The sequence below is a fragment of the Populus nigra genome, chromosome 7 (assembly GCF_951802175.1).
Source record: "Populus nigra chromosome 7, ddPopNigr1.1, whole genome shotgun sequence".
In the NCBI taxonomy this organism is placed as follows: Eukaryota; Viridiplantae; Streptophyta; class Magnoliopsida; order Malpighiales; family Salicaceae; genus Populus; species Populus nigra.
The window spans coordinates 9426583-9498671 of NC_084858.1; the positions used below are offsets into that span (position 1 = coordinate 9426583).

The 72089-nt window shown below is 31.5% G+C and overlaps 4 protein-coding genes, 1 long non-coding RNA gene and 2 other non-coding genes across 11 annotated transcripts in view; 6 read left to right on the forward strand and 1 right to left on the reverse strand.

Annotated features, from left to right (window-relative positions):
• Positions 1-1025: 1025 nt before the first annotated feature.
• On the forward strand, positions 1026-8518 carry LOC133699946 (ubiquitin carboxyl-terminal hydrolase 2-like). Of its 4 annotated transcripts, none has more exons than XM_062123473.1 (6): positions 1026-1319; positions 1615-1687; positions 2567-2613; positions 7288-7334; positions 7435-7537; positions 7617-8518. In XM_062123473.1, the coding sequence occupies exons 2-6, from the start codon at positions 1657-1659 to the stop codon at positions 8391-8393; spliced, it is 1005 nt and encodes a 334-aa protein (XP_061979457.1). In that variant the 5' UTR covers positions 1026-1319; positions 1615-1656; the 3' UTR covers positions 8394-8518. The 4 variants fall into 4 exon arrangements, with proteins under 4 accessions (XP_061979457.1, XP_061979459.1, XP_061979458.1 ...); XM_062123475.1 differs by lacking the exon at positions 1026-1319 and adding an exon at positions 1327-1538; XM_062123474.1 differs by lacking the exon at positions 1026-1319 and adding an exon at positions 1327-1508.
• Positions 8519-28671: 20153 nt separating this feature from the next.
• Positions 28672-30059, forward strand: LOC133700203 (uncharacterized). The gene is made up of 2 exons (XR_009843358.1): positions 28672-28891; positions 29342-30059. It is a non-coding gene; the product is annotated as an uncharacterized LOC133700203 (long non-coding RNA).
• Positions 29150-29239, forward strand: LOC133700265 (small nucleolar RNA U54). The gene has a single exon (XR_009843366.1). It is a non-coding gene; the product is annotated as a small nucleolar RNA U54 (small nucleolar RNA).
• On the forward strand, positions 29333-29428 carry LOC133700266 (small nucleolar RNA R64/Z200 family). Its single transcript, XR_009843367.1, has one exon. It is a non-coding gene; the product is annotated as a small nucleolar RNA R64/Z200 family (small nucleolar RNA).
• A 9359-nt stretch (positions 30060-39418) lies between the features above and the next one.
• On the reverse strand, positions 39419-43403 carry LOC133699554 (beta-glucuronosyltransferase GlcAT14B-like). Its single transcript, XM_062122847.1, has 4 exons — positions 42616-43403; positions 42444-42519; positions 42247-42362; positions 39419-40435 (listed from the first exon to the last, which is right to left on the reverse strand). The coding sequence occupies exons 1-4, from the start codon at positions 43193-43195 to the stop codon at positions 39921-39923; spliced, it is 1287 nt and encodes a 428-aa protein (XP_061978831.1). The 5' UTR covers positions 43196-43403; the 3' UTR covers positions 39419-39920.
• A 16407-nt stretch (positions 43404-59810) lies between these two features.
• Positions 59811-62688, forward strand: LOC133698912 (uncharacterized). Of its 2 annotated transcripts, none has more exons than XM_062122021.1 (3): positions 59811-60507; positions 61600-62193; positions 62283-62688. In XM_062122021.1, exons 1-3 carry the CDS (start codon positions 59905-59907, stop codon positions 62568-62570), a joined length of 1485 nt encoding a protein of 494 aa, XP_061978005.1. In that variant the 5' UTR covers positions 59811-59904; the 3' UTR covers positions 62571-62688. The 2 variants fall into 2 exon arrangements, with proteins under 2 accessions (XP_061978005.1, XP_061978006.1); XM_062122022.1 differs by lacking the exon at positions 59811-60507 and adding an exon at positions 60774-61444.
• A 4870-nt stretch (positions 62689-67558) lies between these two features.
• The window catches only part of LOC133698188 (uncharacterized), a 6514-nt gene continuing 1983 nt past the window's right edge, over positions 67559-72089 (forward strand). The window contains exons 1-10 of the mRNA XM_062121038.1: positions 67559-67793; positions 67894-68022; positions 68144-68203; positions 69923-70036; positions 70111-70198; positions 70496-70641; positions 70721-70822; positions 71546-71617; positions 71689-71788; positions 71865-71947. Coding sequence (XP_061977022.1) covers positions 67647-67793; positions 67894-68022; positions 68144-68203; positions 69923-70036; positions 70111-70198; positions 70496-70641; positions 70721-70822; positions 71546-71617; positions 71689-71788; positions 71865-71947 — 1041 coding nt within the window. The 5' untranslated portion in view covers positions 67559-67646. The remainder of the gene's footprint in view (positions 67794-67893; positions 68023-68143; positions 68204-69922; positions 70037-70110; positions 70199-70495; positions 70642-70720; positions 70823-71545; positions 71618-71688; positions 71789-71864; positions 71948-72089) is intronic.

Sequence of the window (72089 nt, forward strand, 5' to 3'; positions counted from 1 at the left end):
TAAGAAAGACTGTGGAAGAGCTCATATGACTCCATAACAAGATGATTCTCCTCTCTTACTATCACCTCCATTCTTCCCTTACCCATTCTATTTCATCCCTTCTCTTGTTTCATTTTCAAATCTGGTCCCTCAAAACTTAATTAGTTTAGATCAATACAATTGAATTTTGTTTTGTGAAACCAAGTATTAATCACATACCAGAATGTTTCCTTAACATCATGAAACCGCAACCAAAACAAAACACCAAGTCCAATATCAAATAAGTTTAATGTAAAAGGATCAAATAAAAAAAAAGTTTAGTGATAAAAAAAATTGGGATGAATATTTTTCATTGCTCGACCAATTCAGTCCCGAGTTTTAGCAATAAAAAGGGACTTAACATTTGTCTAATTTTTAAATTTGATTTTTAAAACTTTAATTATTTTAAATCAATAAGATTTCAATTAATTTTGATAAGCCGAGTGACGAGATTTTTCCTTAATATTGTGCAATCCCCTAGTGTGGCAACCAAAACACAACTAATTCTAATCTCAAATATATGTAATGTTAAAGAAATAAATTAAAAAAAAATCAAGAAATCAAAATAAAAAAATTCAAATAAGATATTTTTTTAAAAAAATTACTTTAAAACATTATTAGAATCCACAATGTTTTTCTCTTTTGACTAATAATAAAAATGCCACACCTTTTCGGTTTTTTTTTTAATATAATATAATATGCCACACCCCGTCATTCGTAGGTAGTGCATGTAGATCAATTATCCACGACATGGCTCCATCAATGTTGTTTTTCTTCTTTCTTTTTTCTTTTTTTTTTGTTCTACAATATGTTTTTTTCTTTCTTTACAGCCTTTTATTTTTACTTATTATCAATTCCACTTTCTATATTTAAAATCACTTTGAAAAAGGAAAATCTTACCAATTTTTTATATAATTGAGCATAAACCCAATGTTTTTTTTACAATGTGAGAGGTCTATAAAAGAAAAATAAAAGAAAAGATCAAGTTCAATTGCAAAAAAGAATGGAATTAAAAAAAAAAACACAAAAATGCATTGTGCAAATCCAAAGCGCAATTGAGAGTAATTGCAAAGTGGATTTGGTAGGCCGTTTAGTCTTTATCAAAATCTTATTATGAATGAAAAAGAATAATTAAATGATTTAAATGTTTGTTCATTAGATCACAGTTCAGAAGTACTAAATAAAGTTCATGTACTCAGTTATAATTAATCTTTTCTAATTAATAATATAGTAAATATTAATAGAAGAGAAATCTTGAGTGAGCAATAACGGAAAAAGCAGGAAGCAACTGTCACTGCGAGGTAACCTAAAACTCTCCTTTTACTAAATTTTGCAGAGCTGATGCTTGCTTCTTCTTCAACGTCGTCTCTTCCTTTTTGTATTCTGATAAATTAGTAGCTACGTGTGTTGATTTTACAAAGAGATAGGGTTGTCGTTTGTTATGCTAGCGGTTTCTGCTGCTACGGAAATATGAAGCAATAGGAGTTAGGGTTTGTGATTTTTAAAGAATATATGATTTGGTATCTTTCGTAGCCTAATTCTCCATAGGGGTCAATTCCGCTTCAAAATTAAATTTAATTGTATGTTTCCTTGCAGGCTTAGAGTTACTGTTACTGTTATTGTGGCGAATCAATCATCATGTCTTGGTGCACTATTGAGTCTAATCCAGGTATTGTTTCTAAATTCTTATGAGTCTTATATTAGTTCAAAATACCTTAGAGGAGTTGCTTCTGTGTCAGTTTGAGGGTTTTGGAAAATCTAAAGCAGAAAGGTTTTGGGGAAGTGTGCTTTGATTTGTTTGATTTTGAGCATCTGCCAGGAATGCAGGGTCTTTCAATTTCTTTTCTTTTTTTGGATACGATATTATGGATCTATCATTTCACTTGTTACGAGCATTAAAAGAATAGTATCTCTTGCTTCTTAGAAGCCAGGGTTTTCTTTGTGATGCTTGTCTATTTATCCTGACAATGCTATTGAAAAAACACAAAGCTGTTGGTGAGAATGACCGAGTAGAAGAACCCCCAACCACTCCAAGATCTTGAATATAGATTCTTGACTGTATCTATACATGGACTTTATACCCATCCAGATTCTTGAAACCAGTAAAAGACTCCCATGTCTTTGGATAATTGGATTTAGCCTCTACATACCAGGCTTCCTGTTACACATACAGGGGAATCTCTAGCAATAAAGGATGCCATAGAATTTAATTTTTTGAATTTTTGTATTTAATTTTTGTTTTATACAAATGGGTGATACAATCCTGTTATTATTTTGATAGATTTCAGGTGTTCATGAAGAAAAATAATTTCATTTGGATTAATCTTCTGTCTTTAGATGGACATATCTGCCTGTAAATATTTCATGCTGCATTTGTAATTTTTAACTATATAGCTGACAATCTTAGCTTGTGGATTGTTAATTGCCAAGGAAAGAGTAGTTTATGGTTCTCACACATGGATACATGCATGAACATATATTATATCCATACTGTGTTGTAGTTTTTGAATGGAAACCTCTTTGCTGAGACTCCTAGCTTGTAATCCAGGTGTGTTCACGGAACTTATACAACAAATGCATGTAAAAGGTGCACAGGTAACCTATAAATCTCGATTTTCTTGTTATGTCAAGTTCCTCTCCATTTTTATGCCATTCAGTATTTTAAATGCTCTGGAATGCAAGTGATAATTCCACTGTTTTTTTCTGTCAAGTTTAAATGTATTTTAGGGAAGGTAACATGGTTGATCTTTAGTTTGTCCTCAACTTTTTGACACTTGGGTCATTTTTGCTCCCATTTTTAAGCTCATTGGGAATGGTTTTTTTTTTTGTATTGGTTAAAGAATGTGATATTATTTCAAATTCATTATCAATTTCACAATTACCACAACCACATGCCAATCAAAGCTAATAAAATGATATTTCACCTCTTCATATGATCATTACCATTGCTATAACTACCACCACTGCCTTCTATTGTAACTATCACCACCATGATGACCACTTATCTATTACTAAACGACCACCCATCACTATAGCACCACCATCATTGAATTTTTCTTTCCCCTATTGAGGTACTTTTAAAACTTATTTTTTTAAATAGGGTACTTTTATACTTATTTACTAAAATAAGGTATCTCTTACACACAAGCATAAAAAGTGCTAATGATTTAATATGTGGAAATAGAAAATCCTAAAAATACTTACTGTACCAACACTTCAAAAATATTTTTGTAACTCTCTCACTTTTGTTCCGGGGGTATGGGTATCATGCTATGCGAGTTTCTCAATTATTTTACACCTCTAATCAATATGAATCTATTGATAACTTAAATAAGGCATTTTGGGCGGTTCTGCTTTCTTCTAGAGTTTGTTTGAGTGATCCTATATCAATTTTAATTCCACTAGAGGTAACATTTCAAAATTAAGATGATAAGGAATAATCTCTTGGGGTTCCTGATGTAGCTGCTTTTATCAAGGATTTGTTGGAGGAGACAAGCTATGTAAAAATACTCATTATTCTCCATTTGCACGTTCCATTATCAGTTTTATTGACTAACTAATTTGTGTCTGACTTTCCATCATAATTCTTGAATAGTAGTCACCAGTAATGAACTGTGTGATAAAAAATGCATCCGTATCTTACACTGTGATCACTCTTAATAAAACTTGTTTGACTTGTATTTCCTCCAAGAAGAAAAAAATTACTGCTATCAAGGAATTTTATTTTCATTTTAGAATTATGCTATTATGGAATTTAAAAATCAGTGTTGGAACAACTTTTTTCTATCCAATGCTTAATCCATATTAGCTCAGCTTACTTGTTTGTATTGTGCATATAGCTTTTGAATTTTTTTTTTCTTTTGATATATGCTTATGTAGCATTGAATTAATTACATTAATTTGGTGCTTATATGGAAAATTGTGGGAAATAAGTTACAAGTTCTTTGTTTGGGGAAATAAGTTTTAAAGTACACCTATTAAAAAAAAAAAAAAAACTCCCATCTTTATTACCATCATTGTTGCCACTAACACCACTGCCAACCATCACCACCACCATGACCCATCACCACCACCGTTTCCATCAGCATTACCACCTCAACCATGCTCACGAACAACAAGGAAACACCGGTAAAAGGCTTTCGAGCCTAGTCACAAGTTTTTCAGTTTCTGTGGAGCACTATAAGTTCACTGCTTTTTTTTTCCAGGGATTGCCATTTCAAGGTTCCATTCTGATTCTTAACTGTTATACCCAATCTAGTGTTTAGAATTTAATGCCATTCTCATTTTGTGTTACCATTTCGATTCCATTTTCATTCCTGATACCTATTTGTTATACCTACCTGAATGGTATAAAAAAGACTATATTCAATGCTAATTTAAATGATTATTCGGGACATTATCAAATATTGTATTTGCAGTTACCAAATGGGACCTTCTTAAGAGACTAGAAGTAACTGAAGAACAGGAACCAAAAGTACCATGTGTTTCTATCACTTAAGGCATAATTGACAAGATAATACAAGAGAAATTTTGAAATGTTTTCTGTATATTTCACTAAGAGACTTACAATATATATATACATCAAGAAGTATCAAATCCCTTAATTCTATGGTCTAATAAACATAATCAGATCCCTTAATCCTAGGCCTAGACAATAATTGAGATCTTAGAGAGAACCAAGGGATATACAGCTATGATAGAAATGACAGAAATTAAATAAGGAAAGAAGAATATATTGACAGCTATGAAAGAAATACAATAAGGAAAGGAGAATATACTGACAGCTATGAAAGAAATTAAATAAGGAAAGGAGAATATACTGACATCCCTCCTCAAATTGATGCGGGTAGGTCTAACAACATCAATTTGCTACTGAGAAACTTATGTCGTTGGCGTGTCAAGGCTTTTGTAAAGGCATCAGCTCTGATACCAAGGTAGAAATATGTCTAATGTCCAGTGCTATAGCTGCAAAGGATTTGAGCACATTGCCACTACTTGTACTAAAAAAAAACATTTCAAAATTTCTCTTGTATTATCTTGTCATGGTATCAGAGCCAAAACTCTGAAATCAATTCATCTTGTGTCTAGTTCCTTGTCTGGTTCTTCTATTCTGTTTTTTCTTGGACTTGATCTCTTGGTTCTTGTTTCTAGTTAAATCATGTCTCTGGAACGATTTGAATATTTTCTTGTTCGATTTACTGGAAAGAACTATTCTGCCTGGGCTTTCCAGTTTCAGTTTTTTGTCAAAGGAAAGGAATTATGGGGTCATATTGCTAGGACAGTTCCTGCACCTGACAGTGAGAAGGAGGAGGAGAAATATGTGAAATGGGAGGTGAAGGATGCTCAGATTATGTCTTGGATCCTTGGAAGTATGGAACACTCCATGCTTCTCAATCTCAAGCCTTACAAATCCTCTAGAGAAATGTGGAATTACCTGAAGAAAGTTTACAACCAAAGCAATACAGCACGAAGGTTCCAATTGAACTCGAGTTGGGTCAACTCAGTCAAGGCAGTATGTCAATACAAGAGTTTTATTCTTCCTTTGTAAATCTTTGGGCTAAGTACACAGACATTGTGTATGCAAGTGTACCTCCTGAAGGACTTATTGTTATCCAAAGTGTGCATGAGACCAGCAAACATGATTAGTTTTTAATGAAGTTAAGGGGGGAATTTGAAGCAATCAGGTCTAACCTGATGAATAGAGAACCAGTTCCTTTCTTGGATATTTGTGTAGGAGAGCTTCTCAGGGAAGAACAATGGATCATTACACAGGCTGTCTTGGAGCAGAAAGCTCAAAATTCTACTTCAATTCCTGCTACCTACGCTGCTCAAGGGAGATCTAAAGGAGGTAGAAATGTCTAATGTTCAGTGCTATAGCTGCAAAGGATTTGGGCACATTGCCACTACTTGTACTAAAAAATTCTGCAACTATTGTAAGAAATTAAATAAGGAAAGGAGAATATATTGACAATTCAGAAATGTTTTTTTTTTAGTACAAGTAGTGGCAATGTGCTCAAATCCTTTGCAGCTATAGCACTGGACATTAAACATATTTCTACCTCTAGATCTCCCTTGAGCAGCGTAAGCAACAGGAATTGGAGTAGAATTTTGAGCTTTCTGCTCCAAGACAGCCTGTGTAATGATTCGTTGTTCTTCCCTGAGAAACTCTCCTACACAAATATCCAAGAAAGGAACTGGTTCTCTATTAATCAGGTTGGACCTGATTGCTTCAAATTCCCCCCTAACTTCATTAAAAACTGATCACGCTTGTTGGTCTCATGCACACTTTGGATAGCAATAAGTTCTTCAGAGGTGCACTTGCATACACAATGTCTGTGTACTCAACCCAAAGATTTACAAAGGAAGAATAAAACTCTTGTATTGACATACTACCTTGACTGAGTTGACCCAACTCGAGTTCAATTGGAACCTTCATGCTGTATTGCTTTGGTTGTAAACTTTCTTCAGGTAATCCAACATTTCTCTAGAGGATTTGTAAGGCTTGAGATTGAGAAGCATGAAGTGTTCCATACTTCCAAGGATACAAGACATAATCTGAGCATCCTTCACCTCCCATTTCACATATTTCTCCTTCTCACTGTCAAGTGCAGGAACTGTCCCAGCAATATGACCCCATAATTCCTTTCCCTTGACAAAAATCTAAAACTGGAAAGTCCAAGCAGAATAGTTCTTTCCAGTAAATAGAACAAGAAAATGTTCAGATCGTTCCAGAGACATGATTTAACTAGAACCAAGAGATCAAGTCCAAGAAAAAACAGAATAGAAGAACCAGACAAGGAACTAGACACAAGATGAATTGATTTCAGAGTTTTGGCTCTGATACTATGACAAGAGAAATTCTGAAATGTTTTCTGTATATTTCACTAAGAGAGTTACAATATATATATATATATATATATACATCAAGAAGTAGCAAATCTCTTAATTCTAGGGTCTAATAAATATAATCAGATCCTAGGCCTAGACAATAATTGAGATCTTAGAGAGAATCAAGGGATATACAGCTATGACAGAAATTAAATAAGGAAAGAAGAATATATTGACAGCTATGAAAGAAATACAATAAGGAAAGGAGAATATACTGATAGCTATGAAAGAAATTAAATAAGGAAAGGAGAATATATTGACAATAATCACTCTACTTGTTTGTTAGAAATGCACAGTCTATGAGTTGTGCATTTTTTTTTCAATGAGGTCCAACCCCTAACCTCCATGAACTGGATATGATATCTTGATGCTTCTTTACAGGTTGAAGAGTTGTATTCATTGGACCTTGATTCTCTTGACAGCCTGAGGTTAGTTTCTGAATTCTATGGCCCTATATCATTTTATATCTTATGTTGGGTCGCCATTTTCTTTACGCTAACATGTGACTTTCTCTTACTCCTTTTGCAGACCTGTATATGGGTTGGTTTTTCTTTTCAAATGGCGCCCAGAAGAGAAAGATGAACGTGTTGTAATTACGGATCCAAATCCTAATCTCTTTTTTGCCCGTCAGGTATGTTTAGATGAGGTCTTCAATCAGTGGAGGATCATAAGCTCTAATTAATTTTCGAAAGGTTTTTCCTATCTTGTAGGTTATTAACAATGCTTGTGCAAGTCAAGCAATTTTGTCTATCCTCATGAACTGCCCAGATATGGACATTGGTCCAGAATTGTCGAAATTAAAAGAATTCACCAAGACTTTTCCTCCTGAGCTCAAAGGGTTGGCTATTAATAACTGCGAAGCTATACGTGCAGCCCATAACAGTTTTGCACGACTTGGGCCTTTTGTTCCTGAAGAGCAGAAGGCAGCCAGCAAAGAAGATGACGTGTACCATTTTATAAGTTACTTGCCTGTTGATGGAGTGCTATATGAACTTGATGGATTGAAAGAGGGACCCATCAGCCTTGGTCAGTGCACTGGTGGGCATGGTGATATGGACTGGCTGCTTATGGTGCAGCCAGTGATCCAGGAACGCATAGAAAGGCATTCCAATAGTGAGATAAGATTTAATCTCTTGGCAATAGTCAAAAACAGGAAAGAAATGTATACTGCCGAACTCAAGGAGCTCCAAAAGAGGAGGGAGCGTATCTTGCAGCAGCTAGCTGCTTTCCAGGCAGAAAGACTGGTCGACAATGGCAACTATGAATCTCTGAACAAATCCATGTCTGAAGTGAATGCTGCGATTGAAAGTGCTACAGAAAAGATTTTGATGGAGGAAGAAAAATTCAAGAAATGGAGAACAGAAAATATCCGTAGGAAGCACAATTATATTCCGTTTTTGTTCAACTTCCTCAAGATTCTTGCTGAAAAGAAGCAACTGAAGCCCCTTATAGAGAAGGCCAAGCAAAAAACCAGCGCCTCCAAGTAAAAGGTTTTTATTTATGTTCTTAGTAGGTGTGACACTGATTTTAAGTTCATGTTGCTAGTATATATGCAAACGTTTTCCGCATTGTTATTTGATCTCTCTTCCGCGTATGTGAAGCTGCTTTGCCATGTCGTAGACTACTTTCATGGAACTTTCTTTTTTTTTTCTAGTTGCAGCGTCATTCAGAAGTAGAGTATTATGCCAAATGATGGCATGTTTCTGTTCGCTCTAAAATCCAACTGGATTGTTTACTCTTTTTCAAAACCCCATTGAATCTTTTTCAAAAGTGCTTAAAAGGTTTTTTTTTTTATCCCCATAAAATAAATCTATAGACCACTCTGCATTAATGGTTTCGGTGGCTCGATGCACTTGGAACAGCCGGTTTGCAATTAAATCAAAACAGAAGGCGTTCTGTTCTTGGTCGTTTCATTTCACTTCAGCTATCGAAACATCTTCTTTCACTGAGTTCATGTTCTTATTCGGTACAGTTTTTCTAGTTTTTTTCTTAATAAAAGAGGTCATGACTCTGTTTGAATTGATCAATACGTGTATAAAAAAAATAATGATATGATATGAAAGTCAAATTGACCCAATTTGATACATAAAATTATGAATGAGAGATAATGATGATACTGAAATGATTTGGTATATATTATGTAAGTGGTACCTGCTATGCCACAAGCCTAGTCAAGTTTTTTCAAATATAAAACAAAAATGTTCATATAATAATATTTTTAAAGGCGCAAGAAAAATTTGAGACCTGAGTCATTAATTTGAATAAATTTAATAAGCTTGGTTAATAAATTTAATAAGCTTGGTTCATTTAATAATATAATTATAAAAAAATGGTCAATGACAATAAAAAAAAAGAGATAATGACTAATCAAAAAAATAAACAATTATTAATATTATAAAAAAAATACTCTCTAAATATTCTTAAAAGATCTTAATGATCTTATTTGATTAAAAAAAGAAGTAAAGTTAAATGAGAATGGAATAATCTCAATTATAAAGCTCAATTATCAGTAAAATAAAAGCTCAAGGACAAATTAAAACAAAAAAACCTAACTCGAGTATGTCAAATTCGCAACTTGGTTGTGAGGTCAAATAACTTTGTATAAAAGAAATTGAATAAATCAATAAAAGGCTAAACTAAAAAAAATCGATTAAAAAAAACTTGAGTCGACCTAAATTAACTCGACTAACTCACAACTCGAAATATAAGATCAGGATAACCTCATAGAAAGAAAAACTGCAAAAATCACGAAGCTAAAGACTCAATAACCTATTGTCGAATGATGAAATTGAAAAAAAAATAATTTAAAAAAAACTAAAAAAACCAAAGTTAAATCGGATTAATCTTTAAAACCTGTAACTTAAGTCATAAGAACGGGTTACCTATAAAAGGCAAAGCCAAAAAAGTCATGAAGTAAAATCCCTATTCATCCAAAAAAATTTTAAAAAATAACAGTAAAAAGAATGAGGACCATCTCTAATATAAAATTTAAATGAAATAAAACAAAATAATGAGGGATAAAATTAAAAAAAAAAATATAAATCAAGGAAAGGATAAAAATAGCAATCAAAAAAATAAAAACCAAATCTAGTATAGAAATTAAATGAAATAAAATAATGAGGGACAAATTGAAAAATAACATAAATCAAGAAAAGAATAAGAAAACAAAAAAAATAGCAATCAAAAGAATAGAAACCAAATACGTTGAAAAAATTTGGAGGAAGAAATTGAAAAACAAATTGAATTTTATAAATTATTTCAAATAAAATAAACTGTAATAAAAAAAAATAGGGATTAAAGTTGAAAAAACAAATTAAAGAGTTACTTTAAGAAATTAGTGGGGCTGATATGGAAATCAAGGGGGAGATAAAAGAAGGAAAAAAAAAAGATCCTCAGCACCAAACTAAAGATTGCTACCCAGGGATGAAGGGGTCACCGAGACAATTCAAATGTTGCCTTGAAAGCCACCATAAGTTTGTCATAAGACGTCTCATGCGTTGTCCGAATAACATGATCGTTTTCCACCCACTAACATGGGCGTTGCATGCGACAACCATATATATATATATATATATATATATGTTAAAATAGAAAATTCCACCTTTTTCAACTTGATTATTACAAAAAAAAAAAAAATCAACTTGAAAATACAAAAACACTAGTTTAATAATTTTTTATTCTAAAGGTAATTATGTTATTTTATTATGCTTAAAAAAGAAAAAGAAAAGGAAGCCTTTTAATGCCAGTTTAATATTATTTGCTTTTAAGAATATTTAGGTAGTTTTATTATGTTAAGAAATTATGAAAAGATTGATTTATTCGGTTGACTAATGAATAATATAAAAAGGACAATATTATTCATATTATCAAGGCCATTGGTTTTCGTTGAGAATAACAAAAACTTTTAATCCATAATATTTTATGTTTTGATCAACAATGAATCATTAACCCTTTTTTTAATATTAAAAAAATTACAATTCTCTGCAAGTGTTAAGGAATTCTTAACCATTGACCAGATAGTAATGTTTGATGAATATTATCTTCTCTCCCAGTAAAAGTGCCAAAACAGTACAGGTTGAAGTTATATAAATCCTTTGTAAAAAACCAAGGAAGGAATATTGACAAAAAAGACTTTAAAGGATGAACATATCTCACAACTCTTCCTCGAATAACCATTATGCACAGAAATAACCCACCATTTAAAGGGTAATTCTTATTCTCGTCAATACAATTCCACTTTGATAGGTCCTGTCACAGCTAGTAATAAAAAACAAAGATAAATCACAATTGTATTCTGCTTTAGACGAGAATAAGCCACAAGTTGATATTATTGAATTTGAATGAATGGTTTCTCTGTCTCATACCAGAGTTTAAATACAGAAATGAAATAACAAACTTTCCTAAAATACTGGCACGACTACATACAATCAGGATTCTTAGCAACTGACTCCTGCTACATAGTTGGCATTTATTTAATTTGATAAATAAGACTTGACTTCTTCCTCCCGTGCACTGAGGACACTGCAGTGACTAGATCCCCTTGACTCGTTCTTCCCTTGACTGGCTCTTCACAGCTCTATGAACCTGCGATTCTTTTTATGAACTCTGTGCGATCTTCTTGGCTCCAGATCACTTGGCTCCAGCTCATCACTTGGTTCCAGCTGCTGCTTATCAATACCTCCCCCATTTAAGGGAACCTTGTCCTCAAGGTTCAAGTTGGTAAATCGCTCTTGTAACGCCACAGCATCTTCCCAAGTTGCATCATCAGTCTGCAGGTGTTTCCATTTCACCAGAATTTCTTCGACAAACCGAGACCCCTTCTTGATCCAACGAGTGTCTAAGATGGCCTCAGGTTCGATCAGCATTTCACCCGCAGTAGTCATAGGAGGCAAATCGATCGTATCGACGGCCTCGTCACCAATTTTCTTTTTGAGCAAGGACACATGAAAAACAGGATGAATACGAGCCTGGGTAGGCAACTTCAGCCTATACGCCACTATGCCAATTCGTTCTTCAATCTGATAGGGTCCATAATAGCGACTAGCCAATTTTTTGCATACACGTTTGACCATCGATTGCTGACGGTAAGGATGAAGCTTAAGAAAAACTCAATCTCCCACTTGAAATTCAACATCACGTCGCTTAGAATTAGCGAGTTATTGCATGCGATTACTAGCAGCATGCAAGTTGGCCTTGAGCAGACTCAATAATTCATCTCTAGAGGCGAGTTGCTGATCCACTTCATTCACCGGAGACATGCCAATGTGGTAATGGGGAATTGTCGGTGGTAAACGTCCATAAAGAGCCTGGAATGGTGTCATACCTGTGGAAGCATGATAAGTGGTATTATACCAGAACTCAGCCCAAGGTAGAAGTGAATTCCATTTGGTGGGCTGCTGGTGAACAAAGCACCGAAGATATTGTTCGACACAGCGATTGACAACCTCAAATTGCCCATCCGTTTGTGGATGATATGCGGAACTCATCTTCAGCTTGGTACCTGACAATTTAAAGAACTCACCCCAAAAGTGACTGATAAAGATAAGATCTCTATCACTAATAATGGATCGTGGCATACCATGTAGCTTCACCACACCTTCAACGAATTTCTCAGCCACCATTTTGGCTGTATAAGGATGAGCCAATGCCAAGAAATGTGCTGACTTACTAAGTCGATCAACAACAAAAATTGTGTTCTTTCCGCTAGATTGTGGGAGACCCTCAATAAAATCCATCGTGATGTCATCCCAAACTTGACAGGGGACGGGTAATGGCTGCAATAAACCCGCTGGTGACAGTGTGTCTGACTTCACCCGTTGACATACATCACAAGAAGCTACATATTCCTTCACTATGCGAGCCATTGATGGCCAATAAAACTGTTGCGCCAGCCGTTTATAGGTGCGCAATACACCCGAATGCCCCCCCAAGAGGTGAATCATGGAATTCACGTAACAGTTGCTGAATGATATCAGAGTTGGGGGCAATTACTACTCTGTTTTTGTAGTGAAGCAACCCATTTCGCCATGTATAGGGGCTATCCGGATTCTCAGTAGCCAGCTTGCCAATTTTCTTCATGTAAGGATGGGAAACAGCTTCGGCCTTAAGTTGATCCCACACGTGAATTTGTGGAACAGATAAGTGTGAAAGGCAAGGGCTGCCCGTCATACGTGACAATGCATCTACAGCCAAATTCTCCTTGCCTGGCTTATACACGATTTCATAATCATAGCCAAGTAATTTCGATACCCATTTCTGCTGTTCTGGGGTAGTAATACGCTGCTCCAATAGGTACTTTAAGCTGCGTTGATCTGTTTGGATCACAAATTTACGGCCTAACAAGTATGGTCTCCACAGCTGGACAGCCACTACATAGCCAACATTTCTCTCGCATAAGTTGACCATGCACGCTTGGATAGCCTCAAAGCGCGACTCATGAAAGCTATTGGCCGCCCTTGTTGAGTTAGAACAACACCGATGCCATCTCCGGAAGCATCAGACTCAATCACAAAAACTTCAACAAAATTAGGCATTGCAAGGATTGGAGTGGAAGTTATTGATGTCTTTAATGCCTCAAAAGCTGCCTCGGCGTCATCATTCCAGCAAAATTGACCTTTGCGTAATAAGGATGCCAATGGACGAGCAAGAATCTCATAATTACGAACAAATTTCCTGTAATAACCTGTAAGACCTAAAAATCCACGAAGCTCATATATATTAGTAGGTCTTGTCCAGGATAGCATTGCCTGGATTTTTGCTTGATCAACCTTAACCCCCATTGGAGTAATAATATGCCCCAAGTACTCCAATTCCTGTTGGCCAAATGCACATTTCTTCAATTTTGCAAAAAAATTTGTATTGCCTTAGAATTTCAAAAGCCTTGCGAACATGTTCAAGATGCATGGTCCAATTGGGACTATAGATCAAGATATCGTCAAAAAAGACTAACACAAATTTACGAAGATAGGGTCGAAATATGGCATTCATAAGGGCTTGAAAAGTAGAGGGGGCATTACAAAGACCAAATGGCATGACTAAGTATTCGTAATGACCATTATGGGTGTGGAAAGCAGTTTTATGAATATCATTTGGGGATACCCTAACCTGGTGGTAACCAGCTGTCAAATCTAGTTTGGTAAAATAAACAGCCCCATGTAGTTCGTCTAACATGTCATCTACTGTAGGAATAGGAAATCGGTCTTTAACTGTTACTGCATTAAGGGCTCTATAATCAGTGCAAAAACGCCATGTGCCATCTTTCTTTTTAACTAACAAAACAGGAGATGAAAAAGGGCTAGTGCTTGATCTTATAAATCCCAATTTTAACATGTTTTGAACTTGTTTTTCAATTTCAGCTTTTTGAAAATAGGCATACCTATATGGTCTGACATTGACAGGCTCGGTTCCTTCTTTGACTGTGATGGTGTGGTCAATCTCCCGGACCGGTGGCAATTGAGCTGGAGTTTGAAAAATATCTCCAAATTCCTCCAACATCTGCTGCATTTCAAACTCCACTTTGCTGACATGTATCTCGGCTTCGGTTTGCAAACAGATAGCAAACATTGTTTTGCTTTGGCGCAGCTCCTTCGAAACATCTTTTAGAGATGCGGGTTGAATGTGTTGGGCATCAATTCCCTGTAGTTTCTGCATTTGATTCTTCCACATAAATTCGATGGTCATTTTCTTCCAATCACAGGCCACTGTTCCCAATTGCTCTAGCCACTGCACTCCCAAAACCAAATCCAATCCACATAATGGGAGGGCATATAAAGTCAGAATAAATGGAATACCTTGAAGTAGGACATGTATGTTTTCAAATCTGCCCTGACATTTCAATGGATTCCCATTTGCCACCTTCACGTTGAAGGGCTGTGTTGGTATCAATGGCAGGTGTAGCCAATTAGCAATCCGTTCGAATAAAATTATGCGTGGAGCCACTGTCAATGAGGACAGTCAAATCTTGATTCTCAATTCTTGCCATAATTCGCATTGTTCTGGTAGTTGACCAACCAGTAAGAGCATGTAATGATATTTGAGGTTCATCACCTTCAAATTCCTCGTCATCTTGCAAGCTCGTCTCATCATCCCCTTCCAGTAGCAACAGACGGGGCTTTTGACACTTATGGCCAGGAGTGAATTTTTCGTCACAATTAAAGCAGAGACCTTGAGATCGTCTCTTCTGCATCTCGTCCCAAGCAAGACGTTTCATGGGCATGGCCGCTGGTGACTTTGTTGGAGAAAAGGAAGCAATTGGATTATGATTGATGGAAAATGGCTTACTGTTACGTCGTTGGCGAGTTAATTGTTCATCTCGCATTCTGGCTAGGCTTATTGCTTCTTTCAATGATTTAGGTTTAAACATCCTAATCCCTTCTACTATGTCTGGTTTCAAGCCTCCCATAAAAGTCCCCACTAGTGCCTTTTGAGTCCAGCCTTGCACATGATTACCCAGCCTCTCGAATTCTCTTTGGTACTCCCGTAATGAGCCCCCTTGTCTCACCCTTAACAATGCTTCATCAAAATCCTCACATTCTGGTAGTCCAAACCTTGCCCACAATTCCTCCTCAAAAATTAGCCATGTCACCTCTCTGTCTTCGTCTTTGTAAGCACGTCTCAGCCATTGCCACCACTGGTTCGCCTCCCCTTGAAGATGAAAAGATGCTAACGACACCTTTTGTGTTTCGGCAATGCCTTGATACTCAAAGAATTGATCAACTCTGTTGAACCATTCAATGGGGTCGTTTCCTGAGTATATTGGAAACTCAAGCTTCGTCAGTTTGGAAGAGAACATCTGTCTGTTCCCATCTGTTCGTTCTGTGAATTCTTCACGCTGATGGCGAGGTCGTCCGTTGCGCTCAATGGATTGGCTGCTGGATCCTTCTTTGTTGGACAGTAACGCCTCTGTCAATTTGTTAATGTTGGCTTCCATCTGATGCATTCTGTCAACAAGGGTAATCTCCATTCGACTCATTTCATCCTGAAGTCCTCCCAAACCCACTTCCAAATTTTCTATCCGCTCCTTATTTGTTGTCATTGTTGACCAGCTCTGATACCAATTGATAGGTACCTGTCACAACCAGTAATAAAAGACAAAGATAAATCACAATTGTATTCTGCTTCAGGCGAGAATAAGCCACAAGTTGATATTATTGAATTTGAATGAATGGTTTCTCTGTCTCATACCAGAGTTTAAATACAGAAATGAAATAACAAACTTTCCTAAAATACTGGCACGACTACATACAATCAGGATTCTTAGCAACTGACTCCTGCTACATAGTTGGCATTTATTTAATTTGATAAATAAGACTTGACTTCTTCCTCCCGTGCACTGAGGACACTGCAGTGACTGGATCCCCTTGACTCGTTCTTCCCTTGACTGGCTCTTCACAGCTCTATGAACCTGCGATTCTTTTTAGGAACTCTGTGCGATCTTCTTGGCTCCAGATCACTTGGCTCCAGCTCATCACTTGGTTCCAGCTGCTGCTTATCACACTTTTGTTAATGCTTGACACTAATATAACAATATAAAAAATTAGCTTGAGAAAAGTTGCGAAGAGAACTATAATCTCATAGTTGTTGTCTTGTATTCTTTTCAATAATAAATATGTACACGTGAATTACATATAGGAATGTAAACAATTAACCCTAGCTAACTCTAGTAGGCTTTGTATATTGAATTAATATGTCAATTATAACATTAAACAGATACTTCTACTCATGAGTATAAGAGTAAGTATCACGATGAAGAATGCCATAATTATTATAAAAAAAAAGACCAAAAAAGTTTTGGAATACCACCAGTTTGCAAGCTTTTAATATAATATAAGTATGAAATTGATTCTCAACAAGTTTTTTAAACTAAATAAAATTATCATAAACTTTTAATTTAATACTTATATGGTAAAACTAAATGAGTTTAGTAAAATGGTCCATAAAATAACGAACCCTTCAACCCATGAGGAAGGGATCCAAACATCACTAATGTTAAATCTAAATGAGTAGAGCTCACATGTTCTAAAGGGTGTAAAGTTAATATACTAGATTTGCCCATAAGACAAAGGGTTATTCTATTGAACAATCATCATCTGAATAAGATTGTATCTCTTTTATTGTGCATGAGTTCACATTTTGTTGATTAATCGTTTCTTTTTTATCGTTTGTAACTTTTAATCGCTTGGTTGACTGCAACTTCGACTCATCTAGTCAATCAAGGACTTTTCCATCCCAATCATTTTTTTCTAATTTATGATCAATTTGAGCGCTCTTCCTTTATTTCATGATGAACAATAATTATTCACTATGTTTGACATTTGTATGTTTATTTTAAGTGTAAACAATGTTCCTTATATTGCTTTTATTTCTTAATGAATGGATATTAACCCCTATCACACTTGTACAAAAAATAATCGATCAAATCAATCAAGTATGATGTGGAAAATTACATTGTTCACATAAAATTTGTTTATCATTTTAGAAACATGTATGACTTGATAAACGCTTCAACCAATCAATTTAATTTAAAAATTATGTGTGATCTAGCTTTTAGATATGATATTTAGGTTTCTTAAATTGCACCAAATTCCTTGTTACATAAAAATCCTTTTTTCTATAAATATTCAATCAAGAACCTTAAACACTCATCTTCTTGTTTCTTGTTAAAGACAAGAATGACATCCTCAAGCTTTACTCCATCAAAACCTTGTAGATTGCAAGCATAACGTTAATTGGTCTATCATTAGTGCCACACTCGAAGACATGAATGAAGATTCTATATATATTTTATAAAAACATCCATAAAAAGTAAAAGACTGCACTTTGCTCTAGACCTTGAAAAAGAAAGGATTCCTTTTTATGACAACCATGTAAATCTTAAAATATGGATTAAATCAATCCCAATATGGCTAAGTACTGCCCCTGCCAATTACATCAGATGGTTAGGTAGGATGCAAGAAAGCTTTAGTGAACAATGAAAGCGTTAAAAATTCTTCGATGTCATTTAGCTATCTAGAACCACCACTTAACCTAACATGGAGTTGTTAACTGCTTTTTTTCTATTCTAGTCAAAATCCAACATCTTTGTTTTAGGTATGGGATGCAAACTATTTCTTTACACGATATGGACTTAATTAAGGGCCTATATGTTAGTGTATAACCTTTTATAGTCAATCAATTGATCAATTGATTATATGTAGTACTATCTTTGTTCATGTGAAAACATATTTATTATTAATAAAGGTTTTTTTATCTTTAATATTCATTTATATTTAGTTAATAAGTGTAGAGTAATGATAAAGTTCTTGGGACAAAAATATTTTGCAAATGAAATTATAAAATGGTTATAATTATGAGATTTTTATTTCATCAAAGTATTGTTACTAAATACTCCTGGTTGATGCTTTATTAATATTGCACATTAATTAGAGTTGTTAAGACTAATACAAACTATGTTTTTGTTTTTAGCAAATGAATAAATTTTTCTCATAAGTTAAAGTGTGATAGATACTTTGAACTAATACGTAAGGTGCTTCTTAAATGACATGTATTTAACTGATCCACATGAAGATTCCATATGGAGAGAGATCATTCGTGTTTATGGAAGACTCATGTAATAGTTGTGTAAATGGTCTTTAGACTTGAAATCACTAAGTTATCTTATATAAAGAATGATATGCTATGATCTTGACTAGATGTTACCTTAATCAATGGTAACAAACAAGTAGATATTAGATATAACATGAACTATATAAAAGTACTTGAGTGATCAAGAGAGGATTCATCACCTTAGATGAATTAAAGAAAATATTCTGTCTAATCTCAAATAATATTGATTGTGAAATCTTTGCACAATGTGGAATGAGATTTGAAAAGAGTTTCAAATCTTGTTTGAAGAATTAATGACTATGATGTTGAGAACAAATATGAAATGACAAAGCAAATATATTCCATGCTCAAATATCCAAAACAAAACATCCATGATGAAGGGATGATAATTACACAGAGAAATTAATCACTAAAAGGTTAGTCAAATCACTTATAACTGTTCTAATATTTGAGAAACCATGATGCATTTTTAGATGTTGTACTTAATCTTCAATTTAAATCAATTATTTTATTAAATTGATAATAAATTAAATTTCTTAACTTATTTAATTTTATTTTGATTAGGATTGTGATTTATATTTAGGCCAACATATTAGAAAACTTAATGGCTCACACATATAAAGAACCATGGGTAAGTAATTAAATTGGATAGATTAATCAAGTATCACTTGATTGTAAATAAGTTTTAGAAATTGAGTAATAACATGTAATTAATTTAGGAAATTACAATTCTAGACCAAGAAAAATTAAGTAGTGACTTGATTGAACAAATTTCTAAAACCATTTTAAAATAATATATGTGATAGTTTTCAAGGGGTAAAATGATATTTTATCATTAATAGGGTTATCAAATTTTTCTCAATAAATAAATTATTATGCCTTATATTTTCTATATGGTATAAAACACATGAAAATACAAAAAGAAAGAATCAACACTCAAGGCATAACAATCCCTCTCACCTAAAAGGGTTTTAAGAGATTTCTGATCGCGTGGTTTGTGTAAATTACCATTAGAGGTTAGATATTTAAATGTGTTGTGGCAACTCAGCCTTAAAGAGATGATCAAACCTCAAAAGAAAGAATTAATCTTTAAGTAATCTTGGATCAAACCCTTAACAATCCTAGATTATTTAACATGATTCTTGAAACTCTTGAAAAAAACAATTTAATTATTGTTTTCACTGTATTTATATTTTTTGAAAAACCCAACTCTATACATAATAGGTGAGGAGTTTTATACTTCCACCAAAATATATGCAAGTCCCTTCAAAGACTTCTTGCTAGATTCTCCTAAATGTGGTGTGGTTTTAGAAAGAAGAAAATAAAAGTTAAACTTTTAAGGATAGAAATATGATTATGCCCTTGTAACTTATACTTTATTACAATAAGGTGTTTGAGGTAGAATTAAGATTCTGCTATATATATAAAATAATTATTTTATATTAAGATTGGATTATAAAACTAATTTTGCTAATTGGATTAGGATTGAATTAAATTATTTAATGATTTTTTTTTGAAATATCATAATTGGACTAGGATTTAATTAAAATATTTTTCTAAAATGAAATGAGTTTTAAAGCCAAATATTTTTATTTAATTAATGCTAAAATATTTTAAGATGTTAATAAATTTTAATATGATCGATTTTCTTATTAAATCTTGAAAAATGTTTTTTCAAAGAGAATTAAAATAAATAAATTTTATAAATTTTATGAAATTATCAAATTGAGTTTGATTTAGTATTTTTAAATCTGTTAGAAATATTATGTTAGAAATGTTATTTTAAATTGCATATAAAGCCTATAATTAGAATTGAAGCATGCAATATATTTATTTATGTATATTAATGTGTTTTAATGTATGATGGATGATTATGGAGATTACAAGACCAATGTGATTGTGTTTTTTTAGGGTTGAATGACAGTAATATTAAATAGGGCTTGCAAGTCCTGCCTTTTCTCTATATTTTCTTCTGAAATGTAAACTTTTTTCCCATCTAATTTTCCTCAAATGTAACTCAAGGTCTCTTATTTAGTTATGTAAATGTTATGTAATTTAGAAATGCATAAATATGAATAGAAAAATTATTTTGTAATTTGATGAAGAGAAAATGATGAAAAAGGATACATTTGTGATGCTTGTAAGGACCTATAAAGATTTGTAGTAACTATCTAGGTTTTGACCATCTAATTCCCTTGATGGCTCGAGGGAATTAGTTTAAATATGTTTATAATCATCCAATTAGAAAAGCATGCTAGGGATATGTGTTTACATATAATTGTTATGAATGATATATCAATCATGCCATGGAATGATACCTAATTAATCTAAAAATCCTTCATTAATATATGAAGTACATATTGAGAACGTGATTTGTTTCCTTTTAATTTTAAATGCATAAAACTATAGTTTTATTCATGAATAACTTGTTGAGATACTCAAAATTAACGTAAATCAAATATGTTTAATATTGTAAATTTTAAGTCCTACTTAAGTACACTTATATAATTTGGATAAGTTACTTATGATCATATAATATTAAAGGAAGTAGTTAGGCAAAACACATCATATATTTAGATAAAAAGTCATCACCTAACTAATTTAATAATCACAAAGAGATATGATTAATAAGCTATGCTATCTTTGTAATTTGATTTATTTTGATTTTTTTTAGCTACTCAAGGTTATGTAAATTGAATAGGATCCTAGCCCATTAGAAGATTTAAGTGAAAATTTTCAAATTAATAGGGATGGCTATTAACTTACATGAAAATAGTGGAAGACTAAATTATGATTGAAGACTTTATCTTAATTTGATTTTAAATATACATACATGAAACTAATACTCATTATCTTTACATGAATGAGTTGATAGATCAAAATGAGTAACAATATAACATTCATAAAATTTCAAACAATATCAAGTTTAATATTATGTCATGGTTTACGAAAAACCAAGGGAATTTATTTTATTATTATTATCTCTATCAAAATTTTGACAGAGTTCTATTTGAAAACTCAATTTTCCTAGTGTTGACATCATATCTCAATAATCTTTCAACCCATTCAAGATCCATTCAACTAGATCGTTCCTACAATAGTCATTAACGATGATACTTTATCACATTTTCAATCAAAACAATAAATGAACAACTACACTACTTGTCACAATGACTACAAGTTTATGATTACAATTTAATTTATACATTATAATAACATGATGTTTATATATGCATTACATAATATTTATGGAAATATTACCCATAAATATCATATCATGCATATTTAACAAATGTTCATACTTTAAAACTATATGATATTAGTTACAATTACATATTTTAATAGTCTACGAATTTGTCACTTACATAAATAACCAAAATACATCATATAAATGGGTCCTTAATATAGAATCTAAAAACCAGCATAAAGACACCAAATTAATTAATCATTCTGATCTTGCGATGCAACTGAAATACCTACACGAAAATAATCATGAATACTTCATAATTAATCTCCATCGTTTAAACTAACTTAATTTTGGTACTTCATCGAATAATTGTAATTATCAAACATAATATCCTCTACACGTGCTTCATTCTCCATTTCCATGTTACAAAATACCAACCATCCAGTATTTCTGATTTAAATTTGGCAATCCATATTGGAGAACCTATAATTTGGCTTTCCTTCTTGGAAGCTATTCATTATGATAATTCCTTTAACGGAATTCCATATTACACGACAATTCATTTAATGGATTCCACACCAAACAACAATTCCTTCAATGGGATTCCATATTACATGACAATTCCTTCAACAAAATATCACATCACACAACATTTCCTTCAATAAAATACCAACTCAATTACAACATTCCCTTAAGTTTTAGTTCATCATTTAATAAAACTCTTTCGTCTTACATATGTTCAACAATATTACAATGTACTCTTACATTTAAGGAATTCACAAATTGAATAAAAATGCACAAAACAAAAAGTCAAGGCACAGGGAACCTACATGTTGTTGTCTGGTGCATAATAGTCCCTACTGCGTGCACAACTCTTGTAGCCTCACTTGCATCATCATTACCAAACACATTTTTTATATTCGTTCTAGTCATCTTATTTCAGGCAATTTAATTCTAGTTCTTTAGTTAATCCAAATGTTACCCATTTATCTAACATGTTACGTAACACAAATCAAACATAACAAAATAGTTTATCATTCTATCTATATTCAATTTTATACAATTCACAATGTCTTCCTTCTAAGCCCAACCATTTAATTACTCAATATTTCATCGTTTCATTAATTAAAATCAATAAGAATCATTATTTGGATGATCCTACACTCATTTATAACACAATTAATAGTCAGTATCATAAATGCATAATTTCCCTTTTTTGTTCTCTTTATAGCTAGCCCTGTAGTCCCTCCTTACCTATCAATTTTCTTCATCATTCTCCCATGATTTTACTCTCACAACTACTTATAAAAGCCCTAGAAACTCAATCTCTAAGAAATTTTCCAAGGCTTCTATTTCTTCCTTTTCTATCTTCATTTTTTCTCACTAATTCAATCTTCTCTCTTTTTTATCTTTCTAAATTTCTAGTATGAATGTGTTTCTCTATCTAAAAACCCTCTCTTTTTCACTCATAAACCTAACTCTTTAGCCTGTAAAATGAAAGGAAGGAAAAAAAATAAAAATGTTCTTTTCTCTCTTGCTGCACATTATTGGGTTATAACAGAAACAATTAGACCATTTATGCTTCTGTTAAAATATGCATATTCAGCCATAAACTTTGCTTTTCCTAACTCTTTTTTCCCCGTTTATTCTATTCATTTTCTTATTTTATTTAATTACACCATAATTTATATTATATTATTCTTAATTGTATCTTGGGTTTTACAAGCAACATATCCCTACATGATATATTTGATGGTAACAAATTGATTGGACCAAACTTTTGAGACTGATACCATAATGTGATAATTGTTCTAAAGCAAGAAAGAATGTTATATGTTCTTGAAAATCTAATTCCTTTTGACCTTACGAGGATGCTGATGAAAAAGTAAAGAATGAACATCAAAGTCATATTAATGATGATGAGCAGGCTACATGTGTAATATTGGCAAACATGTCACCTACACTTCAAAGACAACATGAGAATATGGATGCTCATACAATAATTATGCATCTCAAAGAGTTGTTGGATGACGCTAGTATGATTGAGAAATATGAGACTTATAATAAATTTTTTAGTTGCAAATTGATAGAGGGTTTCTATATGAACACTTATGTTTTGAAAATGATTGGCTACATTTAGAAATTGGGCTAATTAGGCTTTATCATGGACCATGAATTAAGTGTTGACTTGACCTTGCAATCTTTACCTTAAAGCTTTTTCTAATTCATTATAAACTATCACATGAATAAGCTGGATAATACATTAACAAAATCGTTTAATATGCTTAAAATTATTGAAGGGACTATTAAGAAGGAAAATGTTATTTTCTCGTAGTTTAGTCTTATAAGAAGTCTAAGAAAAAATAAAAAGAATAAGGGCTATGCATCTAAAGCACAAAAGCCTATTGGAGGCATATCAATAAAGATAAGGGAACTTGAATCTTTTTGGCTAGAAAAGCCACCAAATAAGGAATTGTAAGAAGTATCTTACAACATAAAAGCTAAAAAGCTTACCAAGTCTTCAACTTCATATATGTTTATGATTGAGAACTATATTTTTAGTTTACTTGGTAGTTAGTTATTGGGTATTGGTTATATGATATGGTTTTATATTTGCAATAACGTGTAGGAACTAAAAGAAAAGTAGAAGATTGTATAAAGGTGAAGTAAACCTATGAGATAAAAATGAACCAAGAGTAACTGCATTATCTATAGAAACTTATTATTTAACTTTTTCGAGTGGAATAATGCTAGAACTTGATAATTATTATTTTATTCCAATACTTTCTAGAAATATTGTATCAGTTTCTTACTTAGCTTTGAATGGATTTAAATTTATTATTGAGAGAAAATATTATTCCTTTTATAATAATGATGTTTATTATAAATATGGTATTTATATGAATGGTTTGTATGTGCTTGATCTTGAAACGCCCATGTTTAATACATAAGAAGAATAGATTAGGTAATCATTATATTAATGAAACCAAAAATTTACATAAAGATGGATATTTTGGTATTTTTAATTATGAATCATATAATACTTATGAAGCTTGTTCATTGGGTAAGATGACAAAAATACTCTTTATTGGAAAAAATTACATAAAGGTGTAATGAATTATTAGGTCTAATACATATAAATGTATGTGAACTAATGATGATTTGTGCCATAAATATATATATTTCATCATATTTATTTATGACCATTATAGATATGGTTATGGTTATGTGTATTTGATGAAACACAAGTTTGAATCATTTAAAAAGTTTGAAAAATTCAGAAGTAAAGTTAGAAAATAAACTGGAAAGAGTATCAAGATATTTTAATCAGATCGAGGTGGTGAATACATGAGCAAAGAGTTTCAAGATTATATAAAATAAAATGGGATTCCCTCACAATGGACATTTCTTGGAAGATCACAAAATAATGAGTGTCTAAAATAAGAATCACACTCAATTAGATATTGTGTGGTCTATGATAAGCTATGCACATCTTTCATCTATTTTCTAGGGATATACCCCACAAACTGCTAGTTATATTTTGAAATAGGATTCAAATAAAAATTTATTGATATGACTCCATATGAAATATAGAAAGGTAAAAGACCAAACTTATCATGTTTAAAGATTTGGGGATATGATGTTTATGTGAAGCGTATCATAAATACAAAGCTAAAAGTTAAGTAAGATAAATGTAAGTTTATGGGATATTTATATATATAAAAAAAAAACTATTGTATATTATCTTTATCATCTCATTGAGCAAAATGTAGTTGTTTTAAAATATGTTACCTTCCTAAAGAAAGGACTTTATCTTAAAACGAGTAGTGAGAGGAAAATAAAACTAAAAAAGGTTCAAGAACCATAAACTAACATCCAAATAGAACCCGAGCTCAAGTCTATAACATTAGATGTTCATTTTAAAGCTCAAGAAATGCAAGAACTCTAAAGATCTAATAGGACATGTCATATACAATTAGATATGTACTTCTTATAGAAGTTAAGAATGACGAGTTTTTCATACTTGCTTAGCTTATCAACTACATAAAAGCCATATCTAATATTAATTTTGAGAAATGGCTTGAGGCTATGAAATCTAAGATGGATTTCATGCACACCAATCAAGTACGAACCTTGGCTGATACATCTGAAAGAATAAAACTCATCGAATATAAGTGGGTCTTTAAGATAAAAAAAAAAATAACATGGATGGTAATGTATAGATATACAATAAACAAGTTGTCTAATGTTACATATAAAGACAGTGGGTGGACTTTGATAAAATCTTCTCTCTGATAGTTATGATAAAATCTATAAGGATTCTACTTGCTATAATTCCATACCACAATTATAAAATTTAGTAAATGGATGTCAAAACTGCATTCATGAATGGAAAGCTTCATGAAAATACGTATATGACACCTATGAAGGTTTTGAATCTAAGAAATTTTTTAACAAAATATGCAAGCTATAAAAAATCTATTTATGGACTTGAGCAAGCTCTAATAAGTTGGAATATCCATTTTGATGAGATAATAAAACAATTTTATTTAATAAAAAAATGGATGAGCCTTGTGTTTATAAAAATATGCCTTTTGCCAAAGCTACTACTATCTTTAGGTAGGCTTTGGCTATTTTTTGGCCCTAGAGCATATATGATATATGCATATCCAATATAGTAGGAAGACCATATATTCCTTGTAAAAGGGAAAGTATGTCTTGTATTTTTTTTTTTCTTTTTATCAACAAACCAGATTAATAAGCATTTAGTAGGAAGTCTTCAAAAAGACTAGTAGAATTGTAGGTTGAAACACAAAACTCTTTCCCTATTGGGTATAAAGCCTTTACTTAAAGCCATGTCATGCAAAGTAATAATTTGCATCTGATTAAAAAATGTGTCATTGGATTTGGAATAAAATAGGAAAAAAAGCTAACATTTGCTTACTAGGTCTGCTAGTGATTCTTGACAGCTAAATAATGATCTTTTGATACTTCCATTATTCACCAAAGTTTTCTTACTTCCTACCCAACCATATGATATAATTGACAAGGATAGTGCTTAGCCATATTAGGATTTGCTTATTCCATGTTTTAAGGTTTACATAGTCATTTTATAGGGGAATCCTTTCTTTCTCAATGTCTTAAGCAAAGTGGCGATCTTTTTCTTATGCCACTTTTTTCATAAAACAAGATGAGACATTCTTCATCTATGTCTCCTAAAGCAACTTCAAAAATAGACTAATTGATGTTGGACAAACAATCTACAAGGATGATAATGGGAGATACTCATAGATTTTGATAGAGTATAGCTCAAGATTGTCATTATTGCTTTAAGAAGGAAGAAAAGTGTTTGGGGTTCTAGATTGAATATTTTTAGGAAAATTTATAAGGCTAAAAGGAGAATTATAGATTTTTATAAAAGATGAGAAATTAGAAGTAAATTGTCGCACCTAAAAGCTAGATCATAAGTAGTTTTTAAAATTAAACTAATTGGATGAGATGTTTGACATGTCAGACATGTTTTAAAACAAGATTGACTAATTTTAGGTGAACATTGTTATTTACCCAATCATACTTGGTTGATTTGATTGACTAGTTCCAATATAAGTGTAATGGGGTTAATATTCTTTTATTTGCAAAATAAAGCAATATGAGGGGCATTATCTACACCTAAAATAAACATGTATATGTTAATCTTAAAGAATAATGATTGTTCAATACAAAACAAATAAAACAGGGGGGAAAAAACTGAAATAATCAATCATATTGGAAGAGTCCTTGATCAACTAGAGAGTTGAAAGAGTAGTCGAACAAATGATCTGGAGCCATGATAAAACAAAAAGAAGTGATATACTAACAAAGTTTGTACATGTGTATATCTATAATATACAGTCTTATTAAGAGCAAGAATCCTCAATATAATAACTAATCAAAAGTAAAAGATTATCCAGGATTCGTGTGTATATCAATAAAAGATGAGTTTAACTTCTATTAGGATTTAATAAACATCTTCATATAATAACAATATATGTGTAGGATTAGAATTATCTATGTAAGTAGGATTAAACTTCATAACAATATAAATATGGCTAGCTACTATTGTAGATGATAGTCAGCTCCACATATTCACTTCTTGTAATTTTGTATAACTTGTTTTTTTTTTTTTTGGTTTTTATTGCTTTCTTTTATTTATGATTTTGTGTTTATTGACTACACTTTAGATTCATGTAATTACTTTCTCACTAAACTCTTTCTACATGATGGTGATTCTTATAATAAACAACCATTTTTAGGGTTGAGTTCCAGGATTTCATTGATTCATCGTATTTTCAATAAAAAGTAAATTTAATTGAAAGAAGTTAGGTAATATTATAGCATTAATGACAAGTAATTAAAGCACACTGAGAGCAAAATAAAAAACCAAAAGATATTAATAATGATAATTAGCTTGTGTGCACTTTGATTAATTTCACATACCCTGAAGTTAACGACCATGTAAGTCTCCAGTGGCTCTGAGGTTTGTGAGACTCGAACTGGTGATCTCTAGAGAACAAATCTAGACTGACTAGTTGAATTACACATCTTAAGGTTTAAAGTAGTATCTTTAATCGTAGAAATGATGAGGACGACTATGATGATAAAATTGTTTTATTTTTTATTATTATTATAAAAAAAAAATATGTGTTTTTACTCTAGTGAGGTTGATTTTATTAATTTCTAAGAAAAAGTTACTAAGAATGTGCAATGCTTTCACTATTTGCTCTCTCTTATATATTCCCTTTCCCATGAAAAAAATAGATAATAAATCCTTTCATTCTTATATTACATCCTTCTCTCTAATTTTATATACAACCTTCGATTTTAAATTACCAATCCATTAATTTCTTTTTTATTCAGTAAATAATAAATAAGGCATGATTAGTGGAGACTCATTGCTATTCGGAGGTTGTACTAGGGCCCAAAAGAAACAACGGCTGCAGGCTGGGCTTCCACGGGAGGACAGCTGAAGGGTGAAGCACAGTGTTTGGTATTCCAGTGCCCACAAAAACAAACGGTCTAGATTTAGGGTTCCACCTCTATAAATAAACCACTTTTGTAGTGTTTTCTGGTTAACCTAGCTGCGCTGCCAATGGAAGAAAACATCCTCCGCTCTATTTCTTGACGCTGTCCCATCAGTCGATGGTGTGATTCTTGGTATTTCAGTCCCTGATGATGTTTTCTTTGTTTAAAAAAATACTTGTCTTTTGTTTTTATTAATTTTATTTCTTCAATTATTGTGAGATATGAAAAGTATCTTAATTGATCTGCGTTTCTGATTTTACCGTGACTGATTTCCATTTAGAACACTCTGATATCTGTTGCTTTTATTTTTTTTATATAAATAAATGAAATTACTTGGGCTTTCATTTTGCATGAGATTTCGACTGTTTCCTTCAAATGAAATAATGGTTTGGCTCTGTGATTATATGCCCCATTGGGGCAATATACGCTATTCTGAAATCATTCTTACATGAGCTGAAATCTGAAGAAATTATGAGAGCTCTTACCATTGTAGTAAATCATGTTTAATTTTTAACGCCCTTTTATCGTTTCTGTTTTTTTTGGAAAAGAGTTTGCAAAGTTTTTCTTTCAATACTTCTGCAGTGATGAAGTCATGGAGTAAGATCCACATGTCAGACTTCAGAGATTTTTAATCGATGAGAAGAGACTTCCATAACTTCTGAGCAGAATTGCCTTCAACTACGTTTTTTCTTTCCTGTCTACTCCTTTCTCTGATACGAATGTCTATCATGGATATATTGTGGGTTCACAGGTCGGAGTCGGCCACTTGGATTTCCAACATCACTTTTACAAGTCTTCTCAATGCTGATTTTAAAGAAATTGCTATATAATCATCCTTAATATCTAAAGGATAGATTTCAGGCTCTTTATGGACGGATTCGTGATCGTTAATGTGTGCCTGGATGTATAATGCAGGCGCAAAGTTTCAGTCCTGAGTTAATTAAATAACGCTCCCGACCTAAACCACCACTTCAGATAAATGGAACTGTATCCCCTGATCTTAGCTCAAGAATCTGCAGACTGCTTTCTAGCAGAAATTCTTTTCGTTGAAACTGTTAAAAACAAAGTAGATTTCTGGATTCAAAAAAAAAAGAAATAAGAGAAATATTATTACAATCTGCGTTTAGCTTGTATACACTCTGGCTGTCGGCTGTCAATTTTGATAAAAAAAAATATATAAGTATTTGCAGATTTTAATGTCTGGAAGAATTTTAATTAAAACTGAAGATCTACTGGGAGGGTTTTAAACTAAACTGTACTGGAGTTGATCTTTGAATGACTTGATGTTTGTTTGGTTGTGTGTTCTTTGGGCTGATATTTTTTTTAATGTTTTTTTAGATAATTTGTGTCGTCCGAACATTATTTTATTGTTTTATCCAAAAAATTCTTCACCGGACTTGCAGTTTTAAGGAAACTGTATATTGGATATCTATATTTTTTTAATTTTTTATTTGAGTGTAGATTATTTATTTAGAATGTGTTTGTTTTTATATTTAAAAAGTGTTTTTAAAATATATTAATTTTTTATTTTAAAGAGTTTTGATGTATTAATATTAAAAATAAATTAAAAAAATATTATTTTAATATATATCAAATAAAAAATATTTTAAAAATTAACTCTTAACGTGTCTGCCATCTCATCTCATCTCATGATAGTTGGCATGGTTGGCAGAAGATAGGCATCGTAGAAAATTATTGGAAAAGGCTATATTTTAGGTCATTGAACTTTAACTTCTTCTTTTTTTAATTTGATTGTCTCTTATTCATTTAGTTTGTTAAAGGTTGACATGTTTGTTATCTTGTGTAAGTGATAAAAAATGAGTTTCGATGATCAACAAATTGTTGGGAAAAAAAGAGAAGGAAAACAAACAAGGCTTGATTTTAGTTTTGCTTCTATTAAATCATCATTGTTTTTTTTATTTGGTGTAAATGTTTGATTTTATTATTGATTAATGAACCTTAATCATAATAGAAAAAACTAGCTATTTGAGTTGTGTTTCGTTGCAAATTAGATTTTTTTTCAATAAAAAAATTAGATATGCAGGCATTTGCAACCTGTTTTTTTTTTTTACATAAATAATATAAATATAAATTGAAAAGCTTATGAACACATTTCATTAACTTAATTGAGAGTTATCTATATTAATAAATTTTTAAAAAATCATTGACGATAACTAAATATGTATCTTGAAAAGATGAAAGGTAGATGTAGATCAAAATATTTGATCTCGTAACATGGTTTATTCACCTTATTGTATTCAATAACAATGTTTATTAAAATTATTATTTTTATTTAATCAAACGATAAAAGTAATACATACACACATAAAATTAATCGGATAAAATCAAAGTGGGAAAAAAAATGTTAGTGTATATGCCCTATAGTTAATTGGTTGGTTACACATGATATTGATTTTATTCATATAAATATATTTAATTTATTAATAAAAACTTATTTATCTTTAATATTAATCAAATATTTTATTATTAAATCGAGAATAAAAATAAAGTTTTTGGGATAAAAATGTTTTGCAATGAAAGTTCTAAAGTTGTTATAATAACTTATTCAATATTTTATTATTGAGATTCTTATTACATCAAAGTATTGTTTCTAAATATTTACAATCAATATTCTATTAAGACTAGACATTAATTAGAGCTGTTGAGACTAATACATATTATGTTTTTTTTTTCTTTATGAAAGAAAACAATTGTTCTCATAAGTTAAGGTATGAGGAATATCTAGAACTAATATGAAAGTGTTTGTCGAAAAATATGTACATTGAACTAACCCACATAAAAATCTCATATGGAGAGATCATTTGTTTCTATAAAAAGACTCATGTGACGGTTATGTAAGTGATTTTTAGATTTGAGATTACAAAGTTATCTTATATAGAGAGAGTGTTATGTTTTGATCTTATCATAAGTTGTCATATTCAAAGGTAATAAATGAGCAAATATTGGGTATAATATGAACTATATAAAGAAATTAAAGAAATCAAGAGATGATTCATTACCGTAGGTGAATTAGAAAAAATATTTTATCTATTCTTAAATAGTATTGATTGTAAATCCTTGTGGAAGTGAGATGTAAAAAGAGTTTCAAATCTTATTCAAATAATCAATGATTATGGTGTTGAGAAGAAACATAATTTGATATAGTAGACACATTTAATGCTATAATATCTTAATCAAAACATTATTGATGAAAGAATAATAATTACACTGAGAAACTGGTCACTTAAAAGTTAAGCCAAACCACTTATAAGTTTTCTAATATTTGAGGAATTATGACAAGTTATTAGACATTACACTTAATCCTTAAATATAAATCAATCTATTATTGAATTGATAATAAATTATTTCGTTTAATTTATTTAGTTCTATTTTATTTAGGATTGAGATTTATATTTGGAATAACTTATTAGAGAACATAATGAGTCACACACACATAAAAACTATTGGTTAGGAATTAAAATAGGATGATTAATCAAGTGTGACTTGATTATAAATAAATTTTAGAAATTAAGAACTAAAATATAATTAATATAGGGGATTATAATTCTAGACTTATAAACAATCAAGTAAAGACTTAATTGAATAAATTTCTCAAATTAGCCTAAAATAATATATGTGATATTATTTAAGGGGCAAGTTGATATTTTGATAGTTTTAAAGTTTTTAGGTTTTCTTATAAATAAGTTATGATTCTTATTTTCTAGGGTGAGAAAAGTATAGTATGCAAACACCTAAAACATAAAAGGTTAGCACTTTAAGGTATAAAAATTCATCTATCCTAAAAGGGTTTATATCTTAAAGTGCTAACCTTTTATTTGGGTCGGACCCAGTCGGGTTGGGCTGACAGGCGGCTCAACATACATGGTCTCTCTCTTTCTTTTTCTTTTTTTTTTACATTGGGCTGGACCTGACCCAGCCATCTAGGCTAGGTTGAAACGGGTCCAGCCTAGGCCCATAAGGTCGTTGGCCCGACCTAACAACCATGTTAATTATTTTCATTGCATGTGGAATCGTTTTACATGCAGTGGCTAGGTGAGCTGTAGAAGAAGAAGAAGCAGGGAAGTAGGCTACCTAATGCAATGGTGATGGCTGGTTGTGCGTGAATGTCGACGCGAAGCTGGCGGTTGTGTTAGTGGAGTATCAAGCGGTGCAGAAGCAATAGGAAGGAGAAACTTGTGGTGGAGATGAAGAAGTTTACAATCGTTACTCTTAACGCAAGGGTGGCCTGCTGGTGGTCGAGTTGGTGGCTTGTAACGGAGTTGTTGGTAGAGAAGCTGGCATCAAGGTCGTCGTGGCTGAGGGCACCATGGAGAGAGGGAGGGAGAGAGAGAATAATAATGGCAGAAAAAAACTAGGGAGAAGCTAGTTTTTTGCCAACTTTTGCCTTCAATTTCTTAATGCCTAATGTTTGTAATCCACTCCTATTTATAGGGGTGGAAAGGGGATATTTTATCTTTATTGAGGACAAATCTTAGCGCCTGATTCAACTCGGAATGATCTCAACCATTGACAATTAAGACTGTCTGAGTTAGACTATTTAGGTCAGCGCTATAATTGTTGTGGGGTCAATTGGCTAGAAAGAATAAATTAAAACGAAGATGTTTTTAGGCTTTAGGGTTTTAATTTAGGAATTTAGTCAAAGTTCAATATAGTCCTTCTGCTTTTGATTCCTTTAATTGCACCCCTGATTAGCCTATAACTTTTAATTTTATGCAATTTGACCCTCCATTGACCATTAAACTTTTAATTTTCTTCAATTTCACCCTTGATTTCAACCAATTGAGTCCCTAGAATTCAGCGTCTTTTTTAAAAAAGTCAGTGGCTGCTAATTTCTTCAATTTATCTCCTAATTGACCTCAAAACTTTGATTTTATTGCAATTTTATCCCTGATTTCAATCAATTGGCTTGGTAAAAATTAATTTTGGTCCCTTGAAATTTTAATCTTCTCAATTAAGCGTAAATTAGGCTCCCAAACTTATTTTTTCACCAATCAAGTCCCTAATAAAATTAATTTGACCCATTTAAAGTATAATTAAGTCCATACACTTAATTAAATCCTTTAATTTGACCCAAATTAATTCTTAAACATAATTAAACTTTTAATTTGGCCCATGATTAAATCAAATTGGCTTATTAAAAATCTAATTATGTCTTTGAGCTTAATATTTATGTAGATTTATCCAATAATAATTTAATTTGACTTTAAATCTGCATTATCTCTTCACTTTTGGGTATATTGAGGCACAACTAAGCTTTTAATTCATTCAAAATAGTAGCTTGATCTTTCTTTATATTTGAAATCCTACTCAACCTGCTTTTGCCAAATCATCAATCTTCTTGTCATTATTTTTTATTTTTTATTTTAAAAGAAAAAAGGATAAAATTTGAAAAATAATCCAAAAATATGTTATAACATTAACCATGGACGTTTCCTTCCAAATTAACTAAGATTGTTGAAATATTAGTGAAACTAACCATGGATGTTTAGCTTCCAAGTTCCTTATTCTAAAGTAGAAAATTATGGAATTTATAATCGATGGTTACACAAAAATTTACAAACTTCCTTTTAAGTAATAAACTTGAAAATGTGAATTTCCAAACTCAATTTTATATGTTTTCAATACTATATTTTGAGATAGTTTTGCAAAAGTAGTATGGTATTTTTTTCTTCAAAATTTAAAAAATTATAAAAGTATTAAATTAATTTTTATTTAATACATATAAATATAGTAAGTAACTATTCTTCCATTTTTCATTTTATTTGCTTAACTCCTTGATTATGTATTGTTTTTCTTAAGTTTTTTTTATATATATTACACACACTTCTTAAATGAATTTAAAGAATAAATTGATAAAATTTAATTATTAAGCCATTAGTAAATTATTAAAAAAAAATGCATGCTTGGTTTGTAGGGGAGTATACATAATTATTTTATTTTTTAATACCAATTACACTTTGTAAAACTAATTAAAGGCAGTTTAATATCAATTCTATTTTTTGTTTTTTTTTTTAAATTAAAACTTGTTTTATTAGCTTTTAAAAAAAATGCACTTAGATTGAATTGGATACTCGAGTTATTAAGACTAGTCTCTGGACTATCTAGACTCGAAACTCATGTGCTTTGGATCTAACCAACCTCAACCCAACACTTCAATGCTCATATTTGATCTTAACTTAGTCATTAGGGTCATGAGCTTAACACTCGAACTAGACCCTATATGCCCCCAACCCTACCCTAGTTTATACCCCGATCACTTCAACCTTGGTTATGGCCCAAACCCTGGATGTCCCGGACCGATCTTGGCTCAAACCTTGTGCTTCATACACCTAGTTCCCAAGCTCCTCATAATATGCCCTAGCCTAAACATCGGGTAACCCAAACCTGGTCTCATCTTAGTTTTAGCCTAACTTCTGGAAGTCCCAAACCTTGCCCTTACATAAACTCTAGTCTTGGCCCAAATATTAAGTGCTCCAATTAGGTCTTGGCTAAACACTATAAGCCTTGGACCTTGTTCCAAACTAACTCTCAAGGTGCCCTGGACTTGACTGGACCTCAGGCATCCATACTAGGTCCTAATCCAAACCCTAATGCCCCAAACCTAGACATTGATCTCAACTTGAAAATCAAGTGCCTTGGACCAAGTTCCAAACTAACTCCTGAGAATTTTAGACTATGGTCTAGCTTGAACCTAGGCCTAGTCTCAACTTGACTCTAGGTGCCTTACACCAGGTCTCGGTTTGAACCCCAGGAGCTTTAGATCCAATCTTGAACCAACTCTTAGGCTCCTCACACAATTCTTGGCCTGAACTTCACGCACCTCAAATCCAATCTCAACCTAAAGTCAAATGTCCCAGACTTCAACATTAGTCCCAACTCGTATCTCAATCACTGTACACCAACTCCCTGGTGCTTTAAACTTGATCCTAACCTAAATCCAAAGTTTGACAACTTTTGAAACTACTTTCAAAACTTAGTGCCAATTTTATTTTTTTAAAATCAAAACTAAATACAAATAATTCTTCATTTATTGATTTTTATATATATTGTTGTCCATGTCCTGCATCTCGTCGATCATCCTTTTGGATCAAGATCTCTCTGGTGATGGGAAAAGAACAAATAATTCTTATTTCTTATCAGTAAAGAAAGGATGTAGTTGCCACTTAGTAATTTGATCACTTGGAACCCTAACTGGTCTCAGAATCTGTATAAGGGGACTGATTGTGTATAAAAAGAATGTATCACCCCTAGTACACCTTACCTAAGATAACCTCCAATATTTATTTGTATGATAAACTAAGGTGATGTTGTGTCTTATAATCATTGGTTTGTTTAAGATTTAAGAAAAGTCCTATTCAGTAAAAAAAATCATTATCTTATCAGGTTAAAACCTAACCGTTCTAATGTCAAATAAAATAAAGTTTTTTTTATTTAATATCAGAAATATATCTTATGTATAAATTCATAATCTTGTATATTACAAAAAATAAATTTTTTGGTGTGTTTGAAATGTAGACCAAGTTATCATGACTTTAATAAACTGATCATTAAATTCAAAAATACATGTAAGAATATCAAAAAAATAATTACTATTTTGTTGTTTTTAAAGATGTTAAGTCATGCCTTGATATTTTTATTTTTATTATTTATGCAAATTGTTTTAGAGATTTGGCTATAAGTAATTTAAAATAAAAATTGTATTTTTGAAAGAAAGATTTTTTATTGTTGTGTTTTTGGAAGGAAAGTGGTTTATTTAATATTGAAAAAGCACCTTACATGTAAGTCACAATTCCAAATATTAAATATGTAGGGAACTCGTAATTAATTGCAAGATGATCTTTAAAAAATTTAAAACTTTATCAAAACTAGACCAAGGCCATGTTTGGAAAAATATAGATAAAGTGTTTTTATCAAACTATTTAAACATGATATCAACTCAAGACGAATTATCGTTCATCAACTCAAAACTAAGCAACATTAAAAAATCTACATAAATCTTATTAATTTCACAAATTTCATTCAAATCACATGCTAACTCAAACGACTCAACACCAAGCTGAACATAATCGATGAATAAATAATCAATACTCAAATTAACATAAATTCAATCACAATCCAAAAATCAATATTTAATGTTTAAATAGCAATCACATCGTTAAAAAATAAAATCTACAATTCAACACAAATTATCAAATTAAAAAACACACATCAATTCAAATAAAAAAATGTTCAAATAGTCCAAAATTTTTACACAACAATGAGATTGTCCCAAAATTCACCACATTTTATCAATTTGTCCAAAAAGTAATTTGAGGTTATGAATTGACCTTTCAAGGTGTTTGATGTGTCTAGGGTACACTGAAATCAAGGCTGCAAAAATAGGAACAGTGATGGTGCGTGGTCTCCACGTGCCGCCACCATAGGCAAAACCAAAACCAAAAGAATTGGTGGATCTGGAGAGGTTTTCTATCTTCTTACTCCCTGTGTCGGCGGTGACTCTCATTGTAACCTATAAAAGCATAAAAATACACAACAAAGTCGACTTTATTTTCTTCTTCCTCTCAATTCGTTATTGGTAAGAGGGGAGTTGAGGTCATAAGCTTAATGATTCTGTGTATGTGCTGGAAAAAAGAAAGAGGACTATCATAGCTCTATCATGGATAGGTGGTTTGGATGGTTGATGATGGATGTGTGGTGTAACTCATAATGGTTATAGGCTGTTGGGAGAGAAATAGGTTTGTTGGAGGAGCTTGAGGGTCACAGGTTGTCAATGAGTGCTGGTGCTGTCATTGTCATCATGAGTAATGAAAGGGGAAAAGGATGAAGGCCATCATGGTCTTTTGATTTTAAGAAAACAAAAACTCAATTTGGTTTTGTTAATAGTGACCGAATCTCACAGCGGTTGGTTGGTGGAAAAGGAGTTGTGTTGGTCGAAAGAAAGAAGCTATAGGTTAAAAGGGTTGATGCTGTAATAGCTAATTGATGGTTTTAGAAGTGGGGTTAGCTAGTGACGGTGTCACTCATGGTGATGGGTGATGGCTACTGATTTTGGCAGTCAAAACTAGAGCTTGTGGGAAATGGTTTTTCTACTTTAGAAAAAGGTGATGGATCGTGGCTCAGGTCACTGGTGGAAAAGGATAAGAGGCTAGTAGATAAGGGAGATTGATTTTTAATTTATATGAAAGGTTTTGTGTTGACAAAGAAGACTTTATCTTTTATATTTATTTTTTTGAATGGAAATGTCTAGAGACTATGAGCTTGTAGAAGGATCATGTTTTTTTAGGGTTTTTTTTTTGTGAGTATCTTTATTGTTTTATTTTTTATGGGAGAGAGATTATATGTGTGTTTTTTGCTAACTAATTTCTCCCAAAATTTTCTTTTTTTAATGTGTGGTACAACCATCCTTTTCCTCCAAATTGCTTGGTATCCAAGCAACTAAAAAAACTTTGGTCCTTTATTTTTTTTTTTTATCTTTTTAGACTTCCGGTCCCTATGTCCAAATATTTTTGTTTTTAAATTTTCTTATTATTATTTTTTTTGTATCTTGATATTTTTTTAAAAAAACGTCAATGTCAACTTAATAAAATTAATCAATTATTTTAAAATGAGTGTGTTAAAAATCAAATGCATTAAAAATAGATTTTTTAATTTTTAATTCTCTTGAAAAAATGTTGAAAATGTTAAAACGATGCAATACATCAAAAATATATTTTTGTTGTTTAAAAAAAAAACAAGTAAAAAGAGGTCAAAACATATATGATCACATTCATCGACACAGACACCTTAGCTTGTTAATTAATATTCTAATTTATCAAAAATAAAATTGCCCTGCTTAAATAGTTTTTTAGGTGGGCCACTAAATGTACGTTATATACACATTAATAGACCCCTTGTCTTATAGTTAAATGGTAAGTAATTTATGATTTCTATTCATCGTGATTTTATACATATTTATTTATCAAATAAATATTGTATTATTCAAGCATTACTTAATTGCATATTTATGATAGTATTGACATGCTATATTTGTGTGAATTGGGTGTATATTTTATTAATAAATTAAATATGCTGTCTATTGGATACTTTAATTCTTATGCATTATTAAGACACATAATAGAATAATAAGGTGTATAAATAACTCATTATCATTAGAATGTATGATGATGCTGTATTAAGAATTGTAATTATTTAAATTTATAGTAAAAAAGATATGTATTTTTTTTTATTTAGACTTTTTAAAATAATCATAAATATGTACCAAGTAAGAGAACATAAAATAATGTAAAACCCAAAAGCATAACTTCATGGAGGAGAAAAGCTTTTGAAACAAAGTAAAATAGCTAGTTGCACCTAGAAAAGAGAAACATTGTTTGATTGTGTTTTTTTTTTTTTAACTTTTAAAGTGTTTTTCTTTTTAATATCTCTATTTTTAAGTGTTTTATTATGGGATTAATGTGTTAATATTAAAAATAAAAAATCATTATTTTAATACATTTTCAATTAAAAAATATTTTTTTAAAAGTACTATATATTATGATATTAAATATGCACCACAATATTTTTTATTTTTTTACGTCTTGTTTGGCAGTAGAAAAGGAGCGAATGATGGATAAAAGGGGAAAGATTGACAATGAAGGATTGAAAGAAGGATAAAGATTTTTTTACGTCTTTCAATGTTATATATTGTAGTTGTTACACGCAAAGCAGTTTGATACAAGGAATCATACAGTAAAATTCCATGGAATTCTCCCTCCTCTTTTCTAACATTATTTTTGACAAATGTGCTTCGATCTCATCATCAATCCAGCACAAGATATAAAGATAATGAGTGATTCAATCATGGAAAATACAGATGTTAAGAAAGGGTAAAGAACAAGAAAATTGGGCTGCCTAGTCACAAGGATGAGTCGTCATCTATACCATGATACTACTGTGTTAAAGTAATCCCAGCTCCATAATTGACATATCCTCCACACAATTCATTCTGCCAATATCATTCTATAAGAGAGACTGAGTATACCTCCGCATTTCTTTCATCCTGCTAGAGGCGATACATATTACTTACCTGAATCAGAGTCTCCGCTCTTCCCAAGAAAGTAACCCCATGGTATCACAAATATATCTTTGCTTTACATATACGTTACTTGCACTGCCTTGGTTGGAAATTTTCATTTGATAGCAGAGAGCTGATCAATGACTGCAACCTTTTAGCTCCAGGGCCAGGTCTCAGGACAGTTGTATTACCAATAGCAGAGCATGGATCAGTTCCATTCTCCCTACTTCCTATGCACCAACCACCAGGAGTAAACATGCCTGGACCACGAGACAAGAGCTCAGAATCAATTTTGTCAAGCACTGGATCTTCATGGGGGAACTTTCTAGCAAATGGAGCATTGCTCTCAATCATCCTTTGCATGTCAGCAAGGTTGAGGTGGTGTGGATGCTGCTTAGGTGGGTTGTCCCAAGATATGAAATGCAGATCGCTATTCACAGTTGTATTGAGAAATTGTGGAGAATTGCAAATGACAGTGTGGAAGTAACCTTCTGGGGAAGATATAAAGTTGGCATAGTACATGAGTACAGTTCGAGGTATATTATCCCATCCCCATATGGTGTAATCAATAAAAGGTCGAGATAGTGCCATCCAGGCAGAACCTAAAGCAGAAAGCAGAAACTCAATTATAACGGGGCCCATCTAAGCAATTACTATCATGCTGACATTAAATTCAATAAAGGGAATCATGTGCAAACTTAAACCATCACATGAGCAATTCAGTTGTGATATAGAAGACAGACGCTAGAAGAAAAATACTTGCACTCTGGCGCCCCAAGAAATCAAACAACGGTTTGCTGTGCATCAAATATTGAATGTAGTGTGTTACATAACTCAGGGTCAACAAACAATAGCTAGGTTCTGTTTAGTATTAGGGCATGGTCCAACATCGTAGAACTAAACTGGTGTCGTCATCATAGTGTACAAAGGAAAAAAAGATCTCAGCAGTACTCCTGTAGGCTATCAGAAAAATATAGAGAGCTGTTCTATTACCATGATAATAAATAAATAAATAAAATACTGCACTTAAGACTGCAACTTGTGCTCTCACTCATGTAAAACAAACATTTAAAAGACAGTTACATATTGTTTTGCAACTACTTGACCTCGGCTCGCTACAAGTGCTTCCATTTGCTAAGGCACTACAGATGCCAGTATCATTATTTCTTTGTGCCATGAAATACCAGTTGAAAAGTAGTAATATCGAAACATTCCAGGTCTTCCTAACTTGTGTTCTATAATATAGATAGCCGAAGATGGCCTAACCTAAAGAAGAGTAGTCAATCTTTCTAAATGCCTATGCTTACCCTTCTCTTCCCTTACTCCATCAATAAATAGCATCTTTATAGCCACACCCCTGTTTCCCTCTGTGCTTAAAAATAGAAAGATCCCTAGAAGCCTATGCCTGTAAAACCAGAAGTTGCTCCAGCTAAAAAAAGTGGAATAGGCACAGCTGGTCAAGCAAAAGCTCCTCCAGCTACTACCTAAATTGTCTTGAGCAACAGATGCTGACTCTAGGTCAGATCTCTATACCGCTTAGATAAAATATGAACACTTTTTGGAAAACATGTCAATCGACATACTTTGGGTCCAAGGAAATCCAAAAAAAAAACACAAATTACTGATCAGGCAGCCTGTGTTCCATCTCAAGTTCCAACCAACAAACTGATTTCAAATGCAGCTAAATTTTAACAGAATCCAAAGATTAATTTCAGGATAACATAAATCCAAAAACCAGGGATTTTGCTGGAGGGTTCAATAAATCCAGGATCCTCCTCATGGATCCTAATTTAGATTTCTTTAACCTGACTACACAAAAATTAAGCCAACAGGTATTAAAACACTTCACAAGTATCTGTAACTGCAATACCAAGGCTGAACAGATAGTATCTTCTTGACCTCTCTTGCAGTAATACAACTGTCAATACCACATAAACCAAGGCTACAAAATTACATCAGAATGTATAAATGAAACTGCTAGGAAGAAGAGGCACAACTGCTCTCAGATTGCTTGACATGTATATACCCTGTGCCTGTGGACTTCTTGTTATTGAACAAGGGGTGTACTGAAGGATTTCTAGTTATGTCAATTTTGATATAAAGCTGATTGCAAGCAGGTCATCTTTTTACAGTTATTGATCCATTAGTAAGCAATTGCATGTCAAATCCTGGCATTTAGAACATGTTCGTTCTTAGGAGTGTTCTAATCATACGACACAGTGTTTCTAACTAAATCGTTCCAAATACTGGTGGAAAAGGCAGTAAAAGAAAAGGGAAATCTTGAATCATGTGCTGAAGACAAAGATCAACCATGGAACTTGCACTTGCCACATCTAAAGAATCCAAGAGAGGAAGTTTAACAAAGCAGGTAGAAAGTGACATACTTTAAATTCAAGATTAAGAAATTATGTACCTGTAAATAATTTAAATGCTGTTGGGACACTCCTCCTCTGTGTAATCCAAAAAACATCAGCTTTCTTTGTCATATACAACCCGGGATCTATAATTATTGGCTTCGCCCTTTGAAACCTATAAAGAATCATCAAAAACCAATTAATAATCCCCATGACTAAAAAATCACAAAAACAACAAGAATGAAACTATACTAACTCTTTCCATCCAATGTCACTTGTATGATCAATAAAATTAAGATCCCGTGGCAGATATGAAAATGTATGCAACAGATCTACCAAGAAAAACAAAAACCAACATCAAAATCATCCAAACTTGATAAAGAAAAAAATCCCACCTAAAAAAAGAAAATCAGAGCCACTAAGCTTACCATCCTGTGTAACAAGTGGATAATCAGATGCACTAAGATTAATAAACCAATCCCAATCTCCACCTTCTCTCAACAAGATAGCAGCAGCATGTAATGTATTAGCAACCATAGTGGGTCCTCTATAAGTAACAAGATTAGCTTTACTGATCATTCTTACATTACCGAACCTGAGAAAAACAGGATGGTGTTTAACAAAATTGCTTAGATCTAATCTCTCCTGAGTCGAAGATTCCCTGTCCAAATGAACAACATATTGGTTGTTGGGATGGTAAAGAGCTTGTAAAGTCCTCTTCAACATGCTGGCATCACCAGCAGAACCGGATATTACGTAGGCAAATCGAGGGGGTGGAGGAAGATTCGAAATGGGTAGTGGGTGGATCTTTGTTTCAACAAATTTAGAGCTGAGAGAAGAGAAAGAACGGTATAAAGGGAACACAGAGATGCCGTCAGAGGTAGTAATTGTTGTAAGGAAGAGAAGGAAGAGAGAAACTAGAGAGCCAATTGCTAATGGAAAGATCCATTTTCTTTCCATGTTTTGGTGGTGGCGTAAGTGCATGTAGTAACTCTTCAATCTCTTCATTATCCTTTTTGCTTTTGAGTTTTATCAGAGAAACCCAGAGAGGAGCAGCTGTAGTGATTAAGGTTCTGGTAAGGAGTGGAGTTTCGGAGGGTTTATTTTTAGGTAAAGGGGAAGTGGAGAGTAGAAGGGACAGAAGGGGTGAGTTTGATCCTCGCCGTGACACGAGGAAAAATAATATTCGTTGCAGAAAAAGGGGTCATGAGGATGACTTGGTGGATTATTAGAGATAACCTCAATTTAGTCACACACTTATTTCCTCATTCTCAATTACTTCTAATTATATTTTTAAAAATTTTAATTTTTTTATTAAAAATTAATTTTTTATATATTTTAGATTATTTTGATGCACAAATATTAAAAATAATTTTTTAAAAATAAAAAATATTATTTTGATATATTTCGACATGAAAACACATTTTAAAAAACAATCACAACTACACTTTCAAATAAATTTATATTAATTAGTTGTTTTTATCAATTCTAAGTCTAATTTACAAATTTTATATCCTAAACCCATGTTGATTTTCTAATTTGATAGAAAAATTAATTAAAATTAACATTTTCGAGCTATTGTGCTTGTTTACGCACTAAACTAGCATCAAATTATTAAAAAAAATTGAAAAACATAATGATTGCTAGTAACAAAAACACTTGATTGAGGATTTTTATAAAAAATGTCTGGGACCTAACAGACAAACTTTATACATTTAGGTTTTTCCTAATTATTACTACCGTTATTGCGTTATAACTGATACGGATGGGTGGATAATGGATTGTAGTAGCATTTATTCAGGTATTAAATAGGTGGATTTTGGTTCCATTAGGTTCGGTAGATGAATGGCTATATTTATTTATTTATTTATTTATTTATTTATTACTATTAGCATAATTGGGTGCTAAATAGGTGGATTTTAGTCCATGGATTTAGGGATTAGGATATGATCTTCTGTTTTTAATAAATTGGATTAATTGAATGTTGTTGGGACCATTAATTGCTTCTTTCTACTTAAAAGGCTACTTATTTGTTAGGGAATTTTCGTCCCAGATAGAGATACAAGATAGACAATTCCAGTCATGCACACTTACACATGTGGCCGTGGTCGGGTTCCTACTGTTAAAGAAAAATAATGTTTATGTTAGTATTTAAAAAATTAATTCTGATTGACTTGATTAAATTTAATAAATTTAAATATTTTAATAATATAAAATAAAAATAGTAATAATTAACTATAAAAATGAGTTATTATTATCATACTCGGGATGAGAAAAAACAATTTGTTGAGAACTCACTATCGCTCTGTCATGGACACTACTTTACTATAAAAAAAGTTTACCGAGACGATTCTAACACTATTATAAAAGGTTGCACAATAACACTAAAAAAGATCGCACCTGTTACCAAAGCAACAACTCAGAAAGTAAATCAAACAAAATATCATTAGCATCTTATGCTTATAACTAATTAATTAGTTTAATTTAATTCTAAAACAAAATTTATTTTAAAAAAAGGTAAATTTAATAAAGAACAGCAAATAAAAAGATCTAATATAACTCAGGTTATTTTTAAAATCAGTAAAAATTCCTACATAAAGCAAATAAAAAATTAATGGAGACCAATTTCCAATTAAATAAATGTTAAAGGATAAAACTGAAAAGATATGAGTTTTAGAAAAGGAAAAAAAAAACAAGCAAACCTAGACAAATGTTCTACACCTAGTTTAATATCTCAAACTCGTAACTCATTAAATCCTAAACCCTAACTTAATCAAGAATCTCATTTCTTAACCAATTTAATGTTTAAAGATGAAATCGAAAAAAATATTAATTAAAAAAATTCAAAATAAAAAAATAAAAAAAAATAAAAATCAAATCTGATAGAAAAAGAAAAACTAGAAGAGGATGAAATTGTAAAAAAATAATTTTAAAAATCATTTGAAATAAAAAAAATCTATCAAAAGAATGGGGATCAAATCTAACATATGAAAATTTTGAAGGATGAAATGAAAAAAAATTATAATTTTATAAATTATTTTAAATAAAACAAATAATAATTAAAAGAATATAAATCAAATCTGAAAGAAAAATAAATTCAAGGGATGCTTTGAAAAATTGAAAACCACATGTTAATATTGAAGATGAGAGAGAAAAAAAAGAGGGGAAATAAAAGGATGCTGCCTAGACATAGAGGGGCCACTGAGGTCATTCCAACGCCACCCTGAAAGCTGGTGTTTGGCTAACTGGAAATGTTGCACTGTCGCCCAAAAAGCAAGACCACCATCCAATTGTCGGCCACTTTTTTAAAATAATATTTATATTTATTAAATTAACAAATCACCCTTAAATAGACCTGATAATAATAATAATAATAATAATAATAATAATAATAATAATAATAATAATAATAATAATAATAAAAATAAAAGATAAAAATACCCCTTGTTAAACAAATTTTGATTTTAAGGATAATTTAATCATTTAACTATGTTTTTTAAAAACAATAAAAATACAAAAAAGCCCATGGATTTTTTTTAATGTTTTTAAGGGTAAATTAGTCATTTCACTATACTAGTAGAATGTTTTATAGACTAATTTATCTCCATTCAATATGATAATGATAAATGAATCCTATAAAAAATACTTTATTGCCTTTAATAGCCTGTTAAATGATTTTATTTGAAAAAAATAAATAATTATTACATTGTTCAAATCCACAGTATATAGAATGAGGATCACAATATTAATATTGAAACATTTAAATTGTTTAGAGAAATAAGATTAAAATAGATATAATGTTAGATAAGCTGTTTTGTTCTTATAATTTAGTAGGAATTTGTTTTAAGTAAAATATTTGATGAGAAAATTAGTCAAATGTAAAATATGACATGATCAACTTATAAAATTAGTTTATTTATTAGAAAAAATTTTCCACTCTTAAGATTTTGTAAAACATTTTATGAAAAATAATTAACTTATGATATTATCTAATGATTTCAACCACTAGCATCTATATTATTGCCACTACTTTACCACATCACCATTACTTTTCTACAACCATGAACTCCACCATCGCTACTACTTTATTATCATTATTATCACCTTTATTATCGACACTACTATAATCACCATAGTCTCATCATAACAAACACATCATTATTATTTCAGTACCAATATATCTTAACATTATAACTTACTGAAAATCATAAAATTTGTTATATATATGATTACAAAAAAAACCCATTTTATTTTTAAATATAATCCATCTATAAAATATTTTATACATAACAAACGCTATCTTAATTTTAATAAATTATGTTGGGTATTAAAAAAAAATTACTAGATTCTTCCTTTCTAATATTAATAACATTTCAAGAACAAATATTTATCTCATGTCGTGTCATTTAAGAAATACTACTATTGTTCATTTATGTATTGGCTAATTTGGCTCGAACAATAAATATAAGTTTGTTTTTGTTGATATTTCGAAGTCAATTTTAAAAAAATAAAATTAATATGTAAATTTTTTTTTCATGAATGGTTTCAGTCCAAATATGGATAGCCAGTCTAAAATTTGATATTAACCGAAAACAATATCCTTATAAAAAAGGAGTATCATTATTTCTACCTTAAAAAGAAAATGAAACTTTCATCTGTAAGATGGAACAAAATTCAGATTATATCTCCATACTTAGCAAATGAATGAAATTAATTCATAAAACCTAGCTAGATATACAAGATAACAAATCTTTGACAAGTGTTAAATATTACTTGACAAATACATGAATTTTTATATTAGAGGGAAAATTTTATGGAAAATCTTGATCTTATTTTAACTTGAATCTAGAAGAGAAAATTGACAACCTATGAATGTAAACCAATAACATGTGAAAAAATCTTTAGTTGTTGTTGTTGTTATTATTATTATTATTATTATTATTACTACTACTACTATTACTACTACAGTCACATGAAAATAATTGAAATATATTTTTCTTGTTTTTTCTTTATAAATCATAATAAGTTTTTATTTTAATAACCATGCTTTTGATAAGAAAACGCATGTTCCCTTCAAAACTAAAAGGAAATTAATGAATAACAAAAATGAAGTTTTGGCTTAAGAAATGTATTTTTTTCTTACTTATTTAAATCATTTGGGTTTTGAAAAATATTTATTTTAATTTCTTTAAGTTTTTATTAAAATAACCTTGATATTAATAAAGAATCATTACTCTATCAAAAAAAAAAAAACTCTTACAAAAGAAAAATACTTCTAAATTGTTAGGTTTTTTATGATTATTTATTTTGATAACTGCCAAAAAAAAATTAAATTAAGAATCTGTTCCTTTTATATTTTAAATAAATGAATTATATTTTCATGATACATTTATAAGAATGAAAATCATATGTACTTAGCACGATCAAAATTAATCTACAAGATAAATAAAAAAAGTGAATAAAATAAAAATAATAATCAAGATGAAATATTTACATGTTTATTTATCTTTTGCTGTTTATAAAAAATATTAACCTTTTGCTTCTATGTTTTATTAGAGTTAACAACTCTTTTTATGATTTATTGGTTATATATATGTGTGTGTGTGTGTGTGTGTGTGTGTGTGTGTGTGTGTGTGTGTGTGTGTGTGTTGCACATTCTGTTCTTAGATTTGAAATTAACTTGAAATCCCACCAATATAACATAAGTATTAAACTAATTACATTACTGATCAAAAATAGTTTTTTTTGTTTAAGACAATATTTGATTTTGATGAATTTTATCTTTGGTTTTAGACTTATAGGGATTATATATAGGTTTTATCTTGATTTGATTCCTGTACTCGTTCTTTTTTTTTACTGGAGTCTTTATTTATAATGATTAAGTTATTTTACTGTTTTTCTCCTTCTTCTTCTTTTGTAAAGGTCCCTTAATCATATCATATCATATCATTCTTAGTTAATACCTTTACATGACGCCTTTTTATCAAAGTACTAAGGTTAATGTTTGACACATTTTTATTTTTTTGGGATCCAAAATAAGTCTTCTATTTTTTTTTCCATTTAAGGTGAAAATTAAATAATTAAAAAAAGTAAATTGATTATGAAAAACTACTAAACAAACCTTATTAATTTAAATAAATTATTTTTTACATGTTTATTTTTTGTTATATCAGTTTTTAAAATATTTCTTATTTCTTTAATTATATAATTTTAGAAATGGAAAACTTACTTTAATAGAAATGTATCATATAGGTATATGAACTAACAACATTAAAATAAAGAGAAGAGAAACTCAATTGGTAAAAAAAAAAGTAGGAGACTCCAATAAAAACACATTTGGAAAAGTATAATGATCAAATCTAGGTAACCTTGTATGCTCTCCTTTAAGCTCCTCATTTGAAAATTTTTTTATGGAAATGTATCATCTCAATTTTGAATAATATATGTGCTAAATAACACCAACATTGTCCATAATCAGAAAATTTGAAAAAGAAATTTACTAATTATAATTTTGTTCTATTTTTTTTACAGTAACATAATGGCATGCATGGCATGATAATATGAAGCATGTCTGAATATTATAGTATATTTAATGTAATCATATTATTTGATAGTTTTACCCATATTTACCTAGTATTTTGCCTATGTTTTATATATAAAAAGTTTTGATATTTTTTATTTTATGTTTTAAAGACACTTTTGGATGTAAGATTAAAAAAAGAGTAAATTGGAGATAATTGGTATATTTGACCTCCGATCAATGTTTTATACAGAGCTTGAGTTCTAAAAGTCGAAATGGAGTGATTCTAGTGGCATTAGAAATATAACATCCATACCTTTCTATACGTATATGATAAGAAAAATAAAAGGAGAAAGAGCATGGAAATGGCAGCCTTCAAAGAAAAATCTTATATTTTATCAATGATGATCTTCAGCCATTCCGACTTAAATATCTTAAACAAGAGAGGTCTGTTTGATGCAAACTCAATTTTGTTGGATTCCTAACTCGAAGATTTATTAGCCTACCAAATTTTAGCAGAAAAGAGCTCATATGAGAGATATATGATTTTTCTAAGATGACACATGAATTCTGCTAGTAGACAAGTTTTATAAAGAAACAAGTCCAACGTATGTCTCAAAGCATCCAAACCGACATCCAAGTCTTTATTCGGCAATTTAGCTCCTCTAAGTCCAAAGTCAAAGCTTAAAGATTTTATGTAAGACTATTTTTCATTTTATAGGAAAATAGTTATTGAAATACTTAAATGTAAATCATCTACTTAGAAAAGGACTATTATGTAGGAAAGGGAATTAGGGTTTCCTATCAAATAAAAAGAAAGAGAGAAAGGAAAAGGGGTGGCTAGAAAAGAGAAGAAAAATGCACCTTTCCCTCCAAAAACCCGAAATCATGCATTCTTCTTTCCTTTTGATTAGTTTTTCAATAAATATGCAAAGCTAAGCTCTTTTTCTTGGTTGCAAGGACACAGAAACCTTTGGATTTCAAGAACTGAGAGATTTATTTTATCATTTCTTTTCAGTTTATATGATTAACATGATTATTTTCTTATGCTTATTTCCTATGATTGTTTATTTTAATTGCTAGAGTCCGCTATATTGTAATTGCTTGTTTGTATGAGTTCACAAGTTTACCGCTCTACTATTTACCTTTTCTTTTCAGTTTATATGATTAATATGCTTGTTTATTCTTCTCTAAGTTATTATTGTAAACAATCTATTGCTAAGTTTATTAACAAAACCGGAGTTGTGGTATATAAACTTGTGAAGCAACTGAGATTAATAGTTGTGGTGGATCTAGGTTATTAATTTTAAGAATTAGTTGTAGACTTTATTATTTGAGGGTATAAATTACTTTATTAAGTATATCCTCATGTATTAAAGATACAAAGAAAGAAATAAATGTTATGCTAAAATTTGGGCCCTATAATGATTAGGATTTAACTTTATAAGATAAAGACTTCCTCACGAAAGGAGAACTGTCTTAAACTTTAGATAAACCAATGAATAAGTATATCGGATATGGATTAATGCCTTCATGCATTTTAATTTTCAAATAAACTCAATTCTAGGTTAATTGGGGAGTAGCGGTTTGCCTCATGATTTTTAGTTAGGGGATTTGTGAAACATCCAATTGTGAGCTGAGTGTTTATTTGGTAATGGTGATCATATTGTGCCCCAACCATTCCATATAAGCCTCTATGTTGCCTTCATGAAAGTTGGTCACTAGGTAAACCATAGACCCTTTAGAGACCAGGTAGTAAGTCTACCCCTCATGTAATGGCTAGGACTTGCCTTTAGGATTTTGACTCCCTAATAACTCATTTTGCATTAAGATAGACTTGATCAATAATCTTGAACTCTACAGGATTTTCTGAGCTAAGACCATGGCTATTTTCCAAATACAGGCAATAATATAAGATGTAACTAGCTGTGGGGAATCGTCTAAGAATTAAGACTAGGAAATTATTGCACATAAGAACCATTTTATCTTTTTTTTTTTAAATGAAAGGGGCTGAGACCCACCTTTTTGTTTTGTACTCTCCAATGTGTATGAGATTTAACTGAGATGAGGACTTGGGAAAAATATTTTTAGATTCATTAGACTATAGATTTTTTCTTGTATTCAACAAAGAAGTCATGGATTAGCTTTTTAAACAAGGTTAATCCACATTCGATGTACGTGTACATACACTTGCATCCGTAAGCATTCATGCTTTAGGGTTTTAAATGTCATGAGTGTATATACAAGTTGAAATATAAGTCCCTAAAAAGCTTAAATCCATAGAGTTTACAACACTCGACTTTAACAAATGAACATGGAAGATGAATAACATGTTCACCGTGATTCCCACTTCCAAGAGGAGTTGGATTCTCTGAAAATTAATATGGCCCGCATCGCTAACTTGGTCGAGAAAATGCTAAAAAAAATCTCTAGTGAAGGCTCATCCAATCGGCCCATGACTTTTGTTCAAACCCAAGCAATAATTTAGATTGAAGAAAGGATAAGAAGACAGACTCCAAAACCCTATTGTAATATAATATTTATGCAATAAAAAATACATACACCGGCCCTAGTAGTTGTGGATGCATTCACCAATAAATCCTATAAGATAATGATATTTATCATGATAAGATAATAGTGTTAAAAGCAAGAGTAAGGACTATCAAAGACGTTGACTTATATGATCATATTCAAGCCACCAATGTGTGTCTAGTCTTGAATGTGGTTGTACCAAAGAATTTTTGTATACCTAAGTTTATAAAGTACATTGCAACTCATTGCTTTGCCACTCACCTCAAGTCTTATTACAACAAGATGGCATAAGTTGTGCATGATGAAAAGCTATTAATACACTTCTTTCAAGATAGATTAAGTGGAGCTACATTAAGCTGATATATGAGGCTAGATAACATGAAAATCCAAAAGTAGCTAGAAAAGAAGATGAACAACTTATTTACCAACACTTCTAAAATGCCCTACTTTGAGTTCTTGATTGGAAGTGCAGCCCAACACTTTACTAACCTAGTGATTGTGGCTGAAAGGATAGAACAAACCATCAAAGGAGGTAAAATAAAAGGTCCAACGATGAATTCTGAAGTCATGATGGAAATGAATTGAGAAATGGCTATCAAATTAGGAATCTCATTTGATCGAATCTCACTGTATCATCAGCTACTCAAATGCTAGTGTCAAATATCAACATACATTTACCACTAAAACATATTTACTAACATCTACTGAACATTAGACATATTATCCCAACTCCACTAGATCCTATAAAGCCACTATTCCCTAAAGTCGTACAATTCAATTGAGAAATGTAAATATCATGAAGGGATCGTGTAAAGCCTTTGGGCGAAAAATCATAAATCGACTACTTTTATGTAAAAACAAATTTGTAAATATTGATTAGGTTATTAGAAAATTCTGAAAGTTTATGCGGATCCTTATAATATGATGCCTTAGCTTGGGTTAAAATTTTGGAATTTTTGGATAAATTCAAAATTTTGATGAAAAATCACAATTTGACAAGTTTTATATTATTAGGCGTAATTTTCAATTTGAACACCAGATTGATCTGAAATTTTATGAGGAATCTTAAAATATATTGAATAAAATTTGGTTAAAATTTTAGGATGAACGGAGCTTAGGAGTGCTAACAAAAAAAAAATAAAGGCCATCAAATAAAAGCAAAAGGACTCATTAAGGGCAAAATGGTCATTTGCTATTAAAAATAAAACAAATCAGCTCTCCCTTTCTTTTATATGATGCCAACTAGGCAGAATCAGAATGGGAAAAGAAAGAAAAGAAAAAGCAAGAGAGAAAGAGAGAAAAGTAGGGAAAAAACATAAAAACCAAAAATAAAAAAAAGTGAGAGAATAATCTTGTAAACTTACAAAATTCAACTTATAAAACATTAATTTAAGGAAGAATCAAGTGAAGTAAGTAGGAATTGAGAGAGGGAATTTGGCTAACCTTGAGAGAGAAGAGAAATTAGAAGAAAATCTATTGATAAACATGAAAAGTTTGGATTTAATGTTTGATTTAAATGTTTTAAACTTACTTGATTAAGTTAGGAAGTAATTTCATGTAATTTTACTTTAATTTCCTTTAAATCCTTGATTCTTGAACTTAGGGTTCTTATGAGAATTTGGGGAAATTGGGAGGAGAAGGAAAAATGATGAAGTTGAAGTGGAATAGCATGAAAATAAGTTGAAATAACAAGTAAATAAGGAAAATTAGGGGGGGGGGGGAGGGGAAGGAAGATGGCATTCAGCCAAATGAAGAAAAATTAGAGGAATAAGTCTTTGATGTTAATGTTTAGGAAACTATGTTTAATTATGATGTTTGAAATATTTAAGAAATACTAAATGAAGAAATAGCATTAAAGTTGAGAAAAAAAAGTAAATTCAATTTAAAGAGAATTGAACTAGTTAAAAAGAAAGCATGAAAACAAGATGTTTAGATTGTGTTTGAATATAGTTCTTACATATGTTTAGATAAAATTAATAACATGATGTGAAGGCATAAAGAATAGAAGGATTATTTGATGGAGAAATTATGAACAAAAAGCAAGAAAAGAAGTAACTTGATTTAAATATGTGGTTGTATGTGAAATGATGATGTTATGTTTAAGAATAAATTTTTTTGTATCAGAACAAATTAAAAATTAAAATTACATGCTTTAACTTTCAGCACGTAAGAAAAATATTGATGGACTAATGATATAATAACATTTGATTGATTCAGGAGTTGTGTTTAGAGTTGGTTATTAGACAGGAGGAATTGGGCCATCACGAGTTGAAGGTAGGTGATTCGTCACCTTATTTTGTAATTATTCGTTGAAACTCATAAAATTGACGCTTACGACTTACTTCATGGCTCCATTCAAAACATTTTGGCACATCAATTTTATAAAAGCCTTTTTTGTCAAAATAATCTTGAAAAAATTGGACTTGCCTTTTTTACTTTAGAAATAATTCAATGTTTGCTTAAAAGAGTGTGGAATACAAGTTGACACGACCAAAAGATTGATGTCTTCTCCCAAGTGCAGGAGTGTCGAAGTAATAAATAACCCGGCAAGACCGGGGTCGAACCACAGGGAGGTTAATTGTATAAATTATAGATAAAAATAATACAACAATAACAATAACAACAATAATAATAATAGTGAAGAAGAAGAGGAAGAAGTTGATGAGAACTTTGAGATGGAAGATTAACGTAAGGATTAAACAATGATAACAACAAATGTCAAGGTTAGAGGATCCACTAATGGTATTTCAAACAAGTATAATATAAACTCTTATTATTCAATTGGAAACCACACACAAGGAGGTTCCAATCAGATTATAAATTGTTAACATGATTACATTAGCTATCTTATTCGAATAATGCTAATACTTGTAAATGTTTTCAGGCATTCATGATTATAACTTATGTTAACAACAAATCAAGTTCCTTTCATAGCTCAGGTGTCGGTTATACCATACAATATGGGCTATGAAAGTGCCAAGTATTTGTTGTACCAAGTGTTATACAACATAAATCTAGATTAACCATTTAACAAGCAAAGTATTAAAAGTGAACAAGATAACAAATATAAAGCATGTTAGTATCCAACATTAAGATCCATGTTAAGTTTATATTATACTTATTCTTACACCATTAGTATACCCTTTTCACCTTGACATAATTAATTTAGCTAGACATAATGAAAGAAAGAAACATAAATAAACAAGGAAAGGAAATGAAAAGCATAAGTAAGAGATTAATATAAGCAAAACTTAAGTATTACAAAATATAAAGAGAGAAAGCAAGAGCATGATCTTGATCTGAAAACCAAGATGCCTAAATACATGGCAAATGCCTCCTTTTATAGGCCAAAATTCGGAACTATTGATTTGTTGACTAATTGATGAGTGGGTGACCACATCTTGACTTGGTGACAATTCTTATCTTCTTGTCTGTCAAAAACGTCATTGATGACGTCATAATTTGAACAAACTTGAATCATGAAAGTTCTAGGGAATTGTCTCATCTTTCCAGGGTAAACATTTGAGATCATTTGAACTTCTAGAACTCGAGATATGGGCTGAACACTGAACAGTGTCTGGGCTGCATGACAGATTCAGACTTCTTCTTTGTTGCTACAATTTGGACTTGAAAACGGCCTTGTTAAATCTTGGGCTCCACATGAAAGTTGTAGGCCTATGTCTTATCTTTCCATCCATATAAAATGGACCTAAATCCAAGATCTACAACTCCAGATATGACCCAATTACCAAACAGTGTTCCAGTTTAGACTGCACCAGCATCTCTTTTCTAAGTTTGGCCATCTCTTTGTCCTTTCAATTTCAGTACTTCAACTCATCAATCAATTCTTTCATTTATATGATAGGCCTGCATTTAAGATGAACATTTACCATAAATTAAAGGTATCTTATATAATTAGATATGTTATTATAAAACATGCTTTAGTTAAGGAGTTATTGATACTTCAAGTGCAAAATGATGATATAAAACCTTGATAAAAATGCACTTTTAAGTACTAATCACAAGTCATTCAAGCAATTCTTACTATGAGATAACCAAACGATTTTGAGCCAAGACATGAAAATTATATAAAAAGCTCGCACCCCATGTCTCTTGGGCCATATTTTAGTTATATACATAATCGCATGTAATTTGATTTGCTAGTCATTGATTCATAAAAACATAAGTCTTTATGGCAAAGTTCCAAACAATTACACTAAATAAGAACAAAATTTATCGGTTTTAATCGCTTGTGCTTGAAATGATGAAAGATTATCTTTGTTATCCTTTCACATTCTAAAATAGATCCCTTATGGTTCAATTTAAGCCTGGATAAGTTTTTATTTGTAAAAACCCTAACTCGGATCACACCTCACACTGAGGGAAATAAAATTTCAAAGATCAAGAGTTAATCTTGACTAAGATCGCACCCTTACATTAGGTGATAAGAAAAAATTGAAAGATAAAAAACCAAGGAGATGTTGTGAAAAATACAAAAAGCACGAGAAATCCAAATATTGAGTGGCATGTCCAAATGAAAAAACAAAAATAACAAAGTCAAGATTAAAACAAGATGAGGAGGCCTTACTAAAGAAAAGAAAAAGGGCAAATCAAAGAAACATGATGAAAGAAAAGAAAGATATAATTACAATGATCCTAAGTATTTAGAACCTTGAAAGACTCTTTGAGCCTACAAATCCCTTTCTTTCATAGCCAAAAAGTTATAGCCTAATTGCGTCTCTTTAAAAGTCTTTTCTAATCAAGTAAACAACTTGGACCAATAAATGATATTCTCAAAATGCATAAGATATTTTCATAAGAATCATGACATCACAAACAAGCTATTTGTTATTATTCATGCTGATAAAATAAATGTTAAAAAAGAGAGACAAATTTTTCTCAACAAAACCTTGAGTTTCACTCAAGCCTCTTGCTTTGAAACCTACAAAAACAAAAAATCACCTCATCATAAACCTCCACCATACCAAATTATCTTTTTCCTAAAGAAAGATTAAAATCCTAGGAATTGTAAGAAACTCAAAACAAAATTGTTTTCAGCTAACATCGGGTAAATTTTTGTTTTCAAAATGAAAAAAAAACAATAATTTATTTGAGCCATGGATAGCCCAACTTTGAGCTAACATTTCTTTCTCAACCATTACCCTAACAATTCTCAACAAAAAAAATACACAAAAGATGCATCTCAGTGATGAATGACATGTCTTAGGGTTACGATCAAATAAACACTTTTAAAATGATATCTCATGATTTCTTTGCAACAATTAGACTGGAATGGACATGATCCTTGAAATTTACAAATTGATTCTAAAAAAAAAAAAGTGATTTTCAAACAAAAATAGGTCATTGATCGAGTTTGCAAAGCCCTTGACAAAAATAAGATTGATATTTCTTATAACTCGTCCTTAAAAAGTTGAGAGGTTGGGAGATAATGCAATTGACCTCAAGAGGAATAACAGACAATATCCAAATCAACTACAGGTAAACAAGCACATAATCAAATGATGATTCAACAAAATCCATCATAACTATAAATAACATCTAGTAATGACAAATTCCTAAATCAGCTGAGTGTAATGTTGTTCAAAGACAGTTTATGATTTAATGAACTCCATCAGCAATTGAGAGTAATAATACATTTGGAGGCATCTTCCATGACTAAAAAGTCTGCTTTGCTCTTTTGAAAGATGGCTACAATGCCTGGTCATGTTCATTACCAGGGCTGTGAATCTCACGTGTTAACTTGGATCAATACAATGTGTCGTTGTCTTTTCATTTCATTTCCTTATTTTTTTCCCCAATTTAATCCTTTGATAGTTCTTTGTTTTCACATTTAGTTAGGGTTAGACAAGACTAAAATAATGGTGATGTTAATGTTGTTTTTATAAACCAAATCATCATTTGAATAGGGCAATTAGTTCACTATTAACTCGCTTGGTTGAATAAGTCACGCCAATTTTTTTTATTAATGTTTATGGTAGTTGATTAATCTAGTCTGATACACTAGTGGAGTTTTTAGTTCTTACTTTAAATATTTCATCGCATGGAAGTAAAAATAACAATATTCATATTTTTTATATAATTATAGGATTTTATCTAATCCACAGTGAAACACACACCAAAAGCTAGTAGTATATTACTAGTTAGATGACCCGTGCGATGCCGCGGGTCAATCTTTTTTTACATAAAAAATATCAAAAAAAGTTAAGATTTAAAAGTGTTAGGTCTTTCTGCAAAACTATACCCAAGAGTCTTGGGTTTAGCTGCAACGTCTGACCCAAGAGTAATATTTATAATATTAATAATAACATTAAACTTGCATGATCTAAGTTTTAAGTGGGTTTGACTGCAATACCAAACCCAATAACCTTGGATGTGGGTCTGGCTGTAAGGTCCTATCATAAAAGTATGATAATTAAATAGATTAAGTAAAAAGAAAAAAATATATAAAAAAATCAATATGAAGAAAATAATAATGAAGAAAAAGAAAAAAAAATCTGAATTAACTGGGTTAACTCTTCAAACCAGGTTAACCCGTCAAACATTGGATTTGTGTCGTGAAAGTTTGATAACTAAATAGAAAAAGAAATTGACGGGTTACCCCAAAATTAACTGGGCTAACCCGTCAAACCCGAGATCTGTGTCATAAAAGTCTGATAATTAAATAGAAAAAATTTAATATTAAGAAAGTAAATTAAAAAAAATAATTAAAAAAGAAGAAAAAAGTTAGGAAAAAAACTAAAGACATCATTTTTTTCATTGTGGACTGCACTGTGCAGTTCGCAATAAAAGGCTTAAAAAGGAAAAGAAAAGGGAAAAAAACAAAGGCATACCCACGAGTTAGTTTTTTTTTTTCTTGCATAAAAATATAAAAAAAGTTATGATCTAAGAGTGTTAGGTTTTTCTGCAAAGATATACCCAAAAGCCTTGGGTCTAACTGCAACACTTGACCCAAGAGTAATATTTATAATATTAATAATAATATTAAACTTACATGACTCAAGTTTAAGTGAGTCTGACTGCAACACCAGATCCAAGAGCCTTGGATGTGGGTCTGGCTGCAAGATCATATCATAAAAGTATGATAATTAAATAGATTAATTAAAAAGAAAAAAACCAACATGAAGAAAAAGAAAAAATATATGAATTAACTGGGTTAACCCTTCAAACCAGTTAACCTATCAAACTTATGATTCATGTCATGAAAGTTTGATAACTAAATAGGAAAAAAAAAGTTGATGGGTTAACCTAGAATTAACTCAGTTAACCCGTGAAACCAAGTTAACCAGTCAAATCCGAGATATGTGTCATGAAAGTATGATAATTAAATAGAAAGAAATTTAACATTAACAAACTAAATTAAACAAAAAAAATTAATTAAGAAGAAAAAAAATTCAGGTTACCTTGTTGAACTAGGTTAACCCGTTAAACCCGGAATCCATGTCATAAAAGTTTGATAACTAAATAAAAAAAAATAACATTAACAAAAGAAAAAAAACAAATAAAAATGGACAGGTTAACCCAGAATTAACTGGGTTAACCCGTAAAACCAAGTTAACCCGTCAGACCTGGGATATGTCTCATGAAATTCTGATAACTAAATAGAAAGAAATTTAACATTAACAAATTAAAGTAAATGAAAAAATTAATTAAAAAGAAAAAAAACAAAAGAAAAACTCCGGGTTAACTCGTCAAACCAGATTAACTTGTTAAACCTGAGATCCTTATCATGAAAGTCTAATAACTAAATAAAAAAATTAACATTAACAAAAAAAAACAAAAAAAAATGGACGGGTTAATCCAGAATTAACTGGGTTAACCCGTGAAACCTGAGATATGTGTCATGAAAGTCTGATAAATAAATAAAAATAAATTTAACATTAACAAACTAAAGTAAATAAAAAAACTTAATTAAAAAGAAAAAAAATCCGGGTTAACTTGTGAAACCAAGTTAACCTGTTAAACTCGGGATCAATGTCATAAAAGTCTGATAACTAAATTAAAAAAATATTAACATTAACAAACAAAATTAAACAAAACAAAATTTATTAAAAGAAAAAAATAAAGAAAAAAAAGTTAAAGGCATAAAAAAATAAAAAAAATAAAAAAAACTTAATCTTTAACTGTAAATTACTACAGCAAAAGGCTAAGTAATTTTAGTATATTTGCAAGAAGTATTGGGTTCATTTTGTTAGCTGATTATAATAATTATAGAAGCAGTGAAAAATAAAAGGCCAAAAATAATCCTAAATAATAATAATTAATAGAAGATAATTTCTTTGACAGTAGTCTTGTGGGTCCCTTTTATAGGTTGAAGCACAATAATGTTGACCTTGTGCCTCAAAGACTAGGACCAACTCAAAAATACCTTGAAATGGTGCCGTGCCTCGTACACAAAACCTAGCCATCAGAATTCGTCATTCATTCATTGGTTGATTTTGTCAAATTCAAATAATCTGTTTTTGGTCAGCAAATTTTAAAAAGAGGACAGTTTATGGAGGCATCTTCCAGGCACAACTTGCAATTTCTAAGTCTTCCATTTGTACTGGTATATATTGAAGACTACACCAGCTTACATTTCCACCAGCTTCACAAAGAAGAGGCACCCACCCATTTCTCATTAACTGTCTCGTCACAATAAATTGTCATGGAGTTCTTCAACCAGGCGAAAGCAGTGAGACTGAAGAGTCACCATGACAAGTACCTAGTTGCAGATGAGGATGAAGAAACTGTTCGGCAGAGCCGCAACGGATCGTCACGAAGAGCCCGTTGGACAGTAGAGTTTGTTCAGGGAAATAACCATCAAATCCGACTAAAAAGTTGCTATGGAAAGTATCTTACAGCCTCGGAGAATCCATTCTTGCTAGGCATGGCGGGGAAGAGAGTGGTGCAAGACATGCCGGTATCTGTACAGGATTGTTCAATTGATTGGGAACCAAGAACTGAAGGGTTTCGTGTCAAGTTAAAGACAAGAGGAGGCAAGTTCTTGCGTGCCAACGGAAGCATGCCACCATGGAGAAACGCGGTCACACATGACATCCCACATAGGACTGTAACACAAGATTGGGTGCTTTGGGAAGTGGATGTGATGGACATAATCGAAAGTGATTTACAATTAAAGGGTTATATATCACCTGCTTCTAGCTTTCCCTCTTCAGTTGGATCGCAGCTTTCCAGTTCACAGCGTTCGGATGTAGACTCCCAGCTGGTCTCTAGTTTAGCTAGCAACACGCATTCTCTTGCAAGAGAGGTATGGATTTTATTTATTTCCTCAATTATTTTACTTTCTAATTAAATAGAAAATATATTATGACTTTTATCAACTACTTCCTAAACGTTTTGCTAATATTAATCAATTTTTTTAGTCAAATTAAGTGTATGAATGAATATGCACGTACATTAGATCACAACCTTTAATTAATAACTTTTAGTCAAATCTACATTTTGCTCTTTAAAAATGGATTTTCTTGCTTATAAGTGGATACAAGGGATAAAAAAAAGAAAACGAAGGTACATGCATGCTTGAGTTTGGTGTGGAAAACAATTAATGAAATAATATTATACTCAAACTCAAAGTCAATTTCTGGATTCACTCACCCAACAACACACACACACACACCACCAACTTGCCTCTCTTGTCTATTTGTTGATCCCCACCCCCACCCCACTTTCGTTTTGCCATTATATAAAAGCAACTTGTGCCCTAAAATAATTAATTCACATGGCTTATTGAATTGATGTCTCGGCGACCAAGTGCGCTTTTGGGATAACTAACGCTATATATATAGTGCTGCAATTGTTAGTTTAAACTCAAAAAAGTAAAAGTGGAAGAGAGAGGGACGTAATTAATATCGTCCCTTTTATTCTTCATATATATACTGACTTCTACATGAAGTGATAATATTGTGCTTTAATTAATTTATGAAGAATAACAAAATCTCCCATAAAGATAAAAGAATGATATTAATTACAAATAAAGAATGATAACAACAAATTCTTTTTCTTTACAAGGCAACTCCAATATTAGCTCCCAATATATATATATAGTAAATCTCCTACTTTCTTGCTTCATTGATTGCTACGACCCCCCCCCCCCCTCGGGCCCCTCCACATCATAATCTTCCAATTTCCCAGACACCATTAGAGTTAAAAGACATGATTTTAAACCACATGCTGCTTTGATTCAGGTATTTTATCAAATTATACGCAAAAGTTATGTTATCTTGATTGTTAATTTTCTTTTCTTGCTCTGTATTTTTCAAATGCTAAATTTCTTGTTGATCGAATTGCAGTATTTTAGATATGTGATTGATCTGTTCTATATGTATAATGTGGTATCCAGAGTGCCATGGAACTCTTTGAGAAAGCAAAATCTGTTCGTCTTCGGAGCCACCATGACAAGTATCTATTAGCAGATGATGATGAAGAAACCGTTAGCCAAGAGCGAAATGGGACAATCAGGAACGCCATATGGACGGTGGAAATTGTCGGAAATAGCAATGCTATACGTTTGAAAAGTTGTTTTGGCAAATATTTAACAGCCAGTAACTTGCCATTGTTGCTGGGAATGAGAGGCAAGAAAGTACTGCAAACTTTGCCTGCTGGACGATTGGATTCTTCTGTGGAATGGGAGCCTATTAGGGAAGGTATCCAGGTTAGGCTCAGGACTCGTTACGGACAATATTTACGAGCAAATGGAGGCGTACCGCCATGGAGAAATCACATAACACATGATATTCCTCATAGATCTTCCACGCAGGATTGGATTCTATGGGATGTGGATGTTGTAGAGATAAGAGTTCAAGATCTTACACCTCCACCTCCACCTCCACCACGACAACGACGACCTAGTGATCAAATCGAAACGGCACCAAATTATGAGCCCAGTTCACCAACATACATTTCAACTACACCACCCAAATTGACAAGACAAGAGGTCCGTTCAAACATTAAACTCAATCGGCTTGACAGAACTTTTTTTTTTTTTCTTTTTGAATGGGATTAAGATTGTTTTTTTGTGTGCAGTCTGATGATTCTTTGGAAGGTTCACCAGTAAAAAATGAAGGCAGGGTGATACATTACAGTGTGTCTATGAATGAAGATGCAGATGATGTTGAAGAACATTCCTTCTCATTTAAGGGAAGAATGGTGGAGGAATTGAAGAATAAGTTGGAAGAAGAGACAGGGCTCATTGATATCCAAATTTGTTCTAGGAATCCATTAAATGGGAAGTTCTATCCCCTTCGGTTACATCTTCCACCAAACAACACAGAAATGCATGTTGTTGTCGTTCCCTCATCAGGGAGAGGTTAGCTATTTTTATTTATAATTTTGTGCTTGATCATGTACGCCTTCAAATTTCGATCTCTAATTCTTTCATTCACAATTATTAATCAATGTGATCAACCAATAGCACACGAATTTGAACCAATTTTTCCCACGAGAAACTTGTATTGTTTTCTTTTAATTTTCTACGGCGCTTGCTTCCTCTTGCCACCATACTAGATGTGATGATAAAGATACCAATCATGCTTAAGTTGAGGGCCAAGCAATAAAGCAAAGCTTTCATTTAATAAAAAACCTTAAGAATAAGTAAGATATATTTGTTAATTATATTTTATTATGCTAATTATTTTCACTTAATAAAATGCAAGGACAAAATGAAGATTGCCCATAGCCCTATTTGTCATATATATATAATAAATAAAAAATATTTTTTAAATATTTTAAATTGACTCGTTTATAGTTTTGTTAAAAATCTTTATTCACTTTAAACCGGTTTTATCACGCATGTGTAACGAGATGGCAATTTAATTTCCTGCCATGGATTGTATAAAGATAAATTATATAGCAGCCCAAAAAATGGTGATGTTAGGCTTCTAATCTCAAGGGATTTGTATGGTGGTTAAGGATATACTTTCTCTTCCTTAGTTCATTCCTTTGGGTCAGCTTCTCGAAGAATTTATTAAATTTCTCATAATATATTTCATCAATGTAAAAGGTATGCCTTTAAGATAGTTCATGAAGAAACACAATCTTAATTTGATGTGTAAACTGAATTAAAAATATAGTTATCATTGAAAAAAAGAAGAAGCATGCACACTTCTAATATGAAGTGATTGATGGAGAAGATATGTTTTTTTAGAGGGTGTTTGAGAGTATGATAATGGTTATTTTTCAAAATACTTTTTGCTCAGAGCACTACTAGAAAATGAGTGAAAACCAACAGAATTAACGACATAACTTTTTTGTCGGTAATTTTTACCGACGGATATAATTCCGTCTTTAATTATGTTTTTTTAGAGGGTGTTTGAGAGTATGATAATGGTTATTTTTCAAAATACTTTTTGCTCAGAGCACTACTAGAAAATGAGTGAAAACCAACAGAATTAACGACATAACTTTTTTGTCGGTAATTTTTACCGACGGATATAATTCCGTCTTTAATTTTGTTGGTCTATACTGACAGACCTTTGTTGTCGGTAATAATTACAGACGGCATAGATTCCGTCGGCAATACGGTTGGTATATACCGACCATATTGCCAACGGACTCTATAGAATTTTGAAAAGAAGAAACAGTGTAAGGACGTGGAATTTTTTCATACGATTTTACTGAGGGAATGACCGAGAGATTCAAACCTGGATCTTCGTACAGTGACGTGGCCCATTCATCGTAAGAATTACCGACGGGTATACCGACAGGACATGAACGTCAGTGATTCCATCGGTAAAAACCAATATATACACACTCTGCCGACTCTCTCCTCCTCTATTTCTCCTTCTTCTTCTCCATCCCAACTCTCCCCTCCCAAACTGCAACCAACCACCCATCCCAACTCTCCCCCTCTTCTCAACACAAGCACTCAAGTTTCTTATACTTTTGTACGTGGTCACAACATCCGTTCTCTGATTAATTTATTGTGGATTTTATCATTTTTTGAAAGTAAATCTATCCTTTTTAGTTTTAACATTTAAATGTCAATTTTATTTTATTTTTTTTAGTATATGTATTTTGTTAACGTATGTACTTGTTTTATTGTTATTTGTCAAAGAAACTTGTAGTATGAATGTATAATTTAGTAGTTGTTATAGTTTATTTTAGATTTTATCAAATTGTATTTGTTTGCAAATTGTTGAAACTTTATTTGAGTTACACCGAATTAGATGTGTTGTGATGAAATAAATAATAGCTTATTTAATGAGTTCGTTTTAATTTTTATTAATTCTATTGCAGAGTTGTGATTTCTATAAATTTATATATGTATAAATTTGTATGGACGTTGATAATTGATAATTGATAATCGATAAAAAATATTTAACATATGTGTTTTTTTAATTTGTTGGATAATGTCGGGGCAAACCAATATTTTTGCAAATTTATTTACATAACATAGTTAATTAATATATGTTGTCATTATAATTTTATAAAGGTTTGATAGAAGTTATAGATGTATCGAGACTCACCCCAAGGATTGCGAAGGATGAATTATTGTAATGGGGTTCAGGGTTTTATTAATTTTGCAACATCTATTCTGAAGAATTTTACTGATTGCGGTATTAGGTGTTCATGCAGAAAGTGTAAAAATAAAAAGTTTTTGCATCAAGATGTTGTAACGATGCATCTTCTAACCAAAGGATTCATGGAGGATTACCTGTGTTGGTATGCACAGAGAGAACTATTTGTTCTTAATGAGAGCATGGTAGAAAGGGTGATTGGGTCAATTTCTAGTGCTAGAACGTGCATAAAGTTGTAAATGACAACAGTAATCCTTACAGGAATATGGTTATGGATGCAATGAGAATAAATCAAGGTAATGTTAGTCATTGTCCAATTGTAGAAGAAGAACCTAATGCAAATGCAACGAGGTTTTTGGATATATGGAAAGATTCTGACGAACCATTGTGGGATGGGTGCAAGAACCACAATAAATTATCAGTCATAGCACAGGTGTTCACCATCAAGTCAGATCATGGGTTGAGTGAGACCAGTTATGACAAAATTATAGAATGGGCGAGAAGCATTTCACCTGAAGGGAACATGCTTAAAGAGAATTTCTATGCTACTAAGTCCATGATGAAACCCGTCAGTTTAGGATACCAGAAAATTGACATGTGCCCAAACTTCTGCATGATTTACTACCTTGAAAATGTTGAGTTGACCGAGTACATGACATGTGGGCATTCTCATTACAAACCCAGAACTAGCATGGGAAAGAATCTCGTGGTATATAAGAAACTTAAATATCTCCTAATCACACCTAGATTGCAGAGGTTATTCATCTCACCAAGGACTATTGAACACATGACATAACACCAATCATATAATACAGTTGATGGAGTGATGGTGCATCCTTCTGACGGCGAAGCATGGAAACACTTTAACAATGTGTATCCTCACATTTTAGCTAAATCAAGGAACGTGCATCTTGAGTTGTGTATAGACAGATTCAATCTATTTGGGTCATTTGATGTTTCTTATTCTTGTTGGCCAGTCATACTAATGGCTTATAACTTGCCACCATGGATGTGTATGAGGCTGGAGTTCATGTTTTTATCTATGGTCATACCAGGTCCGAGCAGTCTGGGTTGAAATATAGATATTTGTCTTCGACTGTTGATTGATAAGTTGTGATTAATAAATAAAAAACTTTCAATTGGTATTTTTGCTTATCTTCATATCTTTAAAAAATTGTATTTAGGAAAATATTTTACAAATATATGGATAAAAAAAATAGTTTATTTAGCTCTTTCATACCCACTCTAACTAGTTATTTTGGTTTTTTTTGTTAGTAGCTTTAACTATAACTTTAGTACTATTTATTAGATACGGCTTATTTGAAATTAATTGAATGAACAATTCATAAAAAAAAAAAAAAAGAATGGTGACTTGCGCCTTTCTTATCTTTCGACGAAGAAAAAAACTACCGACATCTTCACCAAAAGTCTCTCTACTTCTCGTTTTAAAATTGCAGTATTCCATTTTCTAGTTCCTTACCCTGTCAATTTTCAATTCTTGGTTATTGAGATTTATGGGCAATATGCATTAATATTTAAGGTTTCAATCTTTGCTGGAGTTAGATTTGGAACGGTAGTTGTCAAGCACTATCATGTACAATTGTTGTTATGAAAATAATATCTTAATTTCATCAGCAATGCTTCTGAAGTGCTAGGATAAAAAGGTTATTTTGTTAATTAAATCATTTTAATTTTTTTTATTATATAAATAATTGTATCTTAAATTTTAATTTTGTAAAAGTTAAAATAATTTGTTTTTTTATAATAAAGACATGTTTTATTTATTTATTTTACATATAAAATTTATCTCACAACAATTTTAATCAAACATTTATTTTTTAAATTTTAATTTTTTTAAATCACAATCAAGATTATTTTTCTTAAATCTATTTTTTTTTAATTTAACCTCAAAAACTAACACAAAGCTATATACACACACACTTAACTACAATGGTTTATTCAACACGGGTCAATATTTTAAAAGACCTCAACGTGGTCACAAAACTAAATGAAGTTAATCAATTTACTACCTACTAATTGAAAAAAAAAATCTAAGAAAAAAAACGTTTTTCCATTTAAAAAATCTTAAAGGGTATTTTTTTAATTAATTACAATAATATTTTTAATTTAGTTACAATAATTTTTATTTTTATTTAATTTACAAGGTGAGAAAAAAGGAAAACCCCAATATAAAAAATGTCATTATCAAGGATTTTATGTTTATGATATTTTGTTTTACCTTCTACACTAAATTAAACCAAAAGAAAAAAAGCATTTGCATTAAACACAATAGTCATTTATAATGGTATTTTTTTAACCAATTGGAAATACAGTGCAAAAACGTTTTATAAAATTTAATTTAATTTTGCTAAAAATTAATTATTTTTTTTATATTTTGAATTATTTTGATACATTGATTTAAAAAATAATTTTTAAAAAATTAAAAAATATATTATTTTAATATATTTTAGTATGAAAAATACTTTAAAAAATAATTACAACTACATTCACTAATGTATTTTTTTAGAGATTGATTTTATTTCAAGCTGTGGACCAAAGAAATGCACTGCAGCTTTAATTTGAAATTTAAATCCACACCTATACTAAAGACTCGATTACTTCTTAAATGTCAAAATTACAAAAAATGTGTTTTATGATATTTTTTATTTTAAAATATTTTTTTTATTTTTAAAATTTATTTCTAATATTAACATAATAAAATAAAATAAAATAATTAATTTAAAATAAAAAAAATCCGCAGCCCAACAGCAATCCCTTGAAACAGTACCCAAAGGCACTCAACGGCGTCATTTTGAAGGAAAAAGTTCTCTAAACTAGAGAGGAGATTCGAGTGCGGAGGAGGATCCATGAGATGAGCTTCCATTTAGCGCGTTTCTTTCTCCAATTCGGAATATCTTCAAGAACTGCTAGTATTAACTCCAGTAGTGGTTATTACGATCTCCTTTTCAATCCCAACAAACGCAAATTTACTGCAACTGCCATTCCTACAGCCCAAAAGGTACAGATTTGTAGTTGGTCCCATCATCCATGTTGTTTCTACTCTACTACTTGACTAATCACTATACTATTTTCTTGGCCTGTTTTTTATGGGCATGCAGTCAAGTAAAGAAGAGCTTTTGGTAGTTGTTGGAGGTGGAGCAGCTGGAGTGTATGGAGCTATTAGAGCCAAGACTCTGGCTCCTAATCTTGATGTCCTTGTTGTAGAGAAAGGAAATCCTTTATCTAAGGTCATGTTTTTCTTTTTCTTTCCTTTCCTTTCTGGGCTCCTGCTTATATATACTACAGAATTCAGTTTGCACTTTCTTGAGTGATTTTTGGCTTATTGATTGTGGGTGTTTACATTTACAGGTGAAAATATCAGGGGGAGGCAGATGCAACGTGACAAATGGGCATTGTTCTGACATTAAGGTAAGTGTAAAACAACAAATGCTTCCATTGAAAAAAAATGTTATATTAAGATTATGTTTGTTTTGAAATTTCATGTTGCTGTTCTATGCTTTGTTGATGACTCTTGAATTTCCCTTTAATGGGAATATAGCTTACTTCTATTTTTGTTTTCATGTTATTCCTTTCGTACTAGTTTATGGAACATTCTACTAGTCTTAATGAGATTTTCTCATGGTAGAGCATCTGAAGATTGCTGCTTTTTTCTTCAGGATTTTTTTTAACGACCGGTTAGTATGTTACTTCTTGGAGTGTGCAAAATGAAATATCAGTGTGGGTGGTCAGGCATGACAAGAAATTTAAGTAAAACATAGAGCTTTATAGTATCTTTATTTTTCAAAATTTCGGTAATACTTAGAAAGGGGATAACTAAGAGAATGATTTTCAATGCTTATTGCAGTGTTATTGCACAGGATTTCTTTGCAATGCAATAGCGTAGTAGAGAAATTGCTGCACTTAAATTAGCTTCTTTACAGTTGCTCACTTCATATTTGCTCAGATTATTATTCATCTGGTATTAAGTGTAGTTTTTTTTTCCCTTGTTAACACAAAGTAAGTGCCATCAGGAAAGGGCCTTTTAAAGCGAAGCTAGTAGAAAACAACTATTCCATGTTTTTGCTTAGCAATTAATCAAGTGCTACATCAGAATCAAATTCCAAAAATTTAAATTCATAAACATGGACGTGCCCCCTAACAGTAGCCACCTTTTCTTAGTTGCAGATGAAAAACCGCTGTCTGAGGAAAGCTCCTTGTTATATATGTCAAATAAAAAAAATTTAGTTCTTCAGGTGGCATCTCTAACCTTCATTTTGGTAGTGTCACGGTCAAGAATGACAGTCATTCAGTTGTGTGTGACTGAATGTTGATTGGACATTCTGTCAAAGTGATCCACATTCCAACTTCGATGACCATCATAACAAAGACAGCAAGCAAGGGTACTGGATAATTTGTCCTAACTGCAATTGCAGGATGCTGACTATAGATATGTGTAATATCATATCTTATAATAAGTTCACAGAAAATTCATGATAGGGGTCAATCTCTCCGATGAAGATTAACCCCAGCCTGATAGTAGTGGCTAGAGAAGCAAATGGAAACAGGAACTAAAATGGATAGTTTAATTAAGCAATCATAGTGAAGTGCAGTTTTTTTATTAGACATTGGAGGTCTTCAGTGCATGGATAACCATTAATCTTGTAAAAGTATTTTTCATCTCCCCCACATTCTAATAGGAAAAATAAACGAAACAACTATCTGCTGCTGCCATCTCCTTAAATCTGTGACAATTTTAGCCATGGCTCTGCTTGTTGCTCTCTAATTATCTGGAATAGAGCTGTTGAAAAAAATATATATTATCCCATGACAACAAAGATGAAGAATTCAAGGAGATCAGGGCCAACAGGATAGTCCTCTCCCTTATTTTTGGTATTAGTTGTGTTTGATGAATTCAAACACATGAGATAACAGTGACATGCTTAATGACCACAAACTTTGTAGGAGCATTTAATATTTTAACCTTCTACACTATACTGATCAATAGTTAAGGAAAAGCTTGGCTTCAATGAAGTGTTAAAATGTCCTTTGCAGTGGTGTTATTTTTGTCAGGTCTAATGACATCTAGAAACTGGATCCTCTTGCAAATACATAATTTGTTGAATTCACATTGTGTTGGGTTGGTTGCAGATTTTAGCGGAACAATATCCCAGGGGTCACAGAGAATTCAAAGGTTCTTTCTTTGACATGCATGGCCCAGCAGATACAATGTCCTGGTTTACTGATCATGGGGTGGCTTTAAAGGTTGTCTCTGAAACTGCATGTATTACACTTCGTCAGTCATCTTGCACATGCTATTTATTCTTGTATACCCATAGATTGAGGAGGATGGAAGAGTGTTTCCCACCAGCAACAGCTCGTCTTCAGTAATTGATTGTCTTCTGTCTGAAGCCAAACATAGAGGAGGTTTGTTTTCTTTACCGAGAATATGTGGATTTTTTTATATTAATCTTAGCTTAAAATGATGGTTTGTTTGACAATTTTCCTTTCCAATAGTAAATCCAATAGTGTATGATGTTGTAAGGGATATTGATATTATGAATCTCAAAGAAATGTTTTAGATAATGGGCAACTTTCTTATTATTTCTGCTACAGATTTATCATTTATTCCTCTTGTAATATGATTTTAGATAGCTTACTATGACCTCAATATTATGGAATGCTTGAAAGCTATACTTTCTGAACTATGACTTCTTCTCCCAGTTTCATTGCAGACTAGAAAAGTTGTATCAAGTGCATCTGTTGAAGCTGGTGGAAAGTTTCTTTTGAAGCTTGAGAAACGTACAGTCAGTTTCATTGAAAATGTCAAAGCTGATTATCTATTGATTGCTAGTGGGAGTAGCCAGCAGGTACTGATAGATGGATGTTTCACTTGCATCACCATGTGGGTACTTAAATTTCTTGTGATATTTTGTTTTCTTATTACAGGGTCATAGTCTTGCAGCTCAGCTTGGTCATTCAATTGTAGATCCAGTACCGAGCTTATTCACTTTTAAGATTGCAGATTCAGGACTAGCAGAATTATCAGGGGTAATGCTTCTGTTTAATAGATTCACACTTAATATGCTACTTTTGTAGCCTTTTGCAAATGTACTATCAGATCTATATTGAGTCGAAAGACAGTGGCTCTTTATCCTGAGTCCCTAACAATTGTCTGCCTATTTTCCCCCTATTTCTTGAGATAGTACAAATATAACTATTTTAGTTGTAATCAACAAAATTAGCTCTACTGAACAATGTGTAATTATTAGTTGAATGGACTATGCATTTTCTTAAACTGTGATTGCTTGGACTGACTGTTAAAATGGCCTCTGCTTATCGTACTAGAAGTTGCTTATGAGAACCCTCAGATTGCTGTTAATAAAAAACACTTACTAAAATTTCTAGTGGTGCTCAATCTCTTTCATTATGGTACTTGATGTTTTATCTTAGGCAGCAGGTTCATGAAATAAATTTCCATTCATCATGACATTTAGTGTGAAATTATGCATTTCTGAAATTGATTCTTTTCAAGGTTCTACATTGAATACCCTGCTTCCTAGTCATTCAGGTGATGACTTCATAATTTTCAGCATATATATGGATTACTTTTTTTTAATGGATGATATATGCATTATTTTGATAGGACTAAAATAACTCCATGTCTGTCCAGACATCCTAGATTACCAAGAAACAAGTTGCTCTTCATCACAAGTTACATTGTGTTGTTATATCAATATTGAAGTGTTAATTTTCTCAATTTGTAATGTTCAGGTTACATTTCCGAAGGTTGAAGTGAAGCTGAAATTAGAAAACATTCTGAGGAACACACCACACCTTACACAGGCATGTTTTTCTGGCTGATATGATGTAAATGTACTTGAGTGTAGGAAGTACTAATAGATATCAAATTTCAGGTTGGGCCCATGTTAGCTACACACTGGGGTCTCAGTGGGCCTGTGATTCTTCGGCTTTCTGCTTGGGGGGCACGTGATCTGTTCAATTCAGGTTACAAAGGTAATATAAAGTTTTACTCTCTCTCTCTCTCTCCATTCCTTTCTTCTTCAATAATCTTGATAGCATTTGGGTGCAGGCACACTTATAGTGGATTTTGTTCCTGATTTGCATATAGAAGACATGAAGTCAATCCTTAATCGACACAAGCATAAATATGCAGTAATCTTTGATCTAAGTTTTCACTACTCAAACTTTTTGCATGCTCCATAAAGTCTTGAGTTAGTCATGAATTTGGAAGTGGTCCTTCACCCTCTTTGCTAATATAGTGGGGTAATTCAAAGCCAAATTTCTCTCTGGTTTA

What these genes read in the sequence shown, in the direction of transcription:
- LOC133699946 (XM_062123473.1), top strand. Translation starts at nt 1,657, where the DNA reads ATGTCTTGGTGCACTATTGAGTCTAATCCAG. An exon ending in TGCATGTAAAAGGTGCACAG is followed by an intron (nt 2,614 to 7,287) that starts GTAACCTATAAA and finishes GCTTCTTTACAG; the next exon opens with GTTGAAGAGTTGTATTCATT. An exon ending in ATCTCTTTTTTGCCCGTCAG is followed by an intron (nt 7,538 to 7,616) that starts GTATGTTTAGAT and finishes CCTATCTTGTAG; the next exon opens with GTTATTAACAATGCTTGTGC.
- LOC133699554 (XM_062122847.1), bottom strand. Translation starts at nt 43,195, where the DNA reads ATGAAGAGATTGAAGAGTTACTACATGCACTTACGCCACCACCAAAAC. An exon ending in TCCACTTGTTACACAGGATG is followed by an intron (nt 42,520 to 42,615) that starts GTAAGCTTAGTG and finishes TTTTCTTGGTAG; the next exon opens with ATCTGTTGCATACATTTTCA. An exon ending in AGCATTTAAATTATTTACAG is followed by an intron (nt 40,436 to 42,246) that starts GTACATAATTTC and finishes TTTCTGCTTTAG; the next exon opens with GTTCTGCCTGGATGGCACTA.
- LOC133698912 (XM_062122021.1), top strand. Translation starts at nt 59,905, where the DNA reads ATGGAGTTCTTCAACCAGGCGAAAGCAGTGAGACTGAAGAGTCACCAT. An exon ending in CGCATTCTCTTGCAAGAGAG is followed by an intron (nt 60,508 to 61,599) that starts GTATGGATTTTA and finishes TGTGGTATCCAG; the next exon opens with AGTGCCATGGAACTCTTTGA. An exon ending in CCAAATTGACAAGACAAGAG is followed by an intron (nt 62,194 to 62,282) that starts GTCCGTTCAAAC and finishes TTTTGTGTGCAG; the next exon opens with TCTGATGATTCTTTGGAAGG.